The sequence below is a fragment of the Sminthopsis crassicaudata genome, chromosome 1, assembly GCF_048593235.1.
Source record: "Sminthopsis crassicaudata isolate SCR6 chromosome 1, ASM4859323v1, whole genome shotgun sequence".
In the NCBI taxonomy this organism is placed as follows: domain Eukaryota; kingdom Metazoa; phylum Chordata; class Mammalia; order Dasyuromorphia; family Dasyuridae; genus Sminthopsis; species Sminthopsis crassicaudata.
In genome coordinates, this window is record NC_133617.1 from 199,569,325 (window position 1) to 199,635,070 (window position 65,746).

A 65,746-nucleotide genomic window follows, 5' to 3' on the forward strand; every position below is an offset into this window, starting at 1 on the left:
AATCAACACCAGGAATAAATTTGGCTTAGATAATTATTTTCATAAAGACACTTTGTAATCTAGCTAGTTTGGTAGTGAACCAAACTCCTTACCTCTCTTGGCTATCCATCAGCTTGGCTCAGCTACCCCAGTCTAGGGAGCCAGGTTAAAGAGAGCGACTGGCTGCAAGCAGTGGGCTTATAAAAGGCCTGTGAGGTCACACACACAGCCAACCAGCGAGAGAGCTGTTATCCATTATGAAGCTATCTAAATATGGTCAGGATCCCACCCACAGGGCAGCCCTATATCCACAGAGATTACTTCTGGACCACTCAAATCTCCTGTTGTGCTGTCGCTGCCCATTTAAAGGACCCTTACAATTCCCTTCTCTTGTTTTGCGGGAACCGCATCCTTATATTATAAGACAATTTATTCTACAGTAGGTCTTTCCTGGTTTCTCCAACTGTTTAGTGCTTCTAAGATTTTGTGAATTCCAGCTTTATATATGTGAGGTTGTCTCATCTCTTAGAATGTAAGCTCCTTGAGGACTAGAACCATTTCATTTTTCATCTTCTAGGACAAGAGCTTTACAAAGGGTCTGGTACATACTAACTAGCCTCTTAATAAACAATTTCTGACTATTTGATGTAGTGTGCTTTCTAAAGCCACCAAACTGTAGTGCCAAAATACAGTCTGGACTAGCTCTCTGGAGGATCTTGGGACCAACTTGCATCCTTGATCTTAGTGGAGGAGTGAAAGAGGCAGGAAGGCCACCATGAGGCTGGTCAAAGATGGAGTCCTTTTATTTCAAGTCCTCTCAGCCCTTAAATATCTTAGTATAATTATATCTCTAAAGCACACTGAGCATGTGCCACCTATAGAACCATTATATCACACATCACCCAGCACATTGTGTAAGTGTTAACTATAAGCATCCTGCTATTGATATGTAAATTCCTCTTACTGTAAGTATCCCTTGCTTCAAGTAGAACGCAGATGGTTATGCCCTTCTTGACTTCTCAGGGAGACTGAGGGCTCTTAGGGGAGATGGGGAGCCAAACCAGACATTGTCAGCAGGTTCTCTCTGGGCTAAAGGGTCTTATACCTTACCCAGAATTCCCCCACTGTCTGTGGCCCTCTACATCTCTCGCTTTCTTTTGTTTTAGTTGAAATAGGTATATATAAATCCATCAGCATGGGAGGTATTAGACAAGCACATAGTAATGTAACACAGGCTAGTAATGATGTAACAAACAATATGAGTCAACATGATGTTATAAAAAATTTCCATGAATCCTAGAAGGAGGGTATATAAATAACAACCACACATACACCTTCTCCAGTAGCCAAGAGATAATCCCAAATCAATCTATTGTCCATTACTTCATGTGTTAGGGAACCCAATGATTCCTGCAGGTTTTTAAGTCCTGTAACAATCTCATCACCTCTCATTAACAATTTTTGATGTTCATTAATCAATTGCCATACACACTGGGTTAACAGCCATGCTTTTTCAGTGGCATGTGTAGTCAGAGATGCAACCACCCGATGTTACTTGGGTCTTCTTCTTCGTTACAAGGGTCTTCTTTGTCTCTCTCCGATGGACAAGGCGAATACGGCTCGATGGCTCCCATCTGATTCCTTCTCCATCCATAGAGATACAAGCAAACCCTGTCCCCCAAACAGTTAACCTATCTGGTCCCTTCTTCCATTCACCACTTTCTGGATCTCCCCACAGTCCCTGGAGATTATCTAAAGCAGTGGAGCTGCTTGCACTGGACACTGCCTTTCTGGTGGGTTATAAAACCTGTCTGCCAGAGCCAGTGCATCTTTATCAAGAATAAAAAAAATAATGGTATAGAGAGCTAAATTTAGAAGTTCTCTGGGGTCACCTGTGGCTCCCCCTTTCTTTTGTTTTTGGAGGAGCATCTTAATGTCTGTTTCTCCCTTTTACTATTGCCTGTCCTTGAGAATTAAAAGGTATGCCAGTGGTGAGTAAAATCTGATGCTGTGGACAAAAATGTGCAAAATGTTTAGAAATATAGGCAGGTCCATCGTCTGTTTTTATTGCTTGTGGCACATCCATAATTGAAAAAGCTTGTATAAGGAATTCAGTGACCACTCAGGCTGTCTCTTTGGCTGCTAGTATTGCAAAAGTGAATCCTGAAAAGGATAAAAGACAGATGACCAAAAGATTCATAATGGCTCACATCCATCTGCCAAATTTCATTGGGTCTTAAATCACAAGGATTCTTCCCTGGAGAGAGCTTAGGAATGTGGGAAGGAAAGCAAGCTGTACAGGCTTTTACTATGCTCCTAGCTTCCTCTCGTTATCCCAAATTGCAAATATAAAGCTTGAGCAGCCTAATAATATTTAGAATGATATTCTTGGGCTTCTTGAAATAAAGAAGTATTGGCCAATATAGTTAGAAGGCTATCTGCCTTTGAATTTCCATAAAAAATAGGAACTGGAAATCCACTATGAGAATGGATATGCAAAATATAAATCTTACCTGGATGCTTTCTCATTTGCTCTTGAAGTTCCTTAAAGAGCTGGTATATATTAGAAGCTACAAATTTTATTTGGGCTGTGGCAATTCTTTGTACCATACCTACTGAATAGGCTAAATCAGATATATTTACATCTCCTGGATGTAAGAGCTAGCATGATTGGATACAATTCATTCTGCTGAGTGGACTGAAAGAAAGTTATGAATACTCTTCTTATAAGTCAAGAGAATATCCAGCATAAATGTTATGTTTGGATGCATCTGTAAAGGTGGTGGGTCCTTTAAGAGGAACCTTAGAAACCTTTTCTTCAAAAATTCATGGTCAATTATGTAATAACCGGGTTATCTTTAAGGGGGACCATGTGTAAAATTTGGAGCCATGGACAATAAAATTTGGCACTCTGGGATGGTTTCATAGCATACATTAATTTGTGCATTGGTATAAAAGATGTGTATGTTGTCAGGTCTTATCCCAGATAATTGTACTGCTTGCTTAATGGCCTTTAATAAAATTCTAGCCACAAGCACTGGGTAAGGAGTAAGGCTTTGTTCTGGTTGTGCTGGGAGGTTCCCCTACTCCATCACACTGGTGTTCTTGATGAAAAACTACTGTGGGTGACTCTTCTGTAGCAAAAAGTGATATATCCAAGGGTTTTTGAGTGACTCAACCACATTGGATAAAGCCAGTTCAACTTCTCTCAAAGCCTTTTGAGCTTCTTTTGTAAGCTGGTGTGGGAGTCTAAAGCTATGTCTATCCCCCTTAAAGTGTCATATAATTGTTGCAATTGATAGGTAGTTAAGCCTAATACTGGATGCATCCTATCAATTTCTTTAAGTCATTAAGGTGTTCAACTTCTCTGTTCTTAAAGAAAGTTTTTATACTGTAAATACCCTAGGATATAGTTCACATCCTAAATAATGAAAAGGAGCATGCCTTTGAATTTTTTCTGGAGCTATATACAATTGGTAGTTCCTTAGTGTGCCTATGGTTTTTTGTACACATGCTTCTAACATTTTCTCCTCAGGTACACACCCTGAGATATTATCCATGAAGTGTAATAACATAATTTTTGGAAATGCTTTCTTGCAGGAGTAAGAACAGCAGCCACATACATTTGACACATAGTAGGGCTATTTTTCATTCCCTGTGGCAAAACTGTCCATTCAAATCTTTTATAAGGCTCATCTAAATTAATGCTGGGCACTGAAAAGGCAAATCTTTTCATATCCTTCCTATCCAGAGGTGTTAGGATTACCAGGTGAGTTCGCACCTTGTCACTGTCCAGACAACCTGAATTCTCACCTGGTAATCAAGAACTTTACACAGAGGGATAGAACAATTCTTTTTTTTTAATCAATAGTTTTTATTTGCCAGATTTATGCATGGGTAATTTTACAACATTGACAATTGCCAAACCTTTTGCTCTAATTTTTCCCCTCCTTCCCCCCCTCCAGATGGCAGGTTGGCCAATACATGTTAAACATGTTAAAGTACAAATTAAATACAATACATGTATATATGTCCAAACGGTAGAAACAATTCTTAATGTCTATAATTCAAAGAGGCCATTCCCTAAGCAATTGAGTAGAAGGTAGAAGTCCAGGCTGAAGAGTTCCCATAGTTTCCTTCTGTTCACTTACTTTTCTCAGATCAGTCAACATCCTCCATTTTCCAGATTTCTTTTTTTATAACAAATACAGGAGAATTCCAAGGACTTAGAGAAGGTTGTAAGTGTCCTTGGTCAAGTTGCTCCTGTACTATATCTAATAAGACCTGAATTCTATCACTCACTAAAGCCCACTGTTCTACCCACACTGGTGTATCAGTTTTCTATTGCATGGGAACAGGTGAGAGTACAGGCAGGCCTTCAACTACAGTCCTGTCTAAAAAGCCAAGGTACTCTATTGTAATCCTAACTGTTGTAAGATGTTTCTTCCCCTAGATTAATGGGGATTTTCTTTAACTACAAAAGGAGTAAAAACTCCTGTTTTATCTTCAAGTGTCCATCTCAAAAGAGTAGCACTAATTTCAGCTGCTATTGATCCTCCTATGTCAGACATGTAGGTGTCTGCCCTAATCTTTGGCCAGTGACTGGGCCAATTGTCACCTCTAATGACTGTATAATCTGTACCAACTCTTCCAATGGTATGCCATTTACATAGATAGCGAGCATAGGTTGGTCAGCTGTAGCAGCTGCAGTCCAGAATATTCCTGGATTCTGTTGTTGGGAGTCAAAATTTGGATAAATATCGCCAAATTGCCTATCAAGAATGTGCATCTCTGGGTGTACCATTAGCTGCCATAATGGCCCAAGTGTTTTTTGCCTGGGGCCCTGGAAGAGCCCTGTCTCTTGTGTTGAGGATATGGAGGGTTGGACAAAACTGCTTCAAGGGCGTTGCCCCTCCCATTCCTTCTTCTACCCATGACTGTGGAGTTGAGGGAGGAGGCTCAGGAGATGGGGAATACCCTAAGGGCACATGCTTGGGCATAGGTGGAATTGAAACTGAGCTTTGAAAGTGAAAAGCAAGCTCATCAGCAAGGTACTTAAGGTACTTACTTCTTTTTCTGCCCAAGTGGCCATGGTACTTAAGATACTTAACTCTTTTTCTGTCCAACTGGCCATGCCCTGCAAATCTCTTAGAGCAGTAACAAGCTATATTGATCAGTAAAATACTAAAAAAGACTTCCTTAACTATGTTCTACATGCTCTACCCTCTGAGGCTACAGCCACCAATCCTTTGTTTTTCTCCTGATACTTCCTTGTTTGATTGTCCAAATTAAAATCTTTCCTAGTTTTGAAACTTGTGGGATTCCTTAAAATCAATTTTAACCTATTGTATTCAGTTAGTTCTCCCACTAACTTCCACCTCTCTGGCTCTACAATCACTCCCTTAAAGAGCCAAGGAAACATGCCCTTCTAAGCACTGGAGAACATATACACTATGGTTTCTATCAGTTATTAACAAACCTTGCTTCTGTTAGCAAAGTTAACCTAAGTACATTTCATATTTCCCTCATGAAGTAGGCTCATTTCTTACTATATGCCTTGTTTCAGCTGAAAAACAAAAGTGACTAGTTTAGCCATTACAGATTCTTCCAGTTGCTTATTTTTAAACTCACCCTATTTCTGGTCATGGGGACTTCTCCACTGAACTCACCAATCTTGTCAGCTGAGCTGCTGAGTGTAGGGTCTCATGTCTGGAACCCCACTTTAGGTGCCAAAATGTAGTGTGCTTTCTAGAGTGACCAAACTGGGGTGCCAAAATATATTGTCTGGACTAGCTCTCTGAGGAATCTTGGGACCAGCCTGAGTCCTTGGTTTTAGCAGAGGAATGAGGAAGGCAGGAGACCCATGAGGATGGTCAAAGATGGAGTCCCTTTATTTTCAGTCCTCTCAATCCCTAAATACCTTAGTAGGATTACATCACTACAGCACACTGAGCATGTGCCAACTGTAGAACCATTACATATCGCCACATCACCACAGCACATTGCATAAGTGCTAACTATAAGCACCCTCCTATTGATATGTAAATTCCTCTTTACTGTAAGTATCCCTTGCATCAAATAGAACACAGGTGGTCACACCCTCTTTGAATTCTCAGGAAGGGTGAGACCCCCCCCCAAGGGGAGATGGGGAGCTGAACCAGACATTGTCAGCAGGTTCCCTGTGGGCTTTGAAGGGTCTTATACCTTACCTAGAGTTCCCCCACTATCTGTGACCCTCTACAGTTTGATGTAAAGGCTAACAAGACAGTAGTGGATGATACTGGGGCTCCTACACAGCCAGTAAATCTCTTCTCAAAAATGCCTACCTTAGGTGTGTGAAATATTAAATTAGCCCCATTTCCTGCAGTAAAGAAGGTTCTCCTAAGCTGGAGGGATTTTAAAATGCAGAAAAGAAAATCAGTTTTCTATGTCCATTTCAAATGTTTTTTTAATTTGGTGACAAAACCACATTATTATGTAGCAGCAACCACCATATGGAGAAGAGAGAAGTCATGTATAAAGCATAAAATGTTCAAAGAATTAAAAGATAATCTTTATAACTGAATAAAAACAGAAGTAGGACATTGCAAATTTGTAAATCTGCATCTGTATTGGGCTAATGAAGGGACAGTTCCTCATCTTAGAGTCATGTGACAATTCCCAAAAAAGCTTCTGAGCTTTCCATTTTTTTGGATAGTAAAGATTCACCTCTGACATGTTAGAGAGGTTGCCTCCTTTTCAGGAGTTCTAGGATAGTGAATGATAAAGGATAAAGTATTATCTGCTATCTTTGCTTCCAGAGCCATGCTTTGGGATCTTTGAATAGAATAATGGTAAAAGGGAGTATAAGAATAGAAAATTTCCTGACTTACTCAAGGTTAGTTAACAAGTGGTAAATAGAGGGTCTTATCCATGCCAAGATATATATTTTATCTAATAAGTTATTATTAAAATATTCTCAAAAGGGAGAAAATATTCTCAATTGGCTTTAGGGGTAAAAGCAAAAAAGCAATTAAAATTTAAGGGATGTGTGGCAATTATCCACCAAGTGGTAGAAGAATGGCCTTAGATTATTCTCTCAAGTGAAGAATTAAAATCCTCATAGAGATCATACTTTTTCTTTTGCTTGATAGTCCATATGTGAAGTTAACTCAGATTTCATGGAGAAGGAGGATAAACTTCTCATTCACAAATATTCTGACAAAGGCTTACTTATTAATATATTTGTATCTAAATGTTCACATTTATGATCATGTTCTATAGCAAGCAATATTGATTCATCACTTGTAGTTACAAAATTCTAAGTTGAAAACTCATATAAGAAGGGGACACAGAAAGCAGAGTAATATTGGCATTATCATATTAAATTTTTTAAAATTAAAAAAACAATCTATAGCTTACAAATTCAGTTTTATTTATAATCCCTTTTTCTGTCCTTCTTTGTATAAGGAAATGTTTATTGATGATTTTCTAGATTATAAGAAAAACCTTTAAAAAAATTCTCTGAACATCTGCATTAAAGTTTTGAGTAAAGTGATGGTAGCAATGGGAATAGAATGAAATAGAAAATAATAAATATAACTAGTACTATGAAGAATCTGCAATTCTTGGTGACTAGATAGTGATGATAAGAGATGGAGGGAATTAGTAAAAATGCAAAAATCAGATGCCTGGATAACTGGGAGAATGATAACATCACTGACAGAAATAACAAAACCAATATGAGAGAAGATTTTAATTTTATTTAAATTTGAGTTGACACATAAAAAGACTTGTTTGTCATCTTAGGGAGGGTATAGAAAGAGAGAGGGAGAAAAAAAGAATGTTGAAAACTATTTTTACATGTAATTGGAAAAAATAAAATATTTTTTACAAAATAAATAAATCTGTGTTGACAGTAGGACAACGAAGTAGGACTTTGAGATATATGGTTAAACCTTGGGAGAGAATAAGATATGGAAATAAAGATTTGAGAGTCATCTGCACAGAATTAATAAGTGAAACTTAGAGGATAAATTAATTCTCTGAGTAGAAGAATACAAAGAGAGAAGAGTGGATAACTGAGGGCTAAACTTTGGGGAATGTTCAGAGTTAGGAAGCAAGAGGAGATCATTGATAGTTAAGAATTATAGAAAGTTGAGGAAAATAAGAACTGATAAAAGTGTATTAGATTTAATGTTTAGAGAGCCACAAGTGACAATGGAGAATGAAGTTTCAATAAGTAATATAATAATATATACTAGACTAAAGGATGCTAGAAGTAAAGGAAATATAGTGAGCAAATAAAAATATCTTACTATTAATTGGCAATGAAAGGAAAGGGATTCATAGAAATTCCATGAAGAAAATATTTATTCACAGTCCACTCATATTAGTAGATCAAAAATTAATTTAAGAGTATTTTGATAGGGCCCCTAAATCTATTAAAGGATTGGTATTTAGGGTCTTCTTTATACTGTGCCAAACTAGAATCTGACATTAGAAAAAGACATTATCTTAAAGTAGTTTTAAAGTTGTTTGCTTTTCAGATTAAGACAATGTAGAGAACATAACAATATGAATAGTTTAAGATGCACTAATGATTCTATAAATGAGCAATAAACTAAAAGCTAGTATAGACAAAATAATTCATGAGTCATTTTGCAGCAAAAGAGCCAAAACTTGCCTGAAGAGCAATATTACAGTAGAAGACATACTGTTCATTGAGCTGTCTATATTTCAGATTTATTTACTGTGGCAGTTATGAAATAAAACAAATTCTATTGAACATAAAACACTAAAAGATTGCATGGATAATATCTGAAAAACTTTGCATTTCTTAAATCTTAACATTAACTCAGGCATGTTGCTGTAAGTTTAAAAAAGCAATTACTATAAGTTTTTATGGCACCCACATAGCTTTAGGATATAAGCAACCATGGAATCAATTATCCATGACTTTACAATTTTCAAGTTTCTGAAAACAATGTTCAGCTGATGAGCAAACGAGTTTTTGGCTCCTGGGAAAGACATCAGATTATGCATATGACAAACTAGATATGCCTTTGTTTCCATGCTGCATATGGATTATCTAAAATAAATAAACACACACATATACACAGATTCATACTCATTTAGCATTTTACTCAGGCTTCAAAATTGGAAAATGAATGATTTCACAATGTAAACATATTTGTTCCCTATTTCAAACAAAAAAATTTTGTGCCTGTCAGTGAATATTTATTATGACATGGTCTGTGACTACACACTCTCCATTAGAACTAGAATATTAAATAACCAAAGTAATCAAATTGTACATATTTATGCATATTAGAAAAGGAAAAATAAAAAACCTCTTTTACAGAAAAAGGAACTGAGAATAACAGACAAATGCTCTCCCCTGTAATAATTTATTAACTCAACAACTTATTATTCTAATTTATCTACATATCATATTGACCATACCAGATTATAAACGTTTTGAACACAAAAAACATGTCTTATTTATTTTTGTATTCTCCTAGGAACAAAAAAAGGACATTGTACATAGCAGAATTAATAAGTGTTGACTGCTTGAAAACGAATTTAAATGATAAACTCTTTGTCCTGATCCTATACCTTTCATTTTCTGGCAGAAAATCATCTCAATCACTTCCATAACTTTGACCTCTCTCTACCTACTGATTCCTTTTCTATTGCCTTCAGACATGACAACAATCCCCATCCTTAAAATCTTTCATTGGATCTACCATCCCTTCAACCTTTCATCCTACATCTCCCCTTCCTTTTCAGCCAAATTCCTTGAAAAAACTGTCTAAAATTACAACTTCTACTTCTTTCCTTTAATCCCTCATCCTGGTTTATGATTTTACTCCTTGATTGAAACTGGTCTCATTGTTTAACACTGTTGTTAAAGTGATTTTCCTTCAGTGAAGATCTGTCAATATTCTTATCCTAATCAATAAACTTTAGTGGTTTCCTATGACCTCTTGCACAGAATATAAACTCTTCTGTTTAACTGTTAGGTAGCAACCTATCTTTATAATCTGGATATTTTTCTCATTCTCTCACTCTACAATCCAGCCTAATTTATCTCTCTAATCCTCACACAGAACACTTCATCTCCCATCTCTGTATTTTTGAACTGGCCTTTCTGCATATCTGGAATGTACTTCCTTCTTAACTCTGCCTTAAATCAGTTAATGGATCAAATTTTACATTAAGCTTTTCCTGAATTCCTCAACTGTTTATGTCCAAACTATCTTGTATTTAGCTACTTGGTTTTTATTCTCTTTATTTTTTGTTTTCTTCAATATTGCTATTTCCCCCATTGGCATGTAAAGTTTTTGTGGGTAGAGATTATTTCATTCATTGTATTTATGTTTCCTAGCATAGTATAGGACATGGTAGGCTCTTAATTCTTGTTGATTAATTATTAACTAATAAAGAAAAGAAGACTGCCAAAGTCATTTGTATCAGTCTTTGTAGTATATCCTATTTGTAGTTAATTTATGAAATCATATAATTTAGATGCCTTAGAGAGAAATCATTTTAGAGATATTCATTTTAGAGGTCACATGACAAACAAATGGCAAAACTAGAATTCTGAAATCTGGCCTCTGATTCTCAACCCACTATGATCTTCCATCAAACCACAGCAGCTTTTCAAAAAGCTTTTTAGAGTCTGAAGACCTAACAGTGAGTGATAATGTATATAAAATAAAGATAATTATATTTGACTATGTAGTTCACAAGGTTCAGAGGAAAACATTTTATAAAACTTTAAGACATGTATAGATGTATTGTTACTATTAACTGAATTATTTTACTTAATTTAGTAAAATTCTTATCAGGATGATATGATAAAGACTTTGTACTTGGTATGGGATAAATATGCATATCATATCACTAGCTTTTTTTTTCTCTCTCTCTCTCTCTTTTTTTTTTTTTGGTAAGATTTGCTTGTTTCTTCAGAATTTCTTTGAATTATATTTGATCTCAAATGCCATTTTTCTTGCAAAGCAATAATAAAATTGGGTTCCATTCCCTAAGATTCATTGAAATGGCATCAGAATGGAGACAATTTGCAAATACACTTGGTGGAGAAAACTGTTCTATACTTTAACTAGCCTATGACTGATCTAAAGTTGATTCTACTGATGATTTTAAAGCTGATTCAACTTCATATAAGGCTTTCTATCTCCGTTCTCTGCACCTTTGCACACTATCCCCCTGTACAATGAATAGTGAAATGTCCTTCATTTTACTTCTGCTTCTTAGTATCCTTACTTTTTTCCAAGTTTGGTTCAAGTTATAGTCTACACAGTAATCTGATCCATCACAACCTTATGTATTATATATATATATATATATATATACATACACACACTTCAGATTTTTTTTGTTTTCTTCCAATAGATTATGAGTTGCTTGAGGCCAAGGATTAATTTATATTTTTGCCTTTGTTTTTTCTACTGCCTGGTACAGTGCCAGGCACATATCAACTTACAGATTGATTAAGCATACCTTTAATAAACTGGTATATGCAATACTTATTTTATGCTTCACAATGTGTGTAACTTGAGTGATTATAACATCTTTAATTTGTGAAGAGATAGTCTAAAAATGGATTTAAATAAAATATAATTCCCCATTAACAATGGTATGTCTGTCTATTAAAGTTAAAAAAAGGTATGAGAATTCTATATAGCAACAGTTTTAAATAAAGATGGACAGCAAATTAGCTAACAATTTCGAAAATTTTTGATTAAACATAGTATGTGTAAAGAGGACTAAGTTAACTATATGCTGAAAGAGAGGGAGAGATTAAATAAAACAGATCATAAACCTCATAAAGTTTACAATCTAGTGGGAAATAAAATACAAACATGCACAAAACCTTACAAATAAAAACAATGCACAATGAATGCATAAAATTGGCTATGAAGTCAAATAACATGGGTTCAAATTCAGATTCTGATACTTAGCTGTGTAGGTCTAAGCAATTCATTTAACCATTCAATGTCTCAGTTTCATCTGGAAAATAAAGGGGCTGAACTATATGATCTCAAGGGTCCTTTCTAATTCTAAGATAGTATGGTCCATAAGTATAAAGAAAATTAAATGCCATTCAAAATTCAAGAAGGAGAGAATTATAACTCAGAAGATTACTGTAAAGGCATCATGGAGGAAATGCCCTATGTGTTGAGGATAGGCAGGATTATTTTTCCCCATGGACATTACTCAGTAGGAATTTCCTTATATCAATGAAATTACAAATCCAGTAAAAATAAAGGGCTTTTGAGATATTTAATCTAATCTTTTTATTTTATAGATGAGGAAATGGATTCCTAGAGAGAAAAGTGATTTGCCCACATTGACACAGGTAGTGAATGGCAGAACCAGTCTCCAAATTCAGATGTTGAATATCTGGCAGGTAATGAATATTCAGTCTGGCAGAACAGCAGCAATGATAGGCAGTGTGAAATAAGGCTAAAAATAAGAAAATATGCATACAGATTCCCTAAAATAAAAAGAAATACAAATCACAGGATTTTTTGTAAGGCTAAAATGAAATAATCCATATAATGTGCTTGACAAACTTTAAGGTATTACATAACTATCATTTGTAATTATATGGAGGTGATTAGAAAGAAAAAAACAAAAGTTACTAATATATATTTTGGTCTTTTTTTGTACTGAGACTGAGATACTCAGTCTTAGGCATTTTTTTGTAAGGAGGAGGTCTTTTGCATTTCTTTCATTAAATTACCTGGTGGGTGTTTTGATGCTCTTCCAGCTCCATATTCTAAAGATTTGGAATGATCTGGGATTTCTTAGGTTTTGATTTACTTACTCCTTTTCCCTATAAATAGAACAACATATACTTGAAATTGTACAGAAGGCAGCAAAGTTAATGGATTGATGTGATATACCTCAATTAACTCACCAACGCTGTGTTTACTAATGTTCTTTCAGAAAATGATTCAGTATTTATATATGTAAGATGTGTGTTTGATAGCTTGTGCATAACAAACATTTAAAAAGTTTATCAAGAAGACATAGGGTCTAAAATGGTGTGTTATCACATAGTGAAAAGAAGATACAACAGAGGGAGAGGCCTCATGGTATTGTAGTACTTCAAGATACTAGAGGGAAAAAGCCTTGGATTCATAGTGTGGATGTTCTATGAAAGAAAATATGGATGAGTCATATAGGTTAAGATATGAGGAAATTGTGTTTTGCATTTATGGAAGTGAATACTCATACCAATGAAATAATGGAGACATAAAAGTAGTATGAGTATATCCAGACTTCTCTTAAGTCATAAAATAAATAAAAATGTAGGTGATGGAAAATGGAACTACCACATTACTTCCCTTTTTCTTTCCTTCCTCTGGATCTATAAGATAGAATTATCAATGGAACAATTTTAAGTAATTTTTAAAAACTTCAATGGGAGATATGAAATGACATATAGACCAACTTAATTATTACCCCACAATTATCCCATCATATGTAAATTTAAAAATATCTATGTGTTATAAATATGTTTTGGGTTATAGATGTTTACTTACATTTGCTAAATGAATTCACAACAATACCATATACAATTAAATGCTGAATGTCTATATATCTACATATACGACTTTTTTTTTTTTTTACAAAGTCACTTTTTCAGTTGGAATTACTGAAAATTAATTATTGAATATATACTTTTTTTTTTTTTTTACCTGATCAACCGAGAAGTTGAATGATCCATGATGAATGGCAATATTGCTGTTTTTTAAAGTTTCAGGAGATTTTGGGTGGAATTTCCTTTTTGATTTAGTGGCTCGCCTATTGGATACTAATCGGCAAATATTTAAATCCACTTCTTCAGTTGGATTCACTGATTGTGGTTGTGGTAGCAGGGATTCTTCTGTTTCTGTGTCTGATTCAAAAATGTATAATTGTCTTTTCTTTTGTAGTAACTCATGACTATTTCCCAAAACTTGTATGGGATGTTGACTTGCTAAATTTTCTTTCTTTTGGATATTTATAACATTTCTAATTGGATTTGAGTTGTTATCTGACAACTGAAATACTGGATCACCAGGAAACTGGAGCTTATGTCCACTCAAACTTACATGTGATGATGTACACTTAGGCAGATAAAAATTTGACTTTGTATATAGGTCTTGTGGAGGTATAAAACTCTTAGGATTTGCATTTCCAATTTGTGTTGCAGATGTATTATTTTTAGTTCTTTTTTTCTCAGACTGGCCCAAATTCAATTTGTTAACTTGGGTCACACAAGATTTACGTGTAAATATCTTTGATTCTGTACCAATATGCTGCTTTTTCTTCTGATTAACAGGCTTTGAGATATTTTCATTCATTTGAATCAGTCTACTTTTAAAAATTGGTATGATTTTAGTGGTACTTTTATTTTGGTTATCAGGAATTACATCTTGAATTTGAATGTTCCTGCTTTTGTACTTGGATGCTTCAAAAGGTATCTGTGACTCCTCACCACATGTGCGTTTATTCTCATAGTCTGGCTGCAGATTTAGACTTGAAAAAATACTTGGCTTTGGCTGGTTGGCTAAAAGCTCCATCTTGTGGTCAAATGCCATAGTAGCTGAAAATGGACTCTGAACCAAGGTAGGTTTTATGGAAGGGATCTGAGTCAGAGGGCTAAATATTTTTTTGGTAGTCACATTAGGAATCTTGACTTTGTTTCCCTGAAAGCAGATATTATAAAAAAAGAATCAGATAAAATCAAATATTTAATAGAGAAGAAACAAGAGGTATTAAACAAGAATCCAAAATAATGTAAAAGAAAGAAAAATAACCCAACAGAAAATAAGAGATGACCTTTGGAAAAAATGAGCAGATTATTATTTTCTGTCTATATAATATATAATCTTCTTTTAGAGAACATTTTATTATATAAATAATATACTGTCAGAGTAGCTAACTCAGTGGTTATAGTAGGATTGGGCTGAGAGTCAGGAAAACCAAATTTTAATCCATTCTCTGACACTAACTCTAGACCTTTGGACAAATCACTTAACTTTTTTAGATTTCAGTATTTTCATATATAAAATAAAATTCCAGGTTGCATTAATAATCTGTAAAAATTACTATCACAAGCTAAACTACTCATTGACCTATTAATATACCCTCCTTTTTCCTTTTCATTTATCAAACATCTAGTCTTTTTTTTTTTTTTTTAATTAAAGCTTTTTATTTTTCAAAATATATGCATGGATAATTCTGTAACATTAGCCCTTGGAAAACCTTGTGTTCTAGTTCCTCCCCCCCCCCTTTTCTCCAACTCTGCAACATATATTGGCAAGTAGTCCAGTATATGTTAAATATAGTAAAAATATAAAACATCTATATCATGATAATCTCTCTATCCTTCAAAATCCTATAGAAGTGTCTGTATCATTCATTTAGCATTTAGTACATGCTACTATGCATAGTTATTTATGTTTTAATTATATATATCTCATCTTTCTAAATAGCATGTAATTTCTTTAGGTACAATAATTGGGAAAAAGGTTTTCATTAAGACATTTTTTGAAAGGATGTCTGTATTATTCTGCACAGGGTCTAGTAGGTACTTAATACTTGTTTCTTAATTTATATAATAGAGATATGCTTAAAAATGTAAATGAAATATAACTTTAAAATTGCTCAACTCATTTAATCCACTTGTAATTTAATTGGAACATGAGTAATTGCCTCCTAATTTATCTTTTGACTAATTTTATATTTTTTCATGTAATTTCATAAAGCAGATTCTCTCCATAGTTACTGAATTTTTTTTTCTTTATACCAGTTTATACTATCTAAAAATTTCAGTTAGTAGCTAGAAAATAATAAATCACAACTATAAAATATTTAAAGATGAATAAAACACATTTCTTCATTATAACCCCATGAGGTAAACAGTCTCTATATGATTATAGCAATTTTATAGTTAAAGAAATTTTAGTTACATGATTTATCTAGGCTTATACACCTACCAAATGATATGGCAAAGCAAAGACTCAAACAATTCTTAATTAGCAAGCAGATTTACTCACACTTCCCAAATAAAAAACATTAGAACAATCACTATAAAATTTACTTGATTTCCCCCCCCTACTTTGAATCTCCTTATTCTGCCTTCTAATCTTGAGTGATTGTAGAAATTCAGTATAAAATGTTGTATGAACTTCTCTGTTGTCAACAAGGTACAAATATCAAATTTCTTAATACAAATTTCTTAATACATCTAGAACATACATGATTTCTTGTTGTTTTGAATAATACAGAGACCAGGAATTTACTGAATGCATTAGAAAAAGAAACCTAAAGATATATCTAGATAGATAAAATACTACTAAAAGTATGAATTAAATTTATATTTGTAGTTTCAGATTTAATAATCTAGTAGTTGAAACAATAACAGGGGGAAAAAGTATTAGCTTTTGCGAAGGTGCCAGCAGATTGATTTAAAATGATGAATTTTATTGGTAAGTGGTGGAATACAATCTAACAATCTTACTATATCAGTATTATGTTTGTAGTGACCTAATAAGTTTAGTCATCCTGACAATTGCACTATGTATGATCTTGTACTTGTTAGTGCCTACTACAATGGACAAGTATTTAAACAGTATCATTAACATGCATTAAATAGTAATATGGTATAGAAAGATAATCTTAACATAGAAAGACACAATAATTTATATCATATTTTCCTGAGCAAACTATGTCCATTCCATACTTATATTGTACTTTTATGCTAATAAGGTACCCAAAACATATATATCATGAAAAGAATTTCCAAGAGCTTGTACTTCTGGTCTCCAAGTTATTATTTAATTATCATTCCACTTTGTAAAACACATTCAACACTCCAAAGACCTTTAGGCCCATATACAAAATTTATACAAGCCTACAAAAAGGACCTATGAAAACAACAGATGAGGTCCTAAATAATTCAACAAAAAGGGGGCAATTAGCTCCAGGACTCCTTTTAGACAAGCTTTTCCTTATAACTTCACAGTAAATAAACCAAAGATTTTTGAAGTTATGACTTGACAAAGAATATGTCTGTATTGTTCTGCACAGGGTCTGCTACTAGTTGGTACTTAATAAATACTTGTTGACTGATTATTATGAAAAGGCATTATTCTAGTCTTCTAATTATGGTCAAAGAATCATTGCCAAAAATACACAACTGACCTTATTTTCAGGCTTATACGTGTACTTTAGGTGACCTCTAAAGTGACATCAAATCATATATATGAATTAAAACCTCAAATTGAACTCTGAATAGAAAGTTATAGAAGATCAACATAAAAGTGGGAATCTTTATGAAAGTTTGGTTATGACAAAGATAATAACAACTGATATTTATATTCCAATTTTAAGTTTTCTAAGCATTTTATACATATAGTATATAACATAAAGTAATTAATATATGTAAATTAATATAGATATTATTTCTGTTTTACAGATAAAGAATCTTAGAATCAGTTAAGTTATAGTCATATAACTAGCAAGGCAGGAAAAGAAAGGGGAAAAGAAAAGGGAAAGGAAAAAGGAAGAAAGAATGAAGGAAGGAGAGAGGAACAGAGGAAGGAAGGAAGGAAGGAAGGAAAGGAGTCTTCTCACTGAAATCTAGGTCAGCTGTATTCACAGAGGTTGTTTGGGTTAAGTGAAAGAGGATGTTCTTTGTTTCAATTGCTACCTAGCTTTAATCACTGAATAGGTGTGGCTTCAGTCATCTGAGACCAGTTGAAGACTTTAGCTTAAAAAGGCCAAGGTCTCCCATTTCATCCAGAATCATCTCCAGTCATCTTGATCAATATCTGGCCACTGGACTTAGATGATTCTGGAGGGGCAGGTGACCTTGTGCAGTCCTCCCTCACTTTAATCCAATTCACTTGCAGTCACGACATCATCTCCCTGAAGTCATGATCCTCTTCGAGAATGAAGAACAACAACAATCTTACATGAAATTAATTGTTTTTAATATATTACATTCCACCTACTCACCATGAATCTTGTCATTGACCTTTTAACTATGTGCATTTATACTTACTTTTTTTTCTCTATTTTTTGGGGGGAGGTGCTAGGTTTTTTGTGGAATTGTAATTTTAGGGCTTTGATACTTTATGGGCTTATACCATTTCACTAATCTAAAGTAAATCATAAGTTAGCAGAGTCATTACTAGAAAGAAATTAAAATCAGAAATGAAATATATCTTTTTTCTTTTTGCTTTGGTATACTAATTATGAGTCAATGAAGACTTTTTATATTTCTTACTCATATTTTTTCCATGTAATCATTCTTGATTCAAAAGACAGAATCTGATTCAATTATAACATTTTCATGTTGGGGACAGGAAGGAGAAAAACAGACTATGATTTTATCTGATTTTGTCTTCCTAGTTATTCCTTTTCTGTTGTTTTTACAAGTAATTGTAATTTTCATCTACCAATAGCCTTAAAAAGTCAAACAACTATCTAAAGAACTCAGGTGTTATTAAAAAGATGTGTCAATAGACTTTGCACACTAAACAAATTCAACCAAATTTTATCTCGGAATCATCAAAAGAATGCTAGGTATGTTCTAGGCAAATATTTTCAAATTAAAACATAATAAAGTATTTTTCATCCTGTATTATTTGGCTATGCAGACCTAGGGAAGGTATATACCATTGGTCACTGGACAGGAAAACTATCTTCTTACCTGTAAAGAAGGCTTGATGAGTTCTTGAGTGTAGTAGTATGGCTTACTTGTCATCTTTATTGGGAAGCCACATATATGAGGGAATTTGGATTTCAGATCAAGAAGAAAGCTTTTCAACACATTTTCCACATCAACCCTTGGAAAAAACTGTACAGGTTGGCTTCTGATGCAATTGATAGGGTACTTGAACAATGTTAAAGATTAAACATCATTTTTTTTTGTTACATTTAATATATATGAAGATAAAATTCTTTGATATCATCATTTTGTAAACTTCTAGTTCCTTTTTCTGTTATCTTATATCTAATATCTACTTTATATGCATAATATAAACACATGCGCATACACATGACATACATTATTTGTCCAATTAGGATGTAAGATTTTTATAGAACCAAAATAATTTATAAATAGATTATAACATTGTAGAGGAAAACAAATTTGAAAAATTTAAGAATTCTGATCAATTCTGATAATGACCAGTCATGATCTCAGAAACCTGATGATGAAATAGGCTTTCTAACTCTTGGTGAAAAGGTAATGCACAATAATACAGACTTAGACATAGATTTTTTTTTTTAGACAGACAAATACAACACAAATTTATTTTTCTTGATTATACTTACTTGTTAAAAGGGAGAACTTTTATTGAAGAAAGAGGAAGCATACAAAGTGAAGTTCCTACTCCAAATCAAAAAAAAAAAAAAAGAAAGAAAAAACACCCTGAAACATAAGAAGAAATACACAGGAAAGAAAAGAATTTTAAAATGAGATGTAGACAAGAAGATATTACTATATTAGTGTTATATATACTCTTTTTTAAAAAAAGTTGTGAATGGTGAATTCACAGTTTCATAAAAAAATCTTTTTTTCCCCTCTTTTTTCATATGGAAATATTCATGTCATTTAATAATTGTTAAGTTCACCTATGTGTGAATGTGTGATTTAAAAAATATATAAGATCCTTAAGGTCAAGAATTGTTTATTTGTTTTTCCTTTGTATCTCCAGTACATTATAATATAAACGACAAATGCTTGGTATTTGATAAAATGATGACCTTTAAAAAAAAGAAAAAAATTATAAAATTCCATTTATTCTATATATGCTTATTATAAGGTTGACCTTTTCATAGACACTCCTTTTACTTAATATTTAACAAGCAACTAAAGTATGACTATCTCCCTCTAGCACTGAAACTCAAACATTCAAAATTATTCCTTCTGCAGTGGCTTGTGCTTCTTCATTTCTTATTTTTGTTTTATTTTCCTCCAATTTGCCTAAATTGAGAACCTTAGAACCTCAACATTAACTTTTTCCCTTCTCTTATTAAGCATATCCACTTATTAAGTCTCATTAATTTTAACCATTCCTTAGTTTTCTTTAGACTTTGAAACCATATCCTTATGCTGGGTCCCTTCATCCCTTCACCACCTTAGTTTTTTAGCTGCCTTTTGCATATTGTCCTCCTCCATTAGTGCCAGTTTCTTGAGGGACTATTTTTCTTTTTTCCTTGTATTTGCATTCTAGTACTTAGCACAGATCTTATACTACAGTGCTACAGGTACTTGGCATATAGCAAACACTTAATAAATGTGTGTTCCTCCCTTGTTTCCTCCTGCTTACAAAAATCTACTGTATTTATTTTATAGATATAGTATAGTCTTGGATTACTCCAACTATTTCTATTCTTCTTGAGCAGCTGTAAGATGCTGGAATCTCATAATTGAGCTGACTGTATATACTATAAATTCATGTCGTCCAACTTTAGTTAGATCATTATTACACCAAGAAAATCCTTTTGTTCTTCATTAATTGATTATACATCGCATATCCCACAGAAGTTATTTCAACCCTTTTTTTTTCCTCCTTAAGAACTCAACAAATTTTCCTTTTTTTCAATCTCTCTCTCTTTTACTTTGCCTTTTACTTTGTGGAAAAATTTGAGGCCATTGAACATGAGCTCTCCCCTCCTGTTTTTTTTTTTTTTTTTTTTTTTTTTTAAATCTCTAAACCCCTTAACATCATCTCCTACTTTCTGCTTTCTTCTTCCAGTTTCAGACAAAGAAGAAGCCATTTTATTTTCCAAGGCTAATTCCTTTACATATACATTTGACTTCTCATCTTCTTTAGCAGAATGCATTCTCAATTGTCTTCTCTTTCAATTCTTCAATTTCTCCTTACAAGATAAGACATGAAAAGGCAACAAAGCAACAAGACATTTCTTAAACACTTACCCAAGTGAGGCAGCCATGTGGGGCAGTGGACAAAGTGCCAGGCTTGGGGTCAGGAAAACTCTTCTTCCTGAGTTCAAATCTGGCTTCAGACACTTATTAGCTATGTGGCCCTGGACAAGTCATTTAAACTTGTTTATCTCAGTTTACTCATCTATGAAATGAACTGGAAAAGCAAATGCCAAATCACTACAGTATCTTTGCTAAGAGAACTGATGAAGGGTTAGACAACTGAAATGACTGCACAACTCATCCAAACATTGGGTAAGCACTGGGGATTTGAATGCAAGCAACAAGAATGACAATATCCAATCTTAAGGCGATAATGGTTGATGTTTTGTTGGTTATTGTACTTCTTTCTCAAAGAGGAACAAAATGACATCACTATGTTGGAGTATTGATACTGAAAATCAGATATTGAGGAAAATTTACTAAAGAAGAATCTTAAGGAATCAGCAGGCCCCACTTCTCTTCAGGAAAAGGGAGCCCAGAGCACAGAAGAGGGAGAACCTTTATATTTGCTAGTATGGCACAGCCCCGCCCTTCAGAGACTGGATTGGTTCTGTTACTTCCCTGTTACAATCTTTCTGATATGCCTATCACATGTTTTGCCTTCCTATGTATCCCCAGTTCTTAGCATAGTGGTCTGTTCTGTCTTTTTGTCTCTGGGTATTTTCAGAGTCTATTCTTCATGTTTTGAACTTTCTCATCTTCATTTCCTGGCTTTTCTGACTTCTTTCCAGCTTCTACAAGAAGCTTTTCCCAGTCCTCCTTAATCTTAAAATCTTTCTTCTAGAAAATTTTCTAAATGTTTTAAATGTTGTAGATTATGCAGAATTTTAAAAAAATCTTTCATTTATAGTTAACTATAAAACCAAATTGTTGGATAACTTTCAGCTAAAAATTTCCAGTTTACTCTGAATATATTTTGTTTGTCCATAACTGTTTCCATGTTTTCTCTCTCCTTAGACCATGAGTTCCTTGAGGGCAGGTATTGTTTTGTCCTTTCTTTCTGGATTTCTTTGATCCTAGACCCAGAGACTGGCACACAAAAGGTTCTTAAATGCTTATTGTTGACTGATATAAAAATTTTAACACTGATGTTAATTTTTTGAAAGTCAAAAGAAACCTACTAAACATCTTTGAGTTTTATTTAACAAAAAGATTGTATGCATTCAGTTCATATACTAGTTTCCACATATATAGAGTTAGATAGTGAGGATGGATAGAACAAATAAGGATTTTTTGAGGATGAAAGAGACATGGGCATGTTTGAAAGCAACAGGGAACGAGCCAGTAGACAAGGAGAGACTGAAGATTAGTGAGAAAGTGGCAATGATAGGGAGGACAATCTTTTGGAGAAGATGGAATAGAATGGGATTTCTTCTAAATGGAGAGTGGTTCTCCTTGGCAACAAAAAAAGCCACCTCTTATTGTAAAAGGTGAAGGAGGAGACAATGGTAGAAGGACGATGTGAGATGAGTAGGTAAAAAGAAAGTTTGCAGATTTATAACTGACTTTCACTTCTTTGTATATTCATCAAGCTTAACTGGGATTGAAAAGAGTAGGGAAAAAGGGAAGAACACAAAACAGAGGAGGAAATGAGCAATAGTGAAGTTGTAATTTGCTTCTTTCCTAAAACAAAGGGTCACATTCTATTTTTCAGGACAAATAAGTGTGACGCAATGCATGAAGATATAGAATTTAATCATTCTTACATCTTAAAAAAAATCACAATAAATTATGCTACAATACATAAAGTGGAATCATTTCTTATTGGCAAGATGGCCAAAAGATGTAGACTGATTGTGCCATCAGAGTAGTGTAGTTGATAAAGTGTTGGCCTTCAAATAAGAAAGGCCTCGACTGAATGTAGTGCACAGGAGTTCTGAGCTCAACATACTAAACTGAGTGGTTGTCTGTAACAATTCTGGTATAAAGATGGTGAAACCATAAGAGTGGGGGATTCTCAGGCTTCTAAATAGATATGAATTGGCCTGGGTTAGAAATAGAGCAGATCAAAGTTTCCATGTTAATCAATCAATAAATATTCATTATTGATCTACTATATTACAGGCACTGTGTTAAATGCTGGGGATTTAAAAAAAAAAGAAAAAAAGAAGAAATAAAGAACTAGTCTCTGCCCTCCAAGAATTTATAATCTAATGGAGGAGGTAACATGCAAATATATACACACATACATATATGTATATGTATAGGGAAGCACTAGAATTAAGAGGGGTTGAAAAAGGCTTTTAAATAAAGATGGGATCAGAAATGGGGTCAGCCTGTGAATCTAGACTAGTTAAAATAAAATGATCTGATCTCCAGTAGGAAAAAAAAAAAAAAACAAAGAGTAAGAAAGAATGGATTTTAAATCTTGTTTCTATTATTAACGATGTGATCATGGATAGTCAATTAAACTTTCTGAGACTCAATTTCCTTATTTGCAAAGTAAAAATGATACCTGTAATATTTACTTTGCAGAATTATTGTGATCTTCAAAAAATAACATTTTTATAAAGTGTTTTGCAAAATTTAAGGTAGTATCAGAATGTTCATTGTTATTATAATAAGAATGGTAAATCTAGGTAAACAAAACCTATAACTAAAAATGAGTATTTGATGAAATTAAAAGAAGTGGAACAGGATATATGACTGCATTTCTAAATAAATTATACGTAGGAGCAACATATAAAACAATGGTGCTAGGATGGATAAAAGATATTAAAGAAAATTCTAGAGAAAGTAATTTCTTAAAGGATATGTGAAAAGTCTTTCTCCTATCAATTTGAAGTAGACAGTGAAGTAAATTTCCATCTTTCCACAATCCTCTGGGAGATTGTATCCATACTAAAACATTAAAAAAAGTTACATGCTTTTGAGAGACAATAACCATGCATCAAATTAGATACCTGGAGCAAAACATATATATATGTCTTACCAAACTATTCCAGTGCATCTGAAAATCTTCATGTGACCGAAAAGGACAATCAGTTGGAACAGTATGAAGAATATTAGTTATTTGTCCCATTTTCATGCTATGCAAAAATGATATATCATAAGCATCATTAATCAAAAATGGAAAGCAGTTTCACAATTAAAGTGATTTGTAGCTTAATTCTAGTAGGCAAATAATATTATTTATTAAAATATTACCAATGACTTTAGAAAAAGCAGACATTATAAAACCTCACCAATTCAGATTAATTGATAGGTAGGAAAGAAATTGAATCAGAAAAAAAATCTGTCTAATAGGACATTTTACAAAGAAAACTAATGCACATAACAAAGATTAACACAAAGTAATGTTTAAGAAAGTGTTACTTGTATGAGTTTTCCCAGGATCTCTTTTCATGCACCAGAAGAGTATCATTTGTAAATGATCCACTAATTATAGATCAATAATAACACTTAATTTATTTTTGAGGAGGGAGGGATCTAGTCCTGTGATTTAATTAAGACACTTCACAGTTAACAGAAATTCCTCCACAGAGGAGGAAAAGCCTCTGTAATGTAAAGCCTTAATAGAGTTGCCTGAGTCAGTAAGAGATTAAGTGACTTGTACATAATTACCTAGTTTGTATGTATCTAAGACAGGATCTGAACTCAGGTCTTCCAGACCCCAAGCCTAGTAGGCTTCTTAAAATTTTTTCTCAAAAAGTATTTTCCTTAGTTAATTTGTAATCTTATTTGTCCTAATTTCTTCAACAAACCCCTTAAAAATAATAGATTCAGACTCAACTTAGATCATACAAATAATCATTAATCCTTAATTAGCAGGATCCAAATTAGCAAGATTTATTGTATCAAAACTTTAACAGTTATAATTTCATGTTATTGTTGTTATTCAGTTGTTTTTCAGTCTCCTTCAATTTTACTTGAGATTTTCTTGGCAGAGATACTGGAATGGTTAGCTATTTCCTTTTTCAGCTCATCTAATAGATGAGGAAATGAGACAAAAAGAACAAAGTGATTTATCCAGGGTCACACAGCTAATGAACATCTGAGGCCAAATATAAACTCAGGAAGATTGAGTCTTCCTGTTTCCAGGCAAGACACTCTATCTACTTAGCTGCCCTCGTGTCATTTCATAATTTTATATTAATAACAACTCAAGTCTATAAGCTTTAGCTTGTAATCTGAGACAAACAATTTTGTTACATGGTAAAAAACCAAGGATCACAGCAAGTGGAATGGGTGTGTCTGTTTTTATAGAGAACATTTTCCTATGGTTAGAAAAAAAGCAAAATAACTTTTTTTAAAAACTAGAACTAATGGACAATTTTTGTAATAACTTCCTTTGAGTGATATGATAAAAGAAATTAATGATGCTAGTAAGTAAATATACCTACATGTAATCATAAAATACCTCATGGAATCTTAGAATTTATGATCTATGCTTAAAAATCTTAAAGATTAACTAACTCAGGCTCCTCATTTTAGATGAGGAAACTGAGGCTCAAATAGTCTATGGCATATATCTGGTTAGTGGAACAGGCAAGACCAGAATCTAGGTCTCCTTTCTCTATACCATTCTGTTTTATTTTCATTTTTTGATACTATTTTATTAATGACTCAGTTCTCAAGTTTTAACCTTATGTAGTCTAATATGGCACATATCAAGAAGGTAAAATGAATATTTTTAACCTACCCAAGAATTTACAAATAGAATTCTTACCTTGGCAAGACATAGCACCAGTTGCTTAAAATGGAGTGCCCCTCGATAATGGCATGCTCGTTGTCATCAAAATTCTTTAATATGTTTTCAGAAATGTCAAAGTCATTAAGCTTTTAATAGAAAAGACATTTTAATACATAATCAGGACATTAAAAAGAAATATATATATATACATAAAAAGAAATATATATATATATATATATATGCAATCAGATCCACTCTCGCTGCTCAGGTACACTAGTTTAAGTTACTTTGATTCATACATACCTCTGTTCTGTAATGAGACCAAGTCACCTGATAACCTGGCTTCATATTTGCTAGAAAACTCTGCCTTCAGCCAGAACTTATATGCTTTTGCCTTTAAGTCAGAATTTAGACAATTCACAGGAGAGGATGATTGATTAATATAAATAATCTTAGAAAGAAAGCATTTATATTTTGAAATAGGACTTTGGTAGTCAAAGAATTTTTAATTGGTAGAACTTATAGGACAGTTGATATCTGATGACTAGAATAGGAATGTGATAGGACAGGCAGGTTCAAGAAGTCTTTCTATCTCCTGTGTGTATCTACTTTCTATACTCTCATGTTCCTTTTCTCTACCTTTTCAACTTGCCAACAGTGGTTCCAGGAGGCGTTTTTGTTCATAAATGGCCAGCTCTGATTGTTATGCATATGTAACTTTAGATCAGTTCCTGAGCAAAAATAGTTTCTTGCAGGAGATGAGGTAGGAAGAGACAAATGGGGAAAGAAACTTCATGAATAGGGTCATGTAATACATCTAAAGGACAGAGGAAAGCGGAATCTTTTTATAGGCAGAAGATAGAAGACTCTATCTATCTGGGACTAGAGAAATAAGTTCATATCATTCCTACTTTCTTCCTCTTCCCATCTTTCTAGGACAGGATAATAGAATGATAAGAACTCTAAGGTTTCCCTTCCTGTTGTGTCAAAGAGCCTTTAACTGATGTATTTCTTAGCTCTAGATAGTATATGTTAGGGATCTCCTTTCCCTGTCTTCTTCAACCTCCTGATAATTCCTTTCCCCCATCCTTTACATAAAAGAAACAAAAAGGATCGGGGATTTGTTTTCCTCCAGATTACAGTGATTTGAGAGTATTGGGGGGGGGGTCACCTCTTTCTCAATGATAGATAAAACCTCTCAGAAGTACAGATTATATAATTTATAGATATTTATTGTTGTTCAGCCATTTTCAGTTGTATCTAACTCTTTGTGGCCCTATTAGGATTTTCTTTGCCATTTCTCTCTCCAGCTCATTTTACAGATGAGGAAACTGAGGCAAACAAGATTAAGTGACTTGCCCAAAGTTATACATCTAGTAAGTGTCTGGGGCCAGATTTAAACTCAGGAAGATGAGTCTCTATCCACAGTCCACTAGTTGCCCCTATCACATAACAGATGCTTAATAAATACTTATTTACCCATTCACTGACTATTTATACAATTAGCCTAGTATTAAACATATATTATCTTGTATCGTTATTCATTTTTTAATATAGTGTGTCCTAAAGCAGCACATGGCACAGTAGATAGTGTGTCAGACCTGGAGTAAGGAAGACTCATTTTCCAGAGTTTAAATCTGGCCTCAGACACTTACTTGCTATGTGATCCTGGGCAAATTATATAACCCTGTTTGTCTCAGTTTTCTCGATTGTAAAATAAGCTGTAGAAGGAATGGCAAATCATTCAGTATTTTTGCCAAGAAAAGCCCAATTGGAGTCACAAAGAGTTGGATATGACTGAAACAACTCAACAACATGTCCTATTTACATAACTAAATTATAAATCCCTTAAAGAAAAGAGACTATTTCTCATAAAACTGTTATATCCCTAATATGTAAGAATGTATACTATACACAGAAGACACTCAAATATTTGTTGACAATACCTTCATTATAATATTGAAGTCCCTCTGCCATATCAAACAATTTTTTCTCTTTCCATGGCTACTGTAGAACTATAGTACTTAAGAGTTGGAAAGGTACTATGTAGTGTTTCTATGTATATAAATATATGCATGCATGTATCAATCAACAAGCATTTATTTAGCATTTACTGTGTGTCAGACACTATGAAAAGTAGTATATGAATATAAGACAAGTATATGAATATAAATGTGTGTATATATGTGTCTATGTATGTATATTTGTTTGTAATTTAAGCCTGATAAAATTTCTTATGTAATAAACTTTTAATGATTTTTTTAAAAAATCAAACTTTCATGTTTGTTGATGATTTGTTGCAACTGATTCCTCCTCAAATCTCCTATATTGAATAACCCAATTTGGGGCATAGCTAATTTGATGGTGAGGTGTTTAAACAAATCTAGAGCAATAAAAACAATAAATATTCAAAAAATAAATTTTGATGACAAAATAAAATGAAATTTCTAACATTCTTAATGCTAAAAAAACAAAAAAGCATCACCCTAAAATAAAACCCATTAAAAATCACTAAGTAAAGTGTAAAACTTAGAGTACTTTGGTACCTGGGGTGGTGGTAGTCTAATTGTACAAACTTCTATACTGAGGCAGAGTTGCGATTCTGTTACATTGATGTCCAGAACTGAAAGTAAAATGTGTACTGTCATTGGTCTCAAATTTTTTATCATATTAAATTTTACTATGCTATCAAAATAAGTTAAGTATTTTCAACCTATTAGTAAAAGAATATTTCCCTTCCCCTCAGAAGCTAGGCTATAAACAAATTACAAAGTACATACTGAGGGCAGAAAAAAAAAAAGTGGACTGTAATGTAATGAATGGGAGAGCTGATATAAATAGGGTATATGATGTAATAAAAATAACATTGGAGTAGGAACTGTGTTTCTAAGATCTGGGTTCAAATCCTGGTTCAGTCACATACTAGCTTTATAACTTTAGGCATGTTATGTGAGCTTCAATCTCTTCATTTATAAAATAATGGGGGTGTAATAGATGTTCTCAACTTTACTTCTAGTTGAAAGTTATGCTCCTATAGTGTAATCACAGCAGATGGGCACCCTATGGTGTGATACAGTTTTTCTCTCGACATTTTAAAAGAAGCAATGAAAGGATTCTAGCACTTTTGGCAATTTTTACATGAATTTATGAAAAAATATGGGCAAAAATGCTTTGGTGAAGAGGGTACTCAAACAGATAATATAGTGATTCCACCAAAGTAAACAGAGAATTCAAATAAGTTCTATATGATATTTTATGATACTGGGGCTTAAGATGTAAAGTTAAACTACAGACTTAAATTATAATTAGAGGAAGAATATGAAAAGTCCCACAGCAGAAGAAAGGACTAGTACAGAAATTTCAGAAGCCTAAAAAATGTTAAATGATTTGATAGCATGCAGATAGAACTCAATCTAAATATATAGATGTACTTACCAGAAGGACCTCCTGTGTGCTTTCTACCCTTTGGCCTGAGCTGCCTTTCAAATAGTAAATGAGCCTAGAGATTATGGTTAGACATTGGAAAATTCCCAGAGTCTTTGAGAGTCCCCATCTTTTTTTTTTTTTTTTTTCATTCACAATTAAAATTGCTTTCAAAATTGAAATGAGGAAGCCTTACATGTCACTTTAGGTCCAACCCAGTGGAGAACTAAACTAAGTTTGGAATTTTCTATTTCTGGATTCAGACAGGACACAATAATTGTTATTCTGTCATTCAGTCATATCCAACTCTTTGTGATCCCATTAAGGGTTGCTTTTTCTTTCTCCAGCTCATTTACAGATGAGGAACTGAGGCAAACAGGATTAAGGGACTCCCTCAAGGTCATACAGCTACTACACGACAATATTTGTGAAATTAGACTGATAATGAAGGAAAAAATACCTGTCCTAATAATATATGTCCACTGAAGAATACAGTTAGGTTATATTTGAATTTGAAATTTTAGAACATGTCTGATATTCCAGAGTTTTTTTGTTTGCTTGTTTAGTTTAAAAGGAAGCATGTGGTTCTTATTAGGTATCAAGTTTTCTCTTTTAAAATATCATTATTATGACACTTAATGTGAAGAGGCTATTAGCTTGTTTCTTCTTGGGACATCATTAAAAATCTAAGTGCTGTTTACATCCACTATCTCTAATAATTTTTTAAAATAGAATATAAAAGAACAGGATAACTGTTCTTAATCTAAAACTGCCAATCTTTGAAAAAATATATTTTCTACTCTTTTTTAGATCAAAATGCTAGAAGGAACTCATAAAATGAAATTGATCATTCTGATCCATTGTAAATATATATACCAAAGTCATATGAATGCCAAGCTCTATAAAAATACCTTTTAACAACTGCTAATTATATTATTTTAGCTACTGACATACATACTTACCAACAGCACTTTGCTTTCCCGTTTGAGAAAGGAAATCTCTTCCTTAAAGAAATACACAGGATATACTGTATTACTATAATTCAATAATTTTATTGCTACATAAAAGTCATCATCTCTGAAATTTTTCATATATAGAAACCAAGAAAAATGCAATCAAAGTAAATTGTTTTTGAAAGGAATCTTTGAAGATATTTCAAAGAAAAATAAAACCATTCATATATTTGATTTATATCAAAAGTAACATGGAAATATTTAGCTAAATATGTAAATAAGCATATAAAGACTGGTTTTTCCAACAAAATATCTCCCTCCTAAAAAAGAATATTTAGACAAAATTATATATTTACTAAATTTCCTTAGGGTCAGGTCTTAACTATGAGTAAACAGCATTTTGTAAGCAAAATTCCAATGACTTTAATTTCCTTTTGGATTTAAAAAAAAAAAAAAAAGTGAAATCAAACTACAAGCTAATATGCCTGTGAATAGATGGCAGAACAAGTTTTGCTGCCCTTATAGATATATATAGAAAGCTGGCTGTCACAATTAGATCAAATGTGAAGGAAAGAATGTATTCAAAAAGTAGAAAAAGTAAAAAAAAAAAAAAATACGGTGTAAAGTAAACCTGAAAATATGACGAGAAAATGAAAACAAAATAGAAAATCAATTGTTTTGCTTTCTTTGTTGTTATTTGGCTATTGGAAGAGTTCTCTTCACTGTCCTTTTTCAATTCTTATAAAGGACCAAAAATGAGAATTTAGGTAATTAGTTATTCTAGTCACTCTTGGTGTTATTATCTCCTGGGAATTATCACTAATGTTATTTTCCATTTATAGCCTTCTTTATCTGAACAAGTTTATTGAAAGGATTTGCAGGTAGTAACATTTTTATACAATAGTAAAATCTGAAAATAGTACCATAGATGATTAGGTCTTTTATTATTATGGAAGGCATTGTAGATTTGATGATATCAAAGGAGTCTGAGGCAAAATTACATTAGAAAGTTCTCTAGAACTTTGGATGGAATACATGATAACACTCATTTTATTGGCTCTGAGAGCCTATATAAGCAATATTTTCTGTAAACAAGATAAATAGAAACTGAGGACAAACTACAAAAATTACTCTGAATTTCTTTATCTGCATACATTATGTATTCTATCACTACCACCATCTTCTTTAAAAATTAAGCTTTTCAAGAATTGTGCTTTTTAAATCTTTGTATACTTAGTGCCTTGAAAACAAAAGGTGTTTATATTAAATGCTCTCAAAAAATAAATTGGCAAATTAAAAACTAGAAGGGTTCATGAACTTATAAACTTGAATTCACTGATAATCAGGTAAATTAGTTACCTTGAATTAGCAAATGACCAGCTTTATTCCATGATGGAGAAAGCCTGGCTGTCACTGAATAGGAAAGACAGGTTTGAAGAATGGCAGGAACTACTTTTTGAGGAGTCACCACCTAAAAAATATTTAATAACAAAAAGGAGGCAAATTTTAAAGTAGTGAGCATTTTCTCAGGAAATCATCAATTCTGCAACTAAAATGCTTTTCTTGTGTATCCCTTACAAAACTTTTACTAAAAGTAAATAGTTTTAAGTGGAACAAAGATATATTTAGAATTAGAAAAACTGGTTTCAAATCTCATCTTTGCCAATAAATGTTTGATCATGGGGAAGTCACTTTACTTTTCTGATCTTCAGTTTCTTCATCAGTAAAATGAGAGAGCTGCACTCAATTATCTCTCACTCTCCTTCCAATCTCAGTCTTTACGATCCTGTTCATTTCTTGTAATTATTGCAACAATCTCATAACAGATCTCTGCATTAATCTATCCTTAATTCCTCTGCCTAAAATCTGTTCAACAACATCTGTGCAACAGCCTAGGAACATCACTTCTGTTTAAAAAAAACTCTTCCATAACTGTCTTGTAAAGCCTCTTGAATGACTTCTTCTTGCCACCAATATCACAAAGCACTTTGTACCATTTTAATAAGTTTTATCAAATTTTATTTTACATCATTTTGTTTACATGTATTATTTTATAATATGCCATATCCTGGTTACACTTATAAGCTTCATGATGACAGAGTTCTTACCTTACTATCATATTTTAATTTTGTACCCACACTTTCTCTCCCTACTAGAACAGCACTACAAATACATGGGGTACTTTGTCAATATTGAATTGAATTGACTAAAATTTCCTTTCTCAGTCACTTATATGTTAGCACTTTGAATCAAAGCAGTACATTCAGCAAACAGACCATTTTGAATTAAAATATTTCTAGATATGTGCATGTACTATATATGATTCCATTATTATGAGAATTCTTTCATGTCTTATTTTTCCCATGTTTTTTCAATTGATTTCACTAGACCATTCTGGATACCCATCTTTTTAATTTGTGCTACATGAATAGCTTTCTTCCCTTTCTATTTATGTTTTGATGTCTCTTATGTATTAATCACATGGACAAATCATAGTTAATAACATAATGCTGTCTAAAATTTTGTTTTATTTTTTAAAGATTGGAGTACTCCATAATTTATAGCCACACAGAAATCACTGAAACAAAACTGGTTGTTTAAAAGACAGGTTTCTTTTTTTTATTATTAAAGCTTTTTATTTCCAAAACATATATATGGATAATTTTCAACATTCACCCCTGCAAAATCTTGGATTCCAAATTTTTTCTCTTCCTTCCCTCCATTCCCTCCCCTAGATGGCAAGTTATCTAATATATGTTTAACATGTGTAATTCTTCTATACATATTTCCACAATTATCATTCTGCACAAAAAAAAAATCCAATCAAAAAGGAAAAAAAAAAACGAGAAAGAAAAAAATGCAAGCAAACAGAGTGAAAATACCATGTTGTGATCCACATTCAGTCCTCACAGTCCTCTCTCTGGGTGCAGATGGCTCTCTTTATCACAAGACCATTGGAACTGGCCTGAATCATCTCATTGTTGAAAAGAGCTATGTCTATCAGAATTAATAATTGTGTAGTCTTGCAGTTGCTGTGTACAAAGATCTTCTGGTTCTGCTCACTTCATTTAGCATCAGTTCATGTATGTCTCTGCAGGTCTCTCTGACATCATCCTACTGGTTATTTCTTACAGAACAATAATATTCCATAACACTCATAACTTATTCAGCCATTCCCCAAATGAGGAGCATCCACTCAGTTTTCAGTTTCTTGCCACTACAAAAAGGGATACCATAAACATTTAAAAGAGATCTCTGCAGTAGAATTAAGGAGGTTAGGGTTCATTTAAAGCTCTGTGTTGGATCACAGGAGCATTGATTTGTGAGGTCTTAGAAGCCATTCAATTTAACATTCTCATTTTATATATGAGGAAACAGGTCAAAAGAGATTAAGTGATTTATTCAAGTTAGAGGGTAAGCAAATGTCAGGATTGAGATGGCTAGGATTGAACCCACAGCAACTGATTATTTTTGCTTATTTCAAGTATAAAACAACATTAATTTGAATAATTTCAAAAATCAATGATTGAGAAATATGATCAGCAATAAGATGGAGCAGGGAGGTTATTATTTTCTTTGTGATCATTCCATTCTAAGAGAATAGAATACTTTTCTAAAGCAGAAGGCATTTTTGGCATTTCCAAAAAGCACTGACGCTTCATGAGCTGCTATTATGAATTTAAGTATTTATGTAAATTCATCTATTTGATTAAAATATAAAATATTTCAATATTCACTTATGATTGAGAACTATCTGTAAAGTCCCTTTAATTTAATTTTAAAAATCTTCAAATGAATTGCTTTATACTTTTAATGCACCAGAATAATTACTAGCTTATCATGTTTCTTTTGTGTTTTCTTAAAAATAGGATACCAAAATTTCTTATATCTTACTCTTTTTATTCCATAATACAGGTGGCTGAATAGGCAAGTGACCAGAGATATACTTTATTATATGTATTATACGTAGTGGAATCTGCGAAAAGTTTATGATGTACAATTATGAATGTAAAAGTCAGTGGGTATATCATTCTTTTTTTTTTTTTTTAAGTAGTATTATTTTTGTTGAAAGGTAAACAAAAAGCTGGATGGCTTTTCAGATATGTTGAAAGAGGAGTATTAGACTATATATAGCCTCTGAGGACTCTTCAAAACCTGACATGAAGGTAGTTTAGGCATGAAGAATAGAATAAGAAAAGTAACGGGAGGGAATGGTGAGGCACAAAGCATAGCTTTTGAGGTTGGTTAGAGTCAGATTACATGGAGAAGAGTAATAAGAGATAAAACTTCCATGACAAAAAAGTGCCAGAACTCTACATAACCTCTATTCTGACTCTCCTCACACACACACACACACACCCACACACACACACACACACACACACCTTTCCATCTTTTTTTCTATTTCTACATGAATTCTGTGATCCAGTAGTAGTCTCTTACTGTACCATACACAAGACACTTTATCCCACAACTTTGAGCATTTTCATCAACTTTTCCCCATGACTGGAATGATTTCATCACAGAAAGCAGAGATGTAAGTAAAAAGTCCCAGCTAAAATCTGACCTTTAAGGGAAGTCTTTCCCAATGAACCTTAATTCTAATGTTTTCTTTTTGTTGATTATTATCTGTTTATCCATATATATATTAGAATTTTCTCTCCCCCATTATACTGTGAGCTCCTTGAAAGAAGAAACTGTCTTTTTACTTTTCTTTTAATTTCCAGTGTTTAACACAGTGCCATAATAGGAGCTTAATAAATGCTTATTGACTAACTGAAGAAAGAATGTTTGAATTTTGCTAATGTAGTAGAAATAAAAATAGAGGCAATGATCAAAGAAAGATCCTTGAAAATGGAAAAAAGTCCATTTAATGAAATTATAACATTAAAGAGATAGATGGGCGAGATTATGAAATGTTATTAACCAAGATTACATTTTGTCTTCTTTGTATCTACTTAGTATATACCACATATGTTTATCTTTTTCTTACTAGAATGTAAACTCCCTTTTTTTGGGGTGGTCTTTTTTGTTTTTTAGGTAATACATGAACAGTTATATTAAATGTATTTCCACATTGGTCACGTTGTAAAGACTCTGAACTGTAGGGGGAAAAAAAAACCATGATAATGGAAAAAAAACACAAAAAAGTGAAAATAATATGCTTCCATCTTCATTCAGACTCCATAGTTCTCTAGATATAGATAGCATTTTTCATCTTGAGACTTTTGGAACTATCTTAGACCATTGCATTGCTGAGAAGAATAAGTCTATCAAAGATGATCTTTGCTGTCTCACCCTTTTCCCCTACTACTTCTGTCCTTCCATAATGTTCTCTTGTCTCTAAATTATAATCCTTCTCTGGGAACAGATTTCTTGGGGAGCTTCTGGAGGCAGCTTTGGCTTCAGTTCAGTTCAATAATCCTAAAATGCAGTCAGGAGTTAAAGTCCGGATCCTTTATTGTGTCCTTCAAAGTCTTGAATCTTTTCCTGGGGTCTGGCTAGCTTTAATAGAGGCCTATCTCTCTCCTTGGTTCCTCGATGAGCTCTTGTCAGAATGTCTCCAGACAGCTTCAGCCTCTCCTCCACTCAATGTCTCCAGCCAGTGGGAAGGTAGATGTGGGAATGAATCAGACTCTGCCTCCAAGAGTGGGATTGTTGGTTACAGTGGCTTGTAGAGCTCCCAGAAGTCAATCCTAATTGTGAATCTCCCGAAGTCCTCTCCTCTGAAGTCCCCTGAAGTTCTCCAGGGAAATCCTCTCCTTGACTGAATCCTTACTCTGAATCCCCTCCTAGTGAGCCTGTCCTTTTATGTGCTCCCTAAAGGTGTGAAGTCTAATGTGTGGACCAATGATCGAACTCTTTTTAAGGTGTGAACTCCTTTGAAGGTGTGAACTAAGTACATAAGTACCTTGTAAGAATCCCAACATCCTTTCTGTTCAAACCCCCCTTTCATTTCCCTTTCTCTCCTGCTTCCCTATAGAGTAAAATAAATTTCTATACCCAGCTGAGTATGTCATTCCCTCTTTGAACCAAATCTGTGAGATTAAGTTTCAAACAATGTTCTTCACTCCTTTAATATAGTATCTTTTAAGTAATGAATAGTCCTGACTGTAGTCCCTTGATATTTGAATTGTTTCTTTGGTTGATTGCAGTATTTTTCTCATTGATCTTATAATTCTGGAATTACAAATTCCTTGGAGTCTTAATTTTGGGATCTTTAGCAGGTGTTCAGTGGATTCTTTCAATGACTATTTTACCTTCTGGTTCTAGCATATCAGGTCAGTTTTCCTTGATTTCTTGAAGCAAGGTGTCCAGGCTTTTTTTCTGATCATGGCTTTTAGGTAGTCCAATAATTCTTAATTATCTCTCCTGGATCTATTTCATAGGATGATTTTTTTCCCAATAGGATATCTTACATTTTCTTCTATGTTTTCATTCTTTTTATTTTATTTTGCTGATTCTTGATGTCTTATAGTCATTAGCTTCTACTCGCTCAATTCTAGTTTTTAAGGTATGGTTTTCTTCAATTAGCTTTTTTTTAATCTCATTTTCCATTTGATTAATTCTATTTTTAAGGGTGTTGTTTTCTTCAGTGGATTTTTATTTTTGCATTTGGTCAATTTCATTTTTTAAAAAAATCATTTTCTTCATTTTTTATTCTTCCTTTTCTAAGCTGTTGACTTTCTTTTATACCTATCATTTTCTCTTCAGTTTTTCTTCTATCTCTCTTATTTGACTTTTAAAATTCTTTTTGAAGTCTTTGAAGAAGGCTTTTGGGGCCTGAGATCAATTTACATCCATCTTTGAGCTTTTACATGTAGGCATTTTGTCCTCTTCTGAGTTGGTGTTTTGATCTTCCCTGTCACCTTAATAGCTTTCTATGGTCAAGATTATTTTTCTGTTTCTTGCTCTGTGTGTGTGTGTGTGTGTGTGTGTGTGTGTGTGTGTGTGTGTGTGTGTATACGCACATGTGCATACATATTTTATGGCTTTTAAAGTTGAGCTCTACTTCTGTGGTTTAGGGGGTGTTGGCCCACGTTCTTTGTGCAGGGTTACTGGTCTTTAATGCTGGGACCTCTCTTGTTTGGTGGCTGGGTGGGGTAACCATATCTAGTCACTTGTTATTGGCTCATTTCCAGGTTTGGCAATTTGCCTTCTGCACTGCATCTGGAGGCTCCACCATTGGTCTGCTGTGCTACTGTCTTGTTGAACTAGGATTAATGCATATCTGTACTGTGTCTAATTTTGGCATGTCTAGACACCATCTGTGTTGGGCTGTGCTCCCCTTTCACCCAAGGGAATATGATCTTTTCTGAAGTTTTTTCAAGATATTTTAAGCTGACAAATTATTTTATTCCATCTCCTTGTAGGTTCTGTCACTCCAGGATCTTTTCAGAAGCATGATTTAAAGTTGTTTCTAAATGAAACTGAGGAGAACTCAGGCAACTCCCTGGCTTCTCTCTGCTATCTTGGCTCCAATGTTGTGTATATGTGTGATTCTGACTCTTATCCATAGTAAGATTATATCTATACATTCTACTTTTAAATTTAGGGGGAAAACATTTAAACATTTTATTTTTTTGGAGGTGGTCAAATATAGTAGAAAAAGCAGCTAAAATTGGAGATAGAACACATATGTTTGAATCTTGGCTTTTTCACTTATTCCCTATGTGACTTCAGGCAAATAATTTAATTTCTTTAGGTCTCAATCTCCTTATATATGAAATGAGAGGATTGGAGATGACTGTCCCAGTTCTAATCAATGAATTATTGGGCCCAGCAATGGATTCTGCTGTTATTCAAGAACAAGTCTAGACAAATATAAATAAAGGAACTTATCAACATCAGGTTAGTCACCAAATAATGAATTCTTTAACTGTGGTGTCTCATTATATAAAGAAAAATATAAAATGATTCTCAGTCCTTGTGTGGTTCCCTTGTACTTCTTAAATAGAGTAGCAAAAGAAGTTGAACAAAGGGCAATAAAAATCTATCTTTAGAATATTTATATGACTAGTAACTTCTTAATATGCCAAGTAGAAGATCTTAGTTCAATAAAGCTGAATTTTAAAATATTAAGCATTTCCTTTATAAATGAAACCAGAAAGTATGTAAGGAAATTGAAGGGTAAATGACTTATATCTTTTGCTTTGTTCACATGGTCACCACCTAGTTTAGACCTTTGATACCTTTCTTCCAGATTCTTGCATTAGCCTATTAATTGCTTGCCTTCTCCCCATACTTTTCTTTTCCCTCTCCAATCTATTCTCTATATCAGGGATGGAAAATTTCTGGCCTGCAGGCCATATAGAGCCCTCAAAATAATTTACTAAAGCAACTGTAGGTGTAGCTAACCTAAAAGGTAAGTACAACAATCTCTCATTGCTTGAGTTCTATAATTTTGTATGGTATGCAAAAATTGTTATAAATATCCAAAAGGCCCTTAACAGAGGCCCTGCTCTACAAGGTTGCCAAAGTAATGTTCCTAAAGCACAAATTTGACTATGTCCCCTTTTTAAAAAGTTATATTGGGTCTCTATTGCTTCCAGGATAAAATTGAAATTCATCTGGCTTTTTTTTCTCCCTACTAACTCCCTTTCAATGAAAACAAGAAAAGACAAACTGATATAATAAAATAATACAAACTCCCATATTAACCATGTCCAAAAATGTGTCTCCTTCTATATATTAGTCCATCACTTTCCACCAAAAAGTAGGTAACACTGGCCATCACCAGGCTTCTGGTGATTATAATTTGTCATTGCATTGACCAGAGTTCTGAAGTCATTCAAAACTGTTCATTTTACCATACTGATGTTATGATGTAAATTATTCTCTCAATTTTGCTCCCTTCATTTAGTATCAGCCCATACAACTCTTTCTGTTTCTATGAAAACTTTAATAATTTCTTATAGCACAATAATACTTCATAATATTCATAAAATTTATCCAGTCTTTCTCAATTGAGGAACACCCTTTCAGTTTCCTTTTTTTTTTTTTTTTTTTTTTTTTTTGCTAGAACTAGAACTGCTAGAGATATTTTTGTACATATGTGACCTTTTCTTTCTTTGAACTTCTAACAGTGATATCACTAGATCAAAGGATAAGAAACGTTTGATACATTTGGGGCATAGTATCAAATTGCTTTTCAATATAGCTGGACCAATCACAGCTTCACCAATAGTGCATCAATATGTCTGTTTTAATGCAGCTCTTCCTACAATTGACATTTTTTTTTTTTTTTTGTCAGTGTACTTAATCTGGTGGGCATGGAACCTCAGAGTTGTTTTAATTTGCCTTTAATTTAGTCAATAAGATATATTAAGTATCTAATGTGTCAGGCACTAGGAGTTTGTATTATTTGTATTATTTGACCATGTTTATTATAAGGTTTTGTTTGGTTTTTCTTTCTTCCTCCTCCCTTCTTCTCTCTTCTTCTTCCTTCTTTTTCATTCTTTCTTTTTCTTCCTTCTTCCTTTCTCCTCCTCCTCCTTCTTCTTGTAAGGGAGAGCTTCTATCTTGTAAATAACCACTTGATAATTAAAAACAACAACAATGATGATGACAATGAAAGCCAACCGGAGGAATTTAATAAGAGGGGGAAAGTCTGTCTTTGTCCTCAAAGAGCTTGCAATCTAATGAAGTCAATACACAAAAAGAAACTGAAAAACAGGAGTGGGAGATGGATGTGGGGGAGCAAAGAGAGGAAAATATTTATCACAAAGGCATAATGGAGAAGAATAGAAGAGTACAGCTGGGTAAAAAAGGGGAAAAAAGAGATTGGTCTGGACACTCCTTAAATGGAAGTTCTAGAAGAGCTCTTCACTTTCCAATCAGAAGAAGAGAAGGGCCTCATGAACAGAGTACTGATTATGAGTGATCTTGCAGGATAAAGATATTCCTGGAGCATGACGGAGAGAAAAATCCAGAGAAATGCAGGCATCTGTGATTTGGAGCATACTTTCATATAGTTATAGGTAACTTGCATTTCTTCCCTTGAGTTCATACTGTTCTATTCATAGAGACTTTGACCATTTATTTGCTAATGGATCTTATTCTTTTAAATCTGAATCAATGCTTTAATATATCTTGGAAGTGAAAGCCTTTTCAGAGAAACTTATTGCAAAAATATTCCTCTCAATTAACTGTTCTGCTTCTATTCTTAGCTGCATAGTGTTGGTGCAAAACCTTTTTACTTTTATATAATTAAAAAACATTCATTTCACCTTGTATTGCTCTTTACTATCCTGTTTAGTTATGTACTCAATTCACAGATCTGAAAATTAATATCTCTTTCCCCCCTAATTTGTTTATGATATGACCTTTTATGTTATCTTTTAGAAACTTGCCATATGGTATGAGATGTTCTCTAAATGTAATTTCTTTGATATTGCTGTTCATTTTCCCAGCCGTTTGGGTCTTTGGGTTCTAAAAGTATGATTTCTTTTATTACTTCTTTATGCTGTATATTTAATCTGTTTTGTTGATCAACTTATCCCATGTGGGCATTATATCTTCTTCTGAGTACGTGTTTTTGTGTTCCTTGTCGCCTTGTTCCCATGCACCAGGATTAAATGATATAGTAAATTCTATCCCTTTGATCTCACTTGCTCCCAGGCTTGTTTTACTTTTACTCTATGACCCTTGTAGACATTAGGGCTATAAAGAGATACTTCTTTATCCTTTCTTAGAATGTACATATATCATTGTCCTGAATTACCTTCTAATTACTCAAATTTACTTACTTATCTATGTTTTTCTTGATGCCTGTGTTTGTATTTCAAAGTATTTATTCAGACCTTCAATAAGAATGATTAAAAGTCCCCTATTTGAAGACCTATTTCCTCTCAGTAACATTTCATCAGTAAATAATTCATGGTTGTAAGCTTTTATTTTTGCCTTCCAGAAAAAAAATGTATTATAAATTCTCCTTTTCTTTATGGTAGCTGATATATCTTGTGTAGTCCTGATTGGTAGCTGATATATCTTGTGTAGTCCTGATTCTGGTTCCTTTCTTTCTGACTGCTTAAAGTAGTTTTCCTTTGATGTAGAAGCACTAGATTTTGGGTATGATGCTCCCAAGAAGTTTTTTTTGGTATTTCAGAATGTTACCAGTTTATTAAATTTTTTTTTACTTTGCCTCTAGTTATAAGCCTATGCATTTTTCAATCATAATTTCTTGAAATAGCATAGCTTTTTTGTAATCTAGATTTTCAGATATTTCTACAATTCTTAAATTCCCTGTTTTCTAAGTCAATTTTTTATAGGTGATACCTTGTTTTCTGATTGCTTTTTTCTCTTTCAATTTTGTCTGAATGTTTCTTTTTGTTTCACAGAGTAACTTGATTCTGTCTAATCCAACACAATTTTTTAAGAATTTTGAATTTTGTTACTCAACTTTGTTGAATAAGGTTTTGGATTATGAATTTTATATGTTGAATTTATCCATTTCCACTTCTTTTTTCATAGTTCTCATTTATTTTTTGTTTTCCCTGTAGAATTCTTATTTCATTTTAAAATTGGGAGCCATATCCTGAGTGATAAATGATCAAAAGATATGAACAGGACTTCTAGGGGTGGAGCCAAGATGGTGGACTAAAATCAGAAAGATGCTCAAGTTTTCCCAGTTTCCCTCAAAAAGCACATGAAACCAAGCCTCTGAATAGAGCCTGACAGAATAAAACCACTCTCCAGCTCAAGGTAGACTGGAAAACTTCAAGAAACATCAGGCTCACTGGATTGAAAAGGGTGTTCAGTCCTGGTCAGCAAGACTTTGAGAAAGCCAGTGAGAGAGTCTTAATCACAGCAAATCAGCAACTAAGATCCTCTATCCTGATTCAGTAAAGGAGCAAATCAGAAGGACTGCTTTCAGTCTCAGGTCAGAAGGCAAACTCTGGGAAATCAGGCTAAAAAGGAGCAGGCAAAACTACCCCCTATAAACACAAGGAACCCTTGTTCTCAAAGCCTAGGCTCAAAGCTGTACAGAAAGCTTGAGACAGTGCCCTCTTTACTTCAGGAGCAAAGCTTAACCATAATAGCAAAAAAAGAAGAAATAAAAAAGAAAAGGAAAGAAAATAAGCAAGAAACAGAAAAGAACCTTGATCATAGAAAATACTATGGTGACAGGGTAGACCAAAACACAAACTCAGATGAGGATACAATGTCCATATAAGAAATCTCAGAGTGATATAAATTGGTCTCAAGTCCAAAGAGACTTCTTAGAAGTGCTGATAAAAGACTTTAAATGAGAAAGGAAATGAGAGGTACACATAAGAAATTCAATAGCTTAGAAAAAGAAACAAAAGATATGAACGATTTTCATATGAAGTAAACAAAACTATTCATAGCCATATGAAAAAAACCTCTAATTTAATATTGAAAGGAGAGATGTAAATTAGAACAATTCTGAGGTGCTACCTCATACCTATTAAATTAGCTGATAGGCCAGAAAAGGAAAATGACAAATGTTGGTGGGAATGTGGGGAAAATGAGACACTGGATACAATTTTGGTAGAATTGCAAATCAATTCATCCAATTTGGAACTATGAACAAAGGGCCATAGAACAATACATAATCTTGTAAAGAGATTAAAAAAGAAAAAGGAAAAGGACCTACATATATATATATATATATATATATATATATATATATATATATATATATATATATATATATATATATATATATATATATATATATATATATTTATAGCAGCTCTTTTCTGGTGGCAAAAAATTGGAAATTGAGGGGATACACATCAATTGTGAAATGGCTGAACAAATTGTGGTATGTAATTATGATGATAGAGTTCTATTGTGCTATGAGAAATGATGAACAGAATGTTCTCAGAGAAACCTGGAAAGATTTCCAGGAGCTCATACAAAGTGAAATGGAGCTGTGAATGACTTTACTAGATGTTAGGTTCTTATTAAGTGCTAATGAGATAATGAGATGATAAGTTCTTACTAAGTGCTAAGTTGGTACTTGACAATTCTCTAGTTCCGGCCTTTACTGGGAGTTTTACTTCTGTGACCTTTTGGGGAGGAGCTTGCATGCTTAGGAGGAGCAAGTTCATTGGTTAAAGTAATTTTCCCTAGAAGCCCTTGCATTATCCCACACCCATTCTCTGGGAGGATAAAAAAGGGCGGCACTTGAGAGATAGAGTCTTGTCTGGACCAGACTTGAGATGGCTCTCTGGAGGAAAGAAGAGTCTCTGCTCTAGGCCAGAGTTGAGGCGGCTCTCTGGTGGGGCACGAACAGGCCTCGGGAGCTAGGCCGAAGTGGAGAAGGGTTCCATGTGAACAGCAGTTGAACATGGGTCAGTCGGTCCTGAGAGAAGGCGAGCTCCATTCCGAAGGGACAGCAATGGGCACAAAGCAAAAACAGAAACGTGTTGTTTCCCGAGAACGGATTCCGAGTGCGGGAGGAAGGTGCGAACTCACTCTTTGGGGGCTAGGCCGGGACGAGTAGGAGGGCCGCCATGGTGGGCCTGGAAGCCTAGGGCGTGGGCCAGGTGGAGCTGCCGCGGGTGCAGATCTTGGTGGTAGTAGCAAATATTCAAATGAGAACTTTGAAGGTCGAAGTGGAGAAGGGTTCCATGTGAACAGCAGTTGAACATGGGTCAGTTCTCTGGTCTAGAGGGGTGCGTCTTCTGGAGGAAAAAGGATATACCACTCAACAAGCAGAAATCATTGTCTCTGCATTAGTAAAGATCATGAACAACAACATGGAAGTTGTCAGCCGGGATATGGTCACCAAGGTGCATCAGGAGATCACTGTACAGCAGATAATGTCTCAGATTGCGGGTGTCAAAAAGGATATGGTCATTTTAGAAAAGAGTGAATTTTTAACCCTCAGAGCAGAAAATGAGATCTGTGCATTTCTGCTAGGTCACAATGAGAAGCAAAAAAGTTACCTTGGTTCACCTCAGGAAATAAGAGACTCTACTTTGATACCCATGCTATGAGGCGGTTCTCTGGAGGAATAGGCCAGAGTTGAGTCAGCTTTCTGGAGGAAGAAGTCTCTCCTCTAGACCAGAGAGCAATCGGCAGTTTCTGGAGACAACAGCACATAACATATTGGCATCCACAACATGGGGCAAGGACTTTTGCTTATCCTGACAAGGACTTATTCTGAGCCCTTCAGAAGAGCTAGACTGGACCATTGCAACTATTCTCATAAATACAGTGATCCAACACTATTCTGAAGGACTTATGATGAAAAATGCTATACATACGCAGAGAAACAACTTTTGGTGTCTGAATACAGTTTGAAGCATACTTTTTTTTTAAAACTTTATTTTCCTCAAGGCTTTATTTTTTTTGGGTGGAGATCTATGTTTTCTTCTACAATATGAATTTTATGGAAATGTTTTGCAAATCTTCACATGTGCCTTCTTAATGGAGGATGGGGAAAGAGCAAAGGAAAAATCTGAAATTCAAAAAACAAATGTTTAAAATTATTTTACATGTAACTGGAGAAAATAAAAAATAAATAATAAATGATAACTTCATTTTTTTAATCCTTGCTTAATTTCTTCCAAATTCCATTGAGATCTGTAAATCTATGACATAGAGAATCTGTAAATCTGTGACTCTTTGAGACTTAGCTTTTTGGACTTATTCTCTTCTTCTCTATTTGATTCTAAGCTTCATAATATTTGTTATATTATGGACATTTTCTTCTGTTCAATTATTTATCTAACCTTATTTACTGTGAATTTGTGGTAGAATTAGACTGTATGCACTTCTGGAAGGAATAGTGTGGTCATCTTTTGTCTTGATCTGTAATTCCCTGACCTGGTTTAAGAGTGCTTTGTTTATAAGAACCTTAGGACTAGTTCCAACTAACATACTACATTGGACAAGTAACAAACAGAGCACTTTGTTCCAAAATGGTTTGATCTAAGAAGCACTTTGATTGTTACTCTGCAGATGCAAGCCTCACAGGCACTGGAGATAAGAGCAACAGCAATGGAGATTTTAGAAATCCTTGTACAGCCATTGATCTAGGTTCTTTTTGTGTGTGGATACTATCCTTTCTCTATGTGTAAATGGTTTTCTTCATCACAGGACCATTAGAACTGGCCTGAAGCATCTTACTGTTGAAGAAAGCCATGCCCATCAGAATTGATCATTGTATAATCTTGCTGTTGCCATGTATAATGATCTCCTGGTTCTATTCATTTCACTTAGTATCAGTTCATGTAAATCTTGCCTCTCTGACATCATCCTGCTGATCATTTCTTACAGAACAATAATATTCCTTAACATTCATATATTGATCTAGGTTCTTGTCTCTGCTCTTTCTGAACAGTGCTGCTGGATCCAGGCTGCCCCTGGATTATTATCCCTATTGCCTGAGTTAGAAGAATTCTGTGAGTTGTACTTCTACATTCTTCTTTACTTTCTAGACCCCTTTTTAGTTTCTGGGCTTCTCTCTATTCCTTTGTCCAGAACATGGTCACCAAAATGCTTTTTTATGGTTTCTTCTTAGATTTCTTAATTATTTACTTTTTTTCATCTTTATTAGTTCACGAAACAACTGGAATATTCTATTTTTAACTGCCATGTTGAGATGAATCTTGACAAAGACTTTTAATAATCACAATTCTCTTTATTTAATTTCTGCTTGATAATCATAACAAGATAGATAATGTTATTTCTATTTTAGTTCTTTCAAGGAATTTTGTATGAATTTAACTTATATAAAGGTGCATACCTTTTAGGAAGAAAATCTTTAAGGCTCCATTTTGTATTATTGAATCACTTTTTGTAGTCAAAAATAGTAGAAACATATATATTTATACCTTTCAGTCAATTTTGTGTCTGTAAAGATGAATTTTTCTATAGAATATCATTTGTGAAAATGTGCTTATTCCCTTCTCAAAGCTTTATCAAAGATACCTTAGATATGTATGCAGATTACTATCATAAGATTTTATATAGTTGGGAAAATAGTCTCATGGGTCAACAGTTATTCATTTTTGTTTTTTTTCTTTTAAGTAAAAATAAACATGATTCCTCCCATCCACCAAGAGTTTGAAATCTTTCCTTCTTTCACATATATTGAGAATTAACTCTTAAATGCCCTCAAAATTCTATCATTTCCAGCATAAGCTTTCTCGAAGTATACATGGTCTAGTTCAATTATTCTTCCTATCTTCTTTAATGCCATTTCATTTTTTTTTTTGGTGATGTTACTTGAGGCTAATCATATCTAGCAGTCCCTCGATTCTTTTGTAGAAAGTACTTACTATTCTTGAAATGTAATTATGAAACTTTTGTGCATAATACTTAGCCTCTTCAGTTTCTTAATCTTGAGACATTTTTTCCAACGCATTTTTGTTGCCTCTCCTAATCTCACCTTTACACTGAGATCACTGAATATTAAAGTATTTGAATTTGCAGAGTTTACTGAGCTCTTTATAGAAGTTCTCTACCATCTTATCCACTAGATCAGAAATGGATACATAAACTGCAATTACCTTCCAAGTAGTGTTTTTGAAAATGCTAATCATGAACACTATAACACATTCCATGGAATGATGCTTCTTGTTACTTTTAGATACATGATACAAAACTAACTTCTGTTAGATCCTCTTCAAAAAGATCCTGATAGGCACTTTTCCATTTAGCTTTACGTTTCTTTTATCTTCTAGTTTCATTCATAGTGAGAATATTGGGATTGATATGATTCAGTTCCGGTAATAGTTCCACTCACTGGAAAAGTATTTAACATTTATAATATTATAAGAGTGCTTACACCCTTTTAGCTGGGATATTTTAACTAGGTGAGAACACATTTTAATTCTAATCCCAGGCCTTGAACTGCTAAGTACAAAAAGGCATTAAGAAAGGCATTTAATGGATTTAAATGATATATAGGCCAAGAGGTCTGTTCTACTTGGCTGGGGGATTCAATTATTCCCTCTAGTTCCTTTATCAAAGCATTTTAAAGAAAGATATTGATTCTAGAAATTAGAGTGAGCATGGTGTTCTAGCTAAACACTCCTGAAAAGGAATTGTTTGAAGGGAGGGGAGAAAAGAGCACTTAACCAATGTTTCTTTCCTCCCTTAAACCCTTGATATGGGAGGACATTTGAAGAGTCTAGAAAATATCGGATTTCTTATCTTTCCATTCATGTCCTAAACTATGTCTCCAAAGCAACTAAAAGTAGTGTCTACATTTTCAGGAGCTAAGGACAGTAGGGCTCAGGGTTCTATAAAAGAGATTATGTCATACTTATGAGAAACTTTTTCAGCACCCAATGAATGGGAGAAAAGGACTTTCAGTTACCAGAACCTATGAGTTAACCTTTGCTTCCTTAAGTTGAATTCATTTTCCCTCAACTCCATATACTTGTGGAAGGATGTGTGGAAAACATTTGGGAAAGATGATTTGTACCAACTGTTCTTATTATATCACCTTAGTAAATAAATACTTCTTTCTCAAAACTTATATCTGACTGACTAAACTGATTCTCAACAGAAAATCTTTTTAAAAGCTTTTTATTTTCAAAATATATGCATAGTTTTCAATATTCACTCTTGTAAAATCTTATGTTCCAATTTATTTCTCCCTCTCTTCCCTCTATCCCTCCCTTAGACAGGAAGTAATCCAATATATGTTAAACATGAGCAATTTTTCTATACATATTTGCACAAAAAGCAAGCAAACAACACAAAAAAAGGTGAAAATGTTATGATCCAGACTCAATTCAACAGATAATCTTGATGGAAAAAAAGTAATGTGAACTCCAGCACAAGATATACCAAAATTATATCTGAGCCTTCTGTAATTCTCCTAGACCTTTAAGGAGAGATGTAACCAATCGAGCTCTGGGAATCCAAATTAACTGTGTTGGTGAAAGTTAGGATAAAATAACTCAGACTTTACATTAGCTACATGTTTTCATAGATAATGTAAAATTATGTGATTCTTTGTTTCCTTTTTACCACCATAACCATAGAAGCAAAAGGAGATCTCATATATTTAACTTTGTTTCACTTTTGCAAAAAATATCTAGTGGATAATTTACTGACTTTTTGTGCTTATATAGGTGACATAATCTTTGCTAAGATAATATTTGAAGAATTTCTAACATGACCAAATTTATCTAAGCTTGTACTCTACTAGCACAGGCTTGAAAAATCTAAGATCAGCCCTATGCCATGATGAAGTATTAACATAATACTTTTGTGTAAACATATTTTTACAAACAGAAAAGGATTGATTTCTGGGATGGCAATTACTTCAGAATTAGTTATTTATGAGTAACCAGATTATTAAATAGAACCAAAGTAAAAATCAACACTAAATTAGAAGGATAAAGATGAAACATTTTGTGCAATTCCAACAACTCAAATTCAGTCTATTTATTATAAAGGTAAGAGCATGGGATCAAACTAAGCCAAATCAAGAGCCCTTATATAAAATGAACTGAAAAGAGGACAACAAATAGATGTGAACTGAAACAGATTTGCTGCTATTTCTATAGTAACCTATCCTTATTACTCAGGATAATGATGCCATCACCTTAGTTTTCAATATAGAATGTGCTAGAAGATGATGCAGAAAAGTGGAGAAGATGAAGTGAAAAAAACAAATGTACACAGGAAAAAAAGAATCCCTGCTAGAAATGAAAATATGTAAGATACTCAGAAACTGATTTTCAAGCTATCTCAAAGATTGAAAGATCTTAAAATAATGAAAAAAATTAACAGATAATCTTCTGACTAAAAAAAAAGAATCATAGAGGCATCAATTACTAATATAATACTAATGCTTTGTGTATCACTATATGTTGGCATTTACTAGTTAGCCTATGAATATGGAGGTTGCCATTTCTTTGGGTAGATCCACTATTTACCAACACAGAGAGGTCACTAAACAATTTACTGGGACCCAAAATTATTGATTTCTTGTATCCAGTTCTGTAGAAATAGCTTATAAAAAGATACCAACATTTTTGTTTACTACAAGTAGTATCAAAATTTAATACATAAGGATTGAGAGTTGCAAAAGTTTTTATAAACCTACCTTAGCTCCATGTTTTTCAGTGTAAGCCTGAAGTTTTCCTGATTTGTAAAATGGTATCTAAAAAGGATCCATTTATTAAAAAAAAAAAAAAAAAAGGCACTTGAAGAATATAATATTAAATAATACAATACACATAAAAATTGAAAGTAATATATTATATCAGGAGTGGAGAACCCTTTTTCTGTCAAAGACCAATTGGGTATTTATACTAACTTTTGCAGGCTACACAAAATTAACAACTTCTAGAACTCAAACATGGGAGGCTGCTGTATTTAGTTTTCAGCTCATCATCATCAGCTCATCATCATAAGGTACTGCAAGTACCTTAACAAATGATTTTAAGGGCCTTTCACACCCAGTGGGACAAATGTCCCCCACCCCTGTATTATACAAAGCACAGAATCAGGTTTTCTTAACATGTGTCCTTGAGCAAAGGTAATCTTTCTGCTTAGATATGACACTAGTAATAGTAAAGGCAATAGTAAAGAAATATATAGAAGTTATTATTAAACAAAGGTTTCATTTTTCTTCTGTTAAATGCCATAGCTGTTTATTTTATTATAATAATAAGGTGGTAACATTCTCCTCATCCTTAAGTATCTATTGTATCATCTTAAAAATAAAAAATAGGAAAATTAATACCTCTCAGGAATGTGATGAAAAGCATAAGCAGGCAGAAAAGTTGGCATTTTTTATTTTTGTTTCTTAATGGTAAAGAGATAAAATACTTTCTAAATGAAGATGAATTTGTAAAATGTTTAATAAATATAAATTATAATTTTCTTCATTATGTAATAATTTATTCTACTTAGCCTGCTATCTGCATTTTATGACACACAACTTTTTATTAGAATTATTGTTGTTAATCCTTCATTTTCAAAGAGGACATCATGAGGTGATGTCGACTTGCCATGGACTGAATTTAAACAAAGCAGAACTGAACAGTTTTCAGCCCCACTCTTTCTTTCAAAATAACGGAAGACCAGTGGCAAAACAAAAGTCAGAATGATTGGCAGTGCAGTAGATGACTCTTATGTCTTCCATGACTGATCAAGTTGTAAACTTTACAGGAAAAAAATTTTTTTCTTTTGTATTTTTATATTGGGGTATTGGAAGAAAAGATAAATAATATAGAAATAACACAACAGTGTGATCTGATTTATTATAAAAGCAGATATTGTTAATCTCGGGGCTACAGATTTGATTGTTATTTTTGTTGTTTTGACATTTTGTTGTATTTCCATATAACTGTGGTTTTTTTTGTAATATGTATTTTATTTTATGCATTTAAAAACATTATTTTGAGAAGGGTCCATAGAGCTTCTCCAGACATGTCAGAAAAAAAGCTAAAACAATAAAATCCCTGCTATAAAGAATTATACCTAACTCTCAATTCTATACCATGTGTTAATCATTTGGGACACATTTTCAGGATCATGTGATTGGGATTTACCTGCTCAGATGTATTTGAAGATTTATCATTTATACAACTTTAAAGGTTTGGGTGCTTTAGCATTACTTTGTGGTTTGTGGAAGCATATAACACTATAGTTTATAACATATTAAGAAATCATAAGTGTTCTAGGGTAAAGTCTTTGAACCCACAAGTCCAAAACAAATTAGTTTTCCATGAATAGAAATGACTTCATTCTCAGAAATGAAAGCTAGTCACGTTAATGTTGTCCAAATTAAGTGGTAATATCTTTGTTTAAATTTAGTTAAAAGAAATCTCTCCTTTTTTTAACCTTTGACCAGATTAAAAGGATAGTAGTTAAAGAGGAAGTGATTGGTTTCAAGATACTATTTTTCTCTGAGATATGCTTGCATTTCTTTAAAGTAAATAAAAAAAAAAACAAACCCAAATTTAAACTGTTTAAACCTTTGTTGTGGAATTTGGTCTTTAGGAATATTATGGAAATTGCTTCAGTCAAAGAAAATTCCTTTTTGATGGGAAAATTTACAAGCAGAAAAGTCTGTATATTTAATAAATTATATGGCCTAACTCTGGCTAAAATCTCTAATTTTTGTATTTTTTTTTTCTTTGACAAGATTAAAGTAGTGATGATTCAATTCACTCTCTTGGAATAGCTAAATCCTTGAAATTTCTAGCTTCTAATTTAAGATCCATTTTGTAATTGATTTGTAACTGATACATTTGAGGAGAAGAGCAATAAATAATCCAATATGATTAACAAGGAATGAAAAATGTTACTAACCGCCATCACTACCCAAATCTCACTTAATATTCCAGGAACAGGTGATATAAGAAGCTCTTGATGCATAAGCAGCAATTGCCTGTGAAGATGAAATGTATTAATTTTAAAATGGAATCACTCTTATTCTTCTTGTTTTTACTTTGTAAATTTAAAATCCATAGAATTCCCTCATTACTCAATTATTACTTATAACTCCTTAAGGGCAACCATCATACAGTTTTTTGTTTTTTTTTTAAATCAGTTGCAACACCAAGCACAATGCTTTACTTACTCTGCTATATAATTATTGAATGATGGAATTATTAGTTGGCTTGGTTAGTTATTGATAATGCAATTCCTTTTCCCATAAAATTCCCCTTCATATCCTTATGCTTCCTAATTTTCATTTATTGGGGGAGGGGTCTACTTCCATATTTCAGACATTTTCCAAACTTTTTGGATTCCCAATTGTACTCCAAGTATGCGAGAATGAAGATGATGAAAAGAAGTGAGATGAGCCCAAGAGTTATAGGACATTAGGTTAGGTCATATATTTAAAGCTGGAAGGAAGGAACTTTAAAGATTTAATATAATTTTTTCATTTTATAGAGGAAGAAATTGAAGCTCTTAAGGAAGTTAAAAAATGTAGCAAGTAGCAAGGTATCATTCCATTCCAAGACTTGTTCAAAGTAATGAGAAGCAGAACCTAAAATGCTGATCTCTTAAATCCTGTTGAACACATAATAAATATTTCTTAAGTGTAGCAGTAATGTACTCAAATACTCTGTTTTTGAGAAACAAATTTAAGTACAGAATCAAAGAATTTGAGAGCTTCAAACTTTCTGATTATACATACATAAATTGATGTTTTATGATGTTTTAACAAAAAGGTTAAATTACTTGTCTTAGTTCACATGGCTAATTACCCTAAAAGCATGTTTACATTCCAAAAAATTCACTAATAGAAATTTTTATCTCTGGAGTATTCCTACCTCAGTAATTTTGAGTTCCTTACCAAACTTAAAATGCACTACTTGGTTGCAACTAAAACTGATATTTACCTGTTTTACGTAAATATACAAAATGCTTATTTTTTAAAAAGAAAATTATAATTACATAATTACACATACAATTTTTTATTAAAGCCTTTTATTTTCAAAACCCTTGCAAAATCTTGTGTTCCAAATTTCCCCCTCCTTTACCTCCCCCCCTCCCCTAGGCAGCAGGTAATCCAAGATATGTTAAATATGTTAAAATAACACATATAATTTTTGTGACCTCAAAAAGCTACAGGGTTACTCATATCAACCTAATAATCTACATAGGAAAATGCAAAAAATGAAGAATGCTGATTGCCTAGATTGACATGCTGTCTAAATGGGCACTTTATTGAATTAATTCATCAGTGCATAAATCTTTGACAGATCATACAGATAAAGAACTTGGCCTAGAAATAAACAGGAAGAAAAGACCCAACTGATCAAAATAATGCTAATATGTTTCCAAGAATATGAACTGTACCGTAAAGCAAAGACAATATTTTTTTAAATACCAATATTCTCGTGGTGATAATATAACTGAAAATCATGGGATAGCATGATCTCTGAAGAATCAGTATTTTTTAAAATATTACCCATAGGACATCAATAGTCTCTAGAAAGAAGTGGCATAAAAGACAGTATTAAATATCTATATCCAAAAAAGAAAATTACATGTTTTAAGAACAGATTATGAGAGATCACAGCAACCTGTATCACTTACAGAAAATGTTAAAAAGCAGCTATTTTCAAAAATTTTAGTCTTAGGACATTTACACTTTTTAAAAATTATTGAGGACCTGCACCACACTCCCAAAGAGCTTTTGTTTATGTTGATGGAGTGTAATTATTTACATTTACTGGAAACTAGGCAGCAGAGTCAAGTTAGGGAGACCCAAGTTCAAATCTGAACTCAGACACTGTCCAAACCTGGGCAAGTCACTTAATCACTGTTTGACTCAGTTTCCTCATGTGTAAAGTAGGGATAATAATAGCACCTACCTCTCAGAACTGTTGTGAGACATATTTGTAAAATGCTTTGTAAACTTAAAAGCATACAACAATAAAGCTAACTATTATTATTAATGTATTAGAAATTAAAACATTTTAATATTATTATGAAAGTAGTTTTAAACTTATAGACTCACTGAAAGATTCTTATGATTCCCTAGGGCTCTTTGGACCACACTTTAAGAACGTAGAGGAAGGTCTTTAGAGATTTTGGTATAGCCTATGACAGAATCATGGAAGGGCACAGACAAAAAAGACACCAATTCTGGGTTATAATAGTGAGATCACAGGCCCCACTGAAGTGCTGAAATGTTATAGAAAGTATTTCATTTGTAAATTTCATATTTATAAGATACCATCTTTTCAAGCAACACAAACTCCAAAGATCATAAATGTGGTTTTTTTGTTGTTTGTTTTTTTTTTACCTGCACATCTTCATCTGTACACTTCTAATTTCTGCCACTTGATTACTTAGTACTATCTTGACAGCACAAAGCTTTTGTAGGTCTGGAAGGCTGATGAAGAATAGGGATTGTTGCCCAGAAAAATTCATGTTTTCTGCTGACTGTATCAAGGAGCAATCTGGCCTTTTAAAATGAGAAAAGTAGCAAATTGCCTTATCAGCAACAGAGGGAACCTAAATTCTAGGAACATAGTTACACTTCTATTCACAATATCATGTTATTATAAAGCCAACTATTAAGTTAATAAAATTCAGGGTTCAATATTGAAATTTTTTTCTTTAAGCTTTTCTGCTGAAAAGTTCATAATATTTTGAAAGTTATTCAGAACCAATACAAGAAAATTTAATCTATGTGAAAAAAAATTAAGGACCTAACATAGCTATTTAAGATGCACTAAATAACTGTTATTGAACACAGGATAAACTTTATGATACCTCCTACTCCTATAGTTTTTATTTCCCTCTTCAGTTTATTGTATAGTTATTTTCAATTCTTTCTGACTCTTCATAACCCCATTTTGGATTTTCTTGGCAAAGATATTGGAATAGTTTGCCATTTCCTTCTGCAACACATTTTACAGATGAAGAAACTGAGGCAAATAGAAGGTTAGGTGACTTGCTCGAAGTCACACAGCTTGTAAGTATCTGAGGTCACATTTGAACTCAGGAAGGTGAGCCTTACTGATTCCAGACCCAGCACTATAGCCATTGCACCATTTAGCTGCCACCCAGCTGTCTCACCCCTTTCAAATTTATTCTTAAATTACAAAAGCTCCTAAGAAAAACAAAATTTGCCATATAATTATTACAAAAGCCTAAACTAAATACTACAAAATATTTTATCATTCCTGTGGACTCTTTCAGGATAAGTACACTCCTTTCGTTTTATACAAGAGGGAATGTAATTTGCCTCTATTTATTAGATTGTGTTCTCAACAATTTAAATATGTGAAATTTAATTTTAGTGCACATTTTATACTTAGTAGCTAACAGAAATAAGTATTTTAAGAATTTTGTTTTTACACAAAAATAAAAAAATTATTCAAGGCCAAATGTCCTGATATCTATATAAATAGAGGCAGAAGCAAATAGAAATTCAGTAAAAGGACAAAAAGAAAAAGTAGAAGCACTAGAGACAACATATTTCACAGTTTTGCCCAGAACTTACCTCACCTACAGGTTACTACTGTTAAATCTATTTACTGAGAATCAACAATGTGCTATGTTATAGGACATTTAAAAACATTAACCCCTGGTTTCTTTCTGGAGCAGTTCGTAGTTTTTATCTGGGGTTGGGGGGAATCCAAAACACTTTGGAGAGCAATATCATGGGGAAAAGTTGAAAATTTACCACCATATTAACTATGAGCTCTTACAAGAGAAATGACTAATAAAAATATAATTCATTATGCTTATCAGATACCTATCAGCAAATCCAACATCTTCAATTTTAAACCCCCTCAAGCAACATAGAGAGTTCCAATTGAACTTTTCCCTTTGTGAATATTATTTCTACCTGGTCTTATCAGATTAATTGATGAGTGTACATAAAATGTTTGAATTGTCTCAGAAAAAAGAAACGTATATGTATTTATTATTAATCATTAACAATTACTACAAAAATATTTTGTTAAGTTTTAATGGACAAAATTGACACATTCTTAAAAGTTTTCAATAAAGTACGTGAAAAAAGGTAGCTGGACTTAAGCGTCAGAAAGAACTGTCCTGTTGACTCTAGCTTTGTAACTCTGGGAAATCCATGTAACCACTCAGTGCCTTAAGATTCATCAATTATATAAAAGTCACTAGATCCTAAGAGTGGTGAGCTGAGGAATCACTGATTCTTTAGGTGTTAACCATTAAGATTAATGAGGTTAATTAAGATCCATGATATGCCATTATTCAAAGCTCAAAAATATAGACCAATTCTTACTAATAGATAATGAATTTCCAAGAGATTCATGGTCAACTAGATGGCACATCAGATAAGCTGCTGAATCTAGAGTCAGGAAAACCTGACTTCAAATCCTGTCGCAGATACTAGATGTGTCAGATTTAAGAGTTTAGATTAAATTTTATTCAATCTCAGTTTTTTCATCTGTAAAAAAAAAAAAAAAGGGAGGGGGGAATATAATAGCACCTGTCTCAAATAATATATGTAAATCAATTTGCAAACATTAAGGTATTATGTAAATGCTAGCTATTATTATTATCATTATTATTCCACATAGGACACTACACAGGGTCATCTCAGGTTTTTCTTGAAAGGTAACACTCAGAAACTTTCATATGAATCTGAGCCGCCTCAAGAGTTCACTTCTTTCTAATCTGGGCTGAATTCCGATCTTCTACAAGAAGTACTTGCTAGTCTTTTAGACATTTTTATCGCCTTTCCTCTGAGATTACTCCGAATGTAGCCTTTATGTCTTATTTGTATATAGTCATTTAAATACCGTCCTTTTCCGTTGGACGTATATGAGTATACCAGATAAAAGGAAAAGTGCTAACCCTGACGTCACTACTCTCAGGAATCGTTCAGTTTAGCTCGCCAGCACCAAGGAGAAAAGGCTTAAGTCCTCCAAGGCACTGACCCAGCCAGCGCCATCCCCTCTTGTCCGTTCCTAGGGCCTAATAGGGGTGGGCACAGATTTAAAGGCCAGAAGAAGACCCCAGAGGCTCATCCGGCACAGCCCACCCATTTCACAGGGAAGGCACACCAAGGCCCAAGGCGCGAGGTGACCGGTCGCGGGCACACAGCACGGCGGGAGAGTCACCATTCCAACATGGTTCCCTGGTTCCAGTTCCAGGATCCTCCCATTCCCATCACACCTCGAAATTGTGGAAACGCTTCCTCCACCCCTTCTCCCGAAGCTAGGTGGTGTTATGTCCGCACGAGAGTCAGGCAGGCTGAAGAGCAGAGGAGAAAAACGCTCCCGCGTGCCGCCGCTGCATCCGCTGCATCCGCCTTCACCAGCCGCCACAGCCCTCAGAAGACAGAGCCCGCCCAATGTTTTGCGCATGCGCACTGCGCAATCTAGGGCTTCACGTGCCAACTTCGCGCCTCGATTCCATCTGCACTCTAAAATCGGGTCCTGGGCTCCGAGGCCACTTCTGCGTGGCGGAGGGTGGGAAGCATGGGGGAGGGGAAAGGGAGGAGGGGAAAGAGTGGACAGTCTGGGAAAGGTAAAGCGTCTGTCTGCTCAGAGATAACCCGGTTTGGACCACGGCCCTTCTTGGTCCCCCGAAGCTGATGAGGATCAGGCTGTTTGTTGAAGAAATTCAGATTTAAAAGGGCATCTGCAGAGAGGTATTGTAGCCCCACTGATGCCTGGAAAAGAATCGCCTCAAAAAGCGTGTCTCACCGAGCCCGCCCAGCCCTGGGAAGAGCTCCGTAGTGCCGTGGTTGGGAATGGAGTTGAGGCAGAGGGGAACTTCTGCTCCCTGAGGTAACTAATTCTACTTTTGAATAGCTCTCAGCAAGCAGCAACCAGAGGGACGGTTACCACAGCATTTCATATAAAACTGGCAAAGGGATTTACATGTTAACTCATCCGATCCTCACAGCTGTGCCAGAGGTGCCATTATCCCTGCTTTATAGATAAGGAGATCGGGGCTGGGAAAGGGTCACACAGCTTCTACCCGCTAGCCTCTAAAACAGGGATAGAGGAAGCAAGGTCAGGGGGCTAGGCATCTGCATTCAAATCCAGCCTCAGACTCTTAGTAGCCCTGAGCAAGTCACTTCCTCTGTCTGCTGCAGTTTCCTTTACAGGAAAATTTGCTTTACAGTAAAAACTGCCTATGTAGCATATTATTAGTCAAATATGTGTAAAGCACTTACTTAGCACAATGTCTGGCACATACTAGGGCTTAAATATTTTTCACCTCCTTGATGGCAACCTTTCAAGTATTTGAAAACTATCTTTTTAGATATGCTCCACTATGGTGTTCTAAATATGAGTGGGGCTGCTATGTCCCTTGCTCTAAACAAAATATGGCCACTGATATAACCTGAGATTGCATTCTTCTACTGAAACCCTCCTCTTATGTTTTATTGTGGTGCTCCGATGTCTCATTGGGGTATAAAAGTGACCTTGAGCTATACCAGGGGAGTGCAACCAAGATGGAGAAACTGCAAGGAGAACCCCATCACTGATTCTTTCACATATCCTTTGAGGACCAATCCTGGAAAGTATGGAGAGCTTCACCAAGCTGACTGTGAGGCAGATTAATTTTTGGACCACAGTAAATACTGAAGAGCATATGACCTGCAGAGTGTTAGTAAACTATTTAGTGGAGTGGTCACAAAAAACACATCTTAACAAATCTGAATACTGGAGAGAACAGGGAGGACACATGGGAGCAATGGAAGAATTAAAGAAATAATCCCACAAAAGGAGCAACAGAACTTTTGTAAAAACATATTACATGAATTAACCTTTCTGGAATCAACCTTACTCAGCAGTTAAAATTAGCCATGCAAGGTCAAGCTATCATAACCAGAATAAAACTTTGCACTAGTAGATTTCTACATCTATAGTAGATTTCTGCAGCCACTTTATTTTGCCCCCACTGCTCAATAGTCATTGAAGATATCTAAGTGTTCTATATATATATATATATATATATATAATATATATATTTTTTTTTTTTTTTTTTTTTTTTTTTTTTTGTGCAGCCATCTAGTGACATTAGAGTAATGATGTTAACAAGACCAGACAGGCTGAAATAGAAAGGGATACCCTTGAACAAAGAACTGTCGAATATATCCCTATCATGAGAAAGTTAGAGATGGAAATGGTATGTATCTAACAGTTTGAAAAATATGTATTTACTAGAATAAAGTTAGTTTTTTTCTGTCCTGTCTTAGAAAGTTACGTTTTTTGAGAAGAGTGATTTTTAATTCAGGTTGTTTTTTTTTTTTTTTTTTCTGTCTTTTTTTTTTTTTTTTTCCCCCTGCCAATTTTCTTAAGAAAAATGTTTTTGTTTGTCTTTTCTAGTCTCGGAGTACTTAACTCAAAGAGAACTCCCCCCCTTCCTTATTTTTTCCTCAGATATGTCTCACTTTTTTTGACCTCTATAAACACCCTCCCCACCAATTACACAGCCATTAGCCTCAAAAAAAAATATAAAAGCTTTAAATTTCAAATATTTAATTCAGAAATCAATTTGTTCCTATTTCTATGAACATATCACTGTGAATAAATATAGAAGCCAAAACTTGTTAACTGGTAAAATGCAAAATGAAAACATGCATTTGGGTTGAGTCTTAAATTTCTACCCTCACCCCAACCCAAATTGGACCTTTCAAAGTGCCTTGCCAATACCATCAGAAACAATCTAAGTCCTCCAGGGCCCTGACCAACCCAGATCCATCCCCTAAAGCCTTTTCTTATGACATGGTTTTTGACATTTGAAGGGCTTAGAACTCGTCTGCCTAAACAGGAATTACAACACACTCAAGGAGAAATGGTCCAAGGAAGCTCCAAGGAAACCTTTATTGCTATCTTCTTGGACAACTGCAAATGCAGCCCCGACTTGTTTCTAATATTCTATTTCTGTGTGAGTAAGTCTTCTCCTTCTCATCATAGCTATTCATCTCCCTTTCATGTGTCTTCTGTTTGTAGTATGTATATGTAGAAGATATAAAGCAAAGGAAAACAAAGGAATGATTGAGGTAAAATTTATTTTTATGAAAAATGATTTGCTCATTTGTGCTATTTCCCCAATATGAGCAAGATATATTTGGTTTCTCTATATGAAATACCTCTGTGACAATATTATTGGGTATAATCTATTAAGGTACACTACTAACAAAAATATTCCAAGTTCGTTATATTCTTGGAATATGGGTAAAAATAGGACTTGGTGAAGGGTGAATCCACTGAGAGGAAATCATAGATCCTCAGTTGAAGCTGAAATAGGGTGCATTGGCTTTTGGGCAGTTTTGCCACAATATTTCATATTGAATTTGAAATCAGCTAGAATTCCTTTTTTGCACAAACTACTTTCTAGCTATATTCTGTGGCCTACCCTGATTCTTAAAAGTTGATTCTTTAAATTTAACTAGAAGATTCTACCTTTGTCTCTATTAATTTTTATCCTGTTTGGTTTTGTCTATCTTGGTTTTGTTTACTTATTATATGGAATATGAGTTTTGTCAAGGTAGTCTGCCAAGATCTTTTTGTAAACTAATATCATTCTATTATAGTTTAGATGCTCTGACTTACTCTCCCAGAGCCAAACTGGCTGGATTTACCTTCAGTGTTCTAGGGACCCCTTAAAGGATTCCTTATTCTTTATAGTCCATTGATTCAAGCCCCCACTGTCTGTGTTCTCAACACCAGTAGGGGACCATGATTAGTCCTCCAGTTCCTTTTTGCTATGTAATATTAACTTTTATAGAGATAATTATTTTGAAGGCAAAGCAATAATAAGAGTATAAATATTTTCCTCAACACCTTGGGAACATAAAATACCCTATTCTCTAGATCTGTGAAGGTAGGGTCTAGGCTCATAATTTAGTTTAGTTCTGACATTAGACTCACTTAAGTTCATGTGCCCATGTAGCATGTTAGATGGATTATTCTATTTAGAGTCTTAAAGATTACTAAAAAAATTGTTGATTATCTCTTGAGGCATTAATGTTCTATTGGCTTTCCTGATTTTTTTTTAATTCCATTGCTTTCCTTCTGTTCATACTTTATCCTGCATATAGCTTATTTATACATAGTTATTTTCATGTGATTTTCTCCACTAGAATGTGAGCTTCTTAATAGTAAGGGGTGTGCTTTACATTTCTTTGTGTGTTCACTGCTTAGCACACTGCTTGGCACATAACATGAGCTTAATAAATTTTTACTGAATGATTGATTGTAAAACCAAAACTGAACAAGTCACTCCCAGATTTCCATCATTTACTCTCAACTTTTCTGAAAAGGCCAAGACTAAGACTTGTTTCTTAAGTCCATATTGAAGAAAAAGCCTTGAAGTCTTTATACTTAAAGTTTCTCATTAGATGTTGTGATTAAAAAAAAAAAAGTCACCAAGATTCTCTAAAAAGCAACTGAAGCAAAAGATAATGGCTGATACATGGTTTTTTAATGTTTCCAAAACCAATCAAAGTGACACCACAGAAATAGAATATAGAATAATTATATATTCTCCATGGACTGAGGCTGGGGTTTTTTCTGTCCCTACAATATTTTATTTTTTCAATTACGTGTAAAGATACTTTTCAATATTCATTTTTCTAAGATTTTGAGTTCTAAAATTTTACCCCTCCCTTACCTCCACCCTTCTCAAGAAAACAAGCAATTTGATATAGGTTATCATTTTAAACATATTTTAAACATATCACTGCATTAATGAGAAGAGCTAAGTCTTTCATAGTTCATCATCACATAATCTGGCTGTTATTGCATACAATGTTCTTTTGGTTCTTTTCAGTTCACACTGAGTATTTCTAGGTTTTTCTGAAATCAGCCTGCTCATTGTTTCTCATAGTATAATAGTATTCCATTACATTCACATACCACAACTTATTCAACCATTACCCAATTGTATGTACATATATACCCAATTTCTTTTTAAAAATACCTTATTTTCAAAATATATGCAATGATAGTTTTCAGCATTCACCTTTGCAAACCCTTTTGTTCCAAATTTTTCTCCCTCCTTTCCCCCCAATGCCTCCCCTAAACAGTAAGTAATCCAATATATGTTGAACATATGCAATTCTTCTATACCTATTTTCACTTTTACCATGTTGCACAAGAAAAATTAGATCAAAAAGGGAAAAAATGAAAAGCAAAAAAAAGAAAGCAAAAAGCAAGCAAATAACAGAAAAGGTGAAAATACCATGTTGTGATCTACATTCAGTCCCCAGAGTCCTTTTTCTGGGGAAAACTGGCTCTCTCTATCACAAATCTATTGGAATTAGTGAGGCTGGATTTGAACACAAGTCCTTCTGACTCCAGGGCTGGTGCTCTAGCTACTGCTACCCTGAAGACCCATTTATAAAGGGAGTACAGTAACAAATATAGGACAGCTATTTATTTCCTACATTACAAAAGAGATGATTAAAATACCCAAAAAAAAAAAAAAACCCTCATAAGTACCTAGGAAAAAAGAGAATTTGTGGAATATTATAGAAAAATAAGTTGAGCAAAGTGTCTTTTTCTTGGTTCCAGCTATATATACATACATACACAAATGCATAAATACACACACAAATGTAATATACAATTAACTTCATACAAAACTTGGTCAGTCAAGGAGTGACTATTGCTTGAACTAGTTTAACAGAAGTCCACTATTAATAATACCCCAGATTTTAAGCTATTGGGGAACCTTCTTTTCTAATGAAGGGCAGCTATGTGACAAAATAAATAGCATGCTGGGTATGGAGTCAATAGAAACTGAGTTAAAATTTGACCTATGAGACCTTGCAAACCACAACCTTGTATGCCTCAGTTTTTTCATCTGTAAAATGAGCTGGAGAAGGAAATGGTAAATCATTCCAGGATTTTTGCCAAGAAAACCCCAAATGAGGTCACAGAGTATGACTGAATAACAATACAGCATAGTGATCAATCAGTGAGACATTGAGCAACTACCTAAATGACCTATATGACTTTCTAGACAAAATGTCTAACTTTAGTCTAAATAAATGGAATTACAATTTTCTCATTAAAGCATCTATCCATATTGAGCTATGATGTTTAAAGCATAGGTAGTTGCTTCACAGGGACCTTGCTAATTCTTTGCCTTAGTGCTATAAGCATAAACAGAACCATATAATCAATTCTATAACTTTTATTAATGCTTTTCTTGCTAGTACATTATCTCACTATCTTGGTGTTCCCACAATTTTGAGTCTGGACCCTCCCCAGGTGGCAATGGGCATTAACAAATACTTTAAAAATAAGGCAACAACTCATAACATCTATTTCCTATTTGTTGTAGATAATGTTTTCAAATCAATTTGTTAACACTGAGTAAACCAAAAGTTTAATAATCCTAGATAAATAAAACAACAAAAAGAAAACCAAAATATCTGAATTCTGTGTGGTAATGACTAAAATTGATCCTATTTGGGACAAAAAGACCTATCCAATTTTACTACTACAGAGATCACTCGTAGAAAGCAGAATTATTAGAATCTCAAGAAGCAGATCCCATCCTGGTCTGCTAGCCAAATTTCACAGCAGGATAAGGCCAGAGCCTTGAAAATGCTTACAGCTTTTATACATTTCAGACAAAGAACCTCCAAAATCCTGCCCTCTATATGTTGTGATTGATCACATAAGTCTACTGTTCTCCTAGTTGGTCAATGGAATGTAATAGACAAAGTGATATACAGCTTCTTAGGCCACACTGGACAATGGAATGTAGTCCAGGCCTTATCTAAAATCATGTGACTCTGGAGAAGCCGAAACTGAGGCTAATAGGTTTGATCTACTTTAGCTAACAGTCTCTGATCAATTTGTACTTAATCTATAAGTTCTTCACCTTTCCCCACACAATTGTGAAGTGGAAAAAAAAACAAACAAACTATCTGTTTTGCAGAAGTAGGGAATTATAGGTGTGGAATATTACATATTCTAAGGTCTGGCTAGATTAATGTGCTAATTAATTAGTTTTACTAAACTATTTAAAAAAAATTTTTTTTATTATATATTCTATGTAACCCTGGATAGGAGAGGGATGGGAGAAATGATATATTTAAAAATAAAAATAATACAAAACTAAGACATAGCAGTAAAAATTATAATAAATTTGTAAGTGAAAGATCTACTTCATCTACTATGAGACTTTAAATACATCAATATTATGAAAATTATTTGAGAAGCTGGAAAGGAAGATGATCTAAAAACAAAAAGCAGTATTAAAAATAACAATACATATAAGACAAAGTTTGTTAGTGAAATAGTTATTTTACCATGGAACTTTTAAATATATGAATGTTATGCAAACTATTTGAGAAGTTGAAGTAGGAAAGACAATAAATGGATAGGGTATGGTCTACCTATCCTTTTTTACTCACTCTTGAGTGTGCCTATTTGAAAATGGGCCACAGCCATTGTCCAAATACACCTAACTTCTTCAAAGTATTTACATTTTCATAGAAAAGATGAAGTTCAAATTTTAAAAAATTTAAATGTTTGTTTTTAGTCTATGGATTAGAAAAGAAGAATGCATAAATATCTTTCTTTTATCTGGGGTACCTTAGGAAAGCAGTTTTATAAATGTTAATAATTGCTGGCCAGTGGGGAGAAACGATTATAAATATTTGTCTAACTCATTCTTTACTTTGGTTGTTCACTATACCTACATGTCTCCATCTTTTAATAAGATTAACCAAATTAAATGATGTCTTCTGTTTCAGTATTCTTGAAAGAGGTGGCATGCCTGTTGGATTGGTGAAAGTTTTGGGAGTCATGGGAAGTTTCAATTATCCTGAAAAGGGAGGATGAAATTTTATTATTTTTGAGTACTTAAAATACAATTATTACATACCAAAATACATTTGAAATGATCTCAATTTTATTTTGTCTATCAAAGTATTTATATTATATACATATATAGTAACCTGTATATGGTATAATGATCCAAATAATTTACTTTTAAGTTTGATTTCATTATGATATTATAGTGGAAAGAGTCCATGTCTTGGAATCAGCTGATACTTGGTTCTGGGCTTGAGTTCACTCTCAGGTATTGCCAGATATGTGTAGAATCATGGCAGCAAGATGGCGTAGTAGATACAGTGCCTGCTCTGGTGTCAAAAAGACACAGTCATGAGTTCAAATCTGATCTCAAGACATTTATTAGTTGTGTGATCCTGGGCAAGTCAGTTAACCCTGTAAAATGAGCTATGGAAGGAAATGGCCAACCAGTTTATGATTATTCTTCGTTCTCAACAAGGAACAAAATGATACCATTCTGTTGGAATGACAGTGTATCCAACCAGCTGATCAGACCAATATGAGCTTGGAATGCTCTACTAAGGGTTAGGCCCAAATAGTGTATATGAATACCCTGGTAACAAATATACATAGTTAAGTCAAACAGAATCTCTGGGAGTATTTTTACAAACAACTTTCAAACTGTCATATGGTCAATCCAGATTTATCTCAAGTCTTCTACTCATGTATCTTCTATGTACATCTTCATTATTAACACAATAACTTACCTTACTCACAATTAGACTTTAGTAGACAGTAAAAGAGGCTGTGTGATATATTGAAAGAACACATTGGCCCAGAAGTAAGAGGACCTGCATGCAAATTCCACCACTGGAATCACCTAGTGATTTTGGAAATCTATAGGTGAGCAATAACTTCTAAATAGAATGATTTAGATTATTTGCCTTCTATAGGAAAACATAAGGAAAAAGGTGTTTGTTTTCTCCTGACAACTATTAAAAGTTGTCATTCAAATAGTTCTAAATTTAATAATTCTTTCTTTTAAAAGTGCTTTTGTTTTCATTAAACAACTTTTATTAGTTAGCAAGCATAAAAGTTAATGGTTTTTGATAGGACAAATTTATAATAGTTATCTTACTCTTGTGAATTGTATATTCGATAATGCATTAAATCCTAATGTATTCTAATGAGTGCTGCATGTTTTATATTATTCTATTGTAGGAACTTAAAATAATGACATCTTTGCTTTTATGATGTTAGTGACAGTCTTGACATAAAGAACCATCTTTGTTTGTTTCCTCATCTATGAAATGAGGGGGTTGAACTATTGACATCCCCAAACCTCTACAACTCTATAATCTCTTGATACTCAATCTTTGGTTAGAAGGACTGGAAGGAAACCTTTGCTACTAACTAGCTTCCTACTTTGAATGTAAACCCGTTTTCTAATCTGCAAGGAAAGGGTTTTGTACTAGATCAGAATTTTGTACTAGATCATTTTGTGTCATGGAACTCTTGACTATCTGATAAAGACGTCTCTAGAATGTTTTTCAATGCATAAAAGCACATAGATAGGATTATAATGAAAACCAATTATGTTGAAGTAGTCATTAAAACC

At 33.6% G+C, this 65,746-nt stretch overlaps 1 protein-coding gene across 1 annotated transcript; it reads right to left on the reverse strand.

The window, feature by feature from the left end:
* Positions 1–11,638: 11,638 nt before the first annotated feature.
* Positions 11,639–56,711, reverse strand: C1H18orf63 (chromosome 1 C18orf63 homolog). Its single transcript, XM_074273916.1, has 14 exons — positions 56,531–56,711; positions 53,664–53,825; positions 51,212–51,290; positions 48,996–49,052; positions 31,310–31,421; positions 29,960–30,001; positions 28,121–28,197; positions 25,611–25,720; positions 23,874–23,970; positions 23,697–23,782; positions 18,698–18,881; positions 13,692–14,684; positions 12,731–12,823; positions 11,639–12,481 (listed from the first exon to the last, which is right to left on the reverse strand). Exons 2-13 carry the CDS (start codon positions 53,789–53,791, stop codon positions 12,767–12,769), a joined length of 2,022 nt encoding a protein of 673 aa, XP_074130017.1. The 5' UTR covers positions 53,792–53,825; positions 56,531–56,711; the 3' UTR covers positions 11,639–12,481; positions 12,731–12,766.
* Between the last annotated feature and the right edge of the window lie 9,035 nt (positions 56,712–65,746).

Coding starts and splice junctions, on each gene's coding strand:
- C1H18orf63 (XM_074273916.1), bottom strand. CDS start 53,791: ATGAATTTTTCTGGGCAACAATCCCTATTCTTCATCAGCCTTCCAGAC. Junction 23,783..23,873: donor AGATGCACTGGAATAGTTTG/GTAAGACATATA, acceptor TTAATGTTTTAG/TATGGATACAATCTCCCAGA. Junction 18,882..23,696: donor ATAGGAGAAAGACTTTTCAC/ATATCCTTTAAG, acceptor AACATTGTTCAA/GTACCCTATCAATTGCATCA.